Source organism: Polyodon spathula, chromosome 15 (genome assembly GCF_017654505.1).
Source record: "Polyodon spathula isolate WHYD16114869_AA chromosome 15, ASM1765450v1, whole genome shotgun sequence".
Lineage (NCBI taxonomy): Eukaryota > Metazoa > Chordata > Actinopteri > Acipenseriformes > Polyodontidae > Polyodon > Polyodon spathula.
Window position 1 is genome coordinate 20,856,680 of NC_054548.1, and position 69,007 is coordinate 20,925,686.

The 69,007-nt window shown below is 35.0% G+C and overlaps 1 protein-coding gene and 1 pseudogene across 1 annotated transcript; both read right to left on the reverse strand.

Annotated features, from left to right (window-relative positions):
* Positions 1–3,719: 3,719 nt before the first annotated feature.
* Positions 3,720–27,187, reverse strand: LOC121327478 (T-box transcription factor TBX15-like). The gene is made up of 8 exons (XM_041271552.1): positions 26,745–27,187; positions 20,302–20,509; positions 16,268–16,369; positions 14,462–14,633; positions 13,237–13,404; positions 12,218–12,282; positions 7,571–7,668; positions 3,720–5,598 (listed from the first exon to the last, which is right to left on the reverse strand). The coding sequence occupies exons 1-8, from the start codon at positions 26,944–26,946 to the stop codon at positions 4,817–4,819; spliced, it is 1,797 nt and encodes a 598-aa protein (XP_041127486.1). The 5' UTR covers positions 26,947–27,187; the 3' UTR covers positions 3,720–4,816.
* Positions 27,188–32,347: 5,160 nt separating this feature from the next.
* LOC121327539 lies at positions 32,348–56,674 on the reverse strand (annotated as a pseudogene).
* Between the last annotated feature and the right edge of the window lie 12,333 nt (positions 56,675–69,007).

Sequence of the window (69,007 nt, forward strand, 5' to 3'; positions counted from 1 at the left end):
ATGTCTACTTTGTTAAACTGTGTTTTCTTTTCTCTATTCAACTTACATCCGCTCTGTTTACATTGACAGATCAAAGAAACCATATTTGAAGCAAATTTTATGATGTAATACTTATCCCTTAATCTGTATAAACATTGTATATGGATTTAATACAGTCCAGAATGAGACACAAAGTCACTTTAATATAATATTGTTTAACAAAGTAAGTAGAAGCAGATGGTTACAGGGGCGAATACATACACACAGAGATTTTCTTTCTGGTCTCTTATTTATACAGAAATACTTGATACTCAAATGTACTGTTTGATTTTTTTTTTTAATCCACTTTGGTATACAAAGAGCCAGTATCTTAACAGTGGCAAGGTTTAGATCTGCCACAAGTTCATTTGAAGTTGCAGGTGAGAAACAAAAAGACCAACATAATAAAAAGTATTCCACACAGTTTCCTCCATTCACAACCTCTTAGTTTATTATTATTATTATTATTATTATTGAAGAGAAGAAGAAGAAGAAGAAGAAGAGAAGAAGAAGAAGAAGAAGAAGAAGAAGAAGAAGAAGAAGAAGAAGAAGAAGAAGAAATCACAAGGATATGCATTGTTGCTCATAATATTTTCCTCATTTTTGCTACAGATTGTGATTTAAAACAATGACATATTGCGATATAGTGGTATTTCTTGTACAGCACTGTCGGTGGTGAAATATCCTCTACACTCTTTGAAATATTCTATACAAGTTATCTGACTGAAAAACTGTTTGAACTGTAGTGTGAAAGTTTTTTAAACCTTGAATGAAAAATTAGCTGAGTCCTTTCCCCTTGTAGACACCTTTAACAGCTGTTTAGCTGTATCTGGGCACAGAGGGGTTCCCTCAAGATCTGTATACCATTTAAAGGACAGTCAGACCTCTTTTCAAGTGCAAATTTCCTCAGCTGCATGGTTCCACAGGGCTGAAATGCAATCCAGGTTTGCAGTGGACACAAGGTCATACCTTCTAGAAGTCAAGAAGGTGGAGTTCTTTCAGAAGTATTGTGTGCCAGGATACAAAGTGCAATTGTATAGCACTAATAATCTGCAGCACTTCTTCATCAGCCACCCCATTTTAATTTACAGATGGAAATTGGTCTCCATGCAACCTTCATTTGTTCTTTGTACTCAACAGGTAATGTTCATTCAAAGGCAAGTTGTTTTGGATGTGTTACATTAGTTCCACCTGTTCTATGGAAAATGTACCAAACTAAAACTAATTTTCTAAAAACATTCTACTGAGTAACTCAATATAATCATGGCTTTAGCCAATGTTTTTATCTTGGACTATAATAAGGTTTCTCCACAGCTAGAGGAAGTGTCTTGTTTAATTTAATATAATATTGTTAAATATACTGTATTCATCATTGTCTTGCACATGCCTTGTCATGTGATTAAAAAAAAAAGTTTGAATTATTGCCCTGAAAGTTATTACTGTACAATGACAAAAATTAAATTAAATACCACTTAGATCAGAGAATAAATAATTTGACCTTGTTGATCACCAAAGATATGGTCCATTTTACTTATACTCGAGTGTTGTTCTCTTCCACTGATAAGGTGGCAGTATGCAGTTAATGATTATCTTTGTTGAGATCATCAGTTCAATTTCGATCCCTACATTGCCCTGAAGGTAATTCAGATAGGCAATAGACCACTTAAGCATTAAACTATGCAAGCAGTTGTGTTTAAAATTAGATTATCCCAACTCACTCGTTATCTCCTGCTAATCATACCCCCTTGAAGAGCAAGTTGTTAGGGATACAAAAATACAGGGTTTTATTATGCTGTTCAACTTCTGGGTTTTTTTTGTTTCAATGTTGAATTCTGAAACACTACAAGTCCCTTTATATCTTGCCTAGTTTGTGAGAGCCCCACAGATGTATTAAAGTCCTGTTATCATAGTTTAACCTCCATAGTGATGTACATGCATTCTTTTTTAATTATAAACAATTTTACTTCAATTGAATACGTTTTGTGCCATCTTTTGCCGTTCTCTCATTTTTCCATTTCAGAGAGACTCGCCTCTTGCACGGTTACCTGGCTGAATCCTTTAGCTGTGTTTTTATTAAAATAAAGGGAAATAAAATTGCAGCCATCAAAGTGTTGCTTGAAATAACACAAGATGTTTTAGAACTAGCTGTGAAAGCGGGTTTGTGCCTTTAAATTAAAGACTGTAGGAATCAATATTTATCTGCTCACCTCAATAGAAGTAACCTGTCATTCAAATACTGCCCCCTTATCAGATGAGGAGACACCATCACTTAAGTAAGCTTTTTTTTAAATAGTGACGATATAGTTTCTATGAATCATGTTTGTTATGTGGAAACTATTTATTAAGAGGTGTGTTTTAAAGTGTGCTAAATAAATTATAGAAGATAATGTCTAGTCTTTGTATTACAATTGGTGTAATCCTGAAACATATACAGAACACACACTGCTGCACGTGACACCAGGCAGACTGCTGCCCAGCCCCCTGAGCAGCTGCTGTCTGTAAAAGTTAGCTTGGGGAAACTCTCGAGTGAAATAATTAATAGGCGCATCCATTAACTTTTATCAGGGTGCACCATGCTGTTACCTGACTGGAAAGAATGAATATGCTAGTTCCAGGACTGCTGCCAAAATATAAACGTTACGCCACAATTCGGGATTGATCAGAGTTGCCTAAAGCAGTTAACAATTCCAAAAACGTACTAAAACTTCTTTCAAGTGATCCAGGAAGATAGGAAAAAGCATAGCAAAGTTCAACATGATCCAGGTATTGTTATAACTTTTACAGATGTGACACTGGCTCTTTAAATAAAGTGTTTCAATAATGATGCTCTTACCCCAAGATGGCAGAAAAAGCCCACTCTTGCTTTGGCAATTTGTCCTGTTCGGATATATGTTAATTTCAATATTATTTTAGGCATAAGTAATTCATTAAAAAAAACAAACAACAAAAAAAAAAAACAAACAAGAATCGATTGTTGTCAGAGAAGGATTTCAATAAAGATTCAGTACAATAGCTGCAAATTCCATTCTGGGATTCTAGTTAGAATTTTAGTTTAAAGAAAGTATGGTTAGGAACTTCATAATGACCCTAAAATTGAAACTTGGCACCATTTTAGAATTGTTTTTTATTATGGTACTTGCTTGTGGTTTTAATGTGAGTCATTGGACACCGCAAAAAAACTGCCTGTGCTTGCATAACCTTTCACATTTCTATAAACCTTGAGATTAATCTATCTAATCTACCTCAGAGTGGAAGTTCCTAATAAGTTCCTAATATCAATCATATATATATTATATTATATATATATATAATATTATATATATATATATATATATATATATATATATATATATATGTATATATATATATCCTGTACAATAACAAAAATAATGGCATATATTAAATACCACCTAGACCAGAGAATAAATAATTTGACCTTGTTGATCACAAAAGATATGGTCCATTTTACTTATACTCAAGTGTTGTTCTTTTCCACTGAAAAGGTGGCAGTATTTTGGTTGCTGATCATCTTTATTGAGATCATCAGTTCAATCTTTATCCCTGCATCACTTCTTTGGTCTGCAGTCGCAGGTCGGTTCCCCAGATACTTTTGAACAACTAGAACACCATCAGTCTTCTCAAGAAAACAAGTTGTATTTTATACATTGTTAATAATGCATTCAAATCAATCAGAATTATCATTCAGATGTCTTAAAATGTTTATTGAGCATTGTTTTTGTTCTTTTCCCCACTATGCATAGGCCTTTTTTATACATCTGTTTTTTTTTTTTTTAAGTTTGTTTTTACATTTTACATACATCTTACTAGCCTTTTTGAATCTATATACTTGCATTAATGCTAGGCACATAAATACATTTATCTACAATACATCAAAACTTTTATAATTCTGTCTCGTATTACTTTTTGCACACAACTTAAAGCCGTTGCTTTCACCAGGATGTATTTTAGACATTCCTACAATGCATCTGACAAAGCAAGAGTTTTAAATATTTCTGGGTACTGGGAAATGGAATAGCATATTTTGAGACTCAATCATACCATTTATCTTAATTACATGATCCTCTGTCTATCTGGTTTCTCAGGACAGTCCCTGTGTAATGCTACTAAATATTTTCATTTCCTCTCTCCCAGTTTTAAATTCAGAAGCTGAAATAGTTAATATGTTTTCCACTTATAGTAGAATTATATTCGCTAGATCTTCAAACAAGAAACATCATTCCAAAAATGGCTGTAAACCACACTTTTTAATCTTCGGGATCCTAGAATTCACTGTTTGCTGTCTAAACCAAAGACATGTAGTCCATTCTTTTTTAGTTGGTGAAGGTTTCATTTCAAATGATCCATGCAGGGTGATATATTCATATACTTAGTTCCCAGGTTTAAAAATGTGTCATAAAGGACTGTCCACTTTATAATGGCTCAGGCATGGACTCTTATCACAGCAACAGAAGCAGGTCTATCGTATTGTACATGTGTTGTTGACCACCACCCCCACCCCGCCCACAAGAAAGTGTGTGAGTTGATCTTGCCTTTCCAGTTCCTTGTTGGGGCTGCTGAAGACCATCACGAAATTACCGTAGATACACTTTCCAGCAGCAGATTTTCTTCTTATATTTATTTTCATTTTTCTTAATTTAAATGCTAATCTCTTCGAGGGTTTCAGACAAAGCAGAGGAAAGAGGTTCTTTCTCACCCCTTCGTGTTGCTGAATCACGTATAACAACCATGTTTCCTTCATTTGAGTACAAGAAAACAAAATCCCTAATGATGATCTTGTTTACACCATGTGTACTGACATTTGTGAGGAGGGGCCTGGTACAGTTCCATACTGACGGCTGTCGCAGGTATTTGCGCTCTGCTGGGAAGAAGACGTGTTGCTGATCATGTGCATCCCATCCATCCCGGTTGATAGGTATTGCCTGTCTCCAAAGGGACCATTAGAGGAAGGCGAGCAGAGTATACTGTTCTGTGATGCTGTCAGTTTCTCTGGACTGGTGGCCAGTCTTGGAGTACCTGGGAAATTATATCCATAGAGGTTGTATGGATTGTGCAGGGAGAACGCATTGTAAGATCCCTGTTGCATGTGGCTTCCACTGAACATGTGGGAAGAGGAGCTGGAGGCAGAACCTCCTGCCTGCATGACATACTGGAGCTGAGAGGTGGGGAAGGAACCCAGTTGGCCACTGTAGGTGTCCATCTTGCTGTTGCCAGGCAAAGCAGCAGGAGAGGCCTGCATTCCAGAAATTAAAGATGGAGTCCTCTGAGGCACGGCATTTTCGAAGGACTGACTGGAGGAAGTGCTTCCAGTTTGTAACCTGCCGTATGAGCCGTCCCCTAAGCCCGGGTAACTTTGAAGGGCCGCCATGTTGCTTCTGGCACAGGCCGGGTATTCTGAGAGGTTGAGATTGCATAGCTGGCTCTCCCTGCAGCCCACATTAAAGGTGTTGGGTGCCAGGTGAAAGGTGGGAGGAGAGCAGGAAGGAGAAAGGAGATGGGAAGAGGCAGATGGAGATGGCGTACCAGTGCTGGATGCTGTTGGAGATGTTCCTGTGCTTCCCCCTGAAAAAACAAATCAAACATCAATATCCGTAAACATCAATTATCAGTAAATCCGATATGTAAGTCAGATTTTAAGACATGTGATAATTAACTCATGTATTCAAGCATAATGGGGTATGTTGTTTTTAGCATGGGCCCAAAACCAAAATCGTATTCGTATTCTTAATTTGTGCTTTGCCCCTGCACCCCTGAAGTTTACAAGCTGTGTCAGGGGAAGGACTTATTTTGTATTATAGTAAAATTAAGTGTTTTGCAGGACTACCTGATAAGCTAAGAAAAAAGAATATGAATTGGACTGCTTTCTGCATTTTTTAAACCTTTAAAAGTATTACATCATATTGGCTTGCTTCGTCTTCAATATGTCAAGATTTTAGAACCTTGCTAACACTGTGTGAAATGAGGCACATCTTTTTATTAATGAGATTTTGGCCGAGGTTCTTTTTTTTTTTGATCAAAATTTAGTTCAAACTCCTTCGTAAGTAAATAATTCAATCCATTCTTGGCTTGCCTTGCCCTAGCACCATGTGCATTCAATAATAACTATGTGCTGTGTTTTTGCCATGAGTATGATATTGTGGTGATGTCATGCTGAACATTTTAAGTTTTTCCTGTATTGTCATGTCTGAACAGAAGAAAGTGCTTTTGAAACTCAGAAGTCCACATTAAGAGCCATGCACCAGTGTCGAGGCAATTCAGTCTCTAGCCTGCCAGCTTGCCACAAATTCAGACTGCCTCAGAAGGGCATTCTGACTCAAAATATGTAACTATGTATCTATGCGCATTTATCCTTACAAATTAATGTCAAGGATATTTGACTATTGAAATCTTGCCTGAATACCTTCTTGACCCAAAGAGCACAGTTTCATGTTCAGGTTTTTGTGTGGCTATGGTTTTATGCATCATTCTTGGAAGTGTATAGAAAACATTGCCATGTCATTGTTGTATATTTACTGTTATTGGAAATTCAAACAAAACTAAACTAAACAAAAAAACACAGCAAATGTTTGGCTTGTTCAATAAAATCCTACTGTATATAAAGCAAGGCCGGCTCCATACTGTGAATATTTTCTACTTACCATGTATATATTCTAGAAATGCAGTATCAAATATTAATATTAATGTTACATATTGCAGTAATTGTATTAGACCCAGTCCTGAGAAAACCACTTGGGCATAAATTTCAATATAAATTGATCACACAGTTTAAATGTCTTGTGTGTCTGTATGTGTGTGCATGTGTGTGTCCGTGTGTGTGTGTGTGTGCATGTGTGTGTGTTTAATTTTACTCATATTTTAAGTTCTAGGTGATAAATACAATTATACAAACTTCAAGGATGTCTTTGTTAATGTCTTTTGTGCTATAGAATACTGTGATCTAAAACAAGTTTTGACAAGAAGTCTAAGCTCTAGAAGTGTTTTTTTTTTTTTTTTTTAGGTAAAAGGTAAAAGCTTACCTCAATGGAAAAAAACAAACAAACAAACAATGAAGATGTTTTTAAACCAGCAAGAAACAGCCAAGAACATCAATTTAGTTATATATGTAAACTCTTGCTCAAAAGTAGAAATAAACTCCATAACTCATTGACTGACTGGTGACACGGTCAACACAAAAACCAACATATGCATAACCATAATCATATTTCAATTTTAGATATGCTGTAGCAAGCAGGATTCATTATTGAAGTGAATATATTAAGATATTATTTCATACCTATATATGATAGATGCCCTGCACATGGAAATTGTGCACATACAAAATGTATATATTTGTATTAGGGCAGGAATGTTGGTTTAGAAGTTTTGTTTTTATTAAAAATAAAAGTGTGCTCCTCTGTCCTGCCTTTACTATTCCAGCTGAAAGCTTGCCTTGACTGCAACATTAACTTTCCACACTATCTATTTATCTATCCAGGAGCTTTATACGACATCAATCAGTAATCAGACATTTTAACAAGCCCACTGGTTTACACACCTTGTTGTTTCTGCATGGTGGTAAAATCCTCAAAGGTGAGGGTCCGAACTGGGGGTCTCCAAAAAGCATATGTCTCCATGATGGCTTCCAGGCCAGTTCTGTAGGACGGAGAGAGAGAGAGAGAGAGAGAGAGAGAGAGAGAGAGAGAGAGAGAGAGAGAGAGAGAGAGAGAGAGCTTTATCCAAAAGGGAGCGATTAAGAGGGACAACTTTACTACATGTATAAATCTCCATGATGTTTTATATCTAAACAACTCCCAATTCCCTGTTCCATTTCATACTGATTTATATTCTTTGCTGGTCACGTTACTGCAGAAAACACACATTTTAAATGTTTTCTTTTTTTTCATTCAGATGATAATTCACTGGCAATTTGACATGTTGAGCTCCTGTTAGTTTTAAATGGCTGGGATTGCAATTAGACAAATTATACTAGCTAATTAGACAAGCATGCGCTGCCTCCCTAGACATTCCCTATTTTATTAAAATATACAGCCATGGCCAAAAGTTTAGCATCACCCTATAGAATTAAACCTGCTGAATTATGATACGCTAACATATTGAATTACATACCACGCTGTAAATTTCCATATAATTAACAAAAAACTGAAATGTGACATGAAATACTGTACTACAGGTAGACTTTTGCAATACCATTTTGCAGTTTCTTTGATTAGATAATGCTAAATAAAATATCTAAATTATGTTCACACAAACACACACAGAAGTTCTGGCAGCTGTAGGCCCACATATAGATACACTTACAGAATAAAGATTATTTTAAATATGAAGGCACAATAGAAACTATTAAATATAAGAACAATCCCATTAATCTTTTATACAACTAAAAGCATTTCTCAGTTATTGTATTTAAAGACAATGAAAGAAAATCTGGATACTGCAGCATAATTGAGAAGGATAATCAAAATAGATCTAAAGCATTAAAAATAAGAGTTTAAAGTAAATAATAAAATGCAAAATAGAGAATCAAACATGAATAGGGCAGAGAATTCAAAACATAAAAATAGGGGACCCAAAAATGGAAATGGTACCAAATACAGTAAAGATAAAACAGAAGACATAGTATTTAATTTATCAAGTAAAAATGTAACCACATCCCAAAAAGCAATATTAAATAAAGGACTTAATAAAAGGAGTGGGAGAGACACATGAGATTTGCAGAATATTTTTTCAATGAAAATATCTCAGATTCAGAGGGTAATTATGAGCATAGGATTAAGGTTAATAGTACAAGCACTTGGACTCCTCTGGATGGAAGAGATAAATGGTTAGATATATATATATATATATATATATATATATATATATATATATATATATATATATATATATATATATATATAATGAAGTAGTTAAACAAGAAATTATAGTAGGACTAAAGAAAATAAATGTAAACTTAATTTAAACCAATATTGAAGAACAAGATATGACTGAGTTGTTAAATGATGATGATATAAATATAAGACCAGCAGATAAAGGTTTGGGAACAGTGATAATGAACACAGATGATTATATGAAATCTGTAGAATGTCAATTAAATAATATAGATACATATGAAGAAGTTAAAAGTAATAAGATCAATAAATCGGTAAAAGAGGTTAAGGAAATTGCAGAGAAACTATACAATAAAGGCATTATATCAAAATAATTAAAACAAATACATGCAGCCATATAATGCAAGAACAGGCCTAGCAAGAGGAAATCCTAAAATGCACAAAGAAAAGCATCCGATAATAGACTAGATAAATCAATACCAACAGCAGAAGTGCTGAACATGATCAACTTAGTTTTAGAAAACAGTTATTTTACATTTGTTGATAAAAATTACAAACAAAACAATGGTACAGCAATAGGATCTAAATTAGGAATGTATTTTGCTAGTACATACATGGGGAAATGTGAAGAATAACCACTTTGAAAATTGGAAAGACAATCTCTAGAATACATTTGGTTTGTTGGGGTTTGGGCACGTGAAGAAGAATCTCTTTTCCAGTTTCATAAAACGGCAAATGAAATACACAGTGATATTAAGGTGGACCTTCAAAAGAAAGTGATTATGTAAAACAAAGAAATGTATTAAAAACACATTTTTAAAAAAGAGGATACAAAGAAAGAATTATAGAAATGGAGTTAAGAAAAGTGGATAAACTAAAAAGAGATGATCTACTAGATTATAAAAATAGAGATAAAAAGGTCAAAAGAGTCCCATTAGTAATGACTTAAACTAAACTTTTGCCTAATATTACTAAGATAGTTTGGAAAAAAAATTAAAAAGTATTTCTTAAGGCCCCAGTTGTAGTATGCAAACGAGAAGCTAATTTAGGTGATATTTTAGTTCACATTAAGCATAAAAGAATAATTGACAGAATAGGTTCTACAAATAATTGCACTTTTACATGTAAAGTGTGTAAATACATGGACAAAGTAAAAATCTAATTAAAAATAAGAACAACACATATCCACTAAAAACTAATATCTACTGTAAAATAGCAACGTTGTTTATGGAATAGCCTGTGAAAAATGTGATGAAATAAAATATGTTGGAGAGACTGGAACAACTTTATATAAAAGAATTCAGAACCACCTTTCATTAATTAGAAATTAAAAAAAAAATGAATGAACCAACAGTACAGCACGTCACCAGTCAAGGTGACACATAGAAGAATAAAAGAAAGAAAATGGATAAATAGACTGAACACGATTATGCCAGCGGGACCCAACAGAAAAGAATGAGTGAGAAGATGGAGAAACTAATCTTGGAGGTCGAAAAGAACACACTGCTGTACGACAAGAGCAGCAATCTTTTCAAGGATTCGAAGAAAAAGAAAGACATGTGGATTGCAAAGATAAAACAGGAGTCGGTGTTGAGTTCTGTTTGAATTTATTATGCACGCTTGTGCGTATATAATATTATTGTTTTTTCCCCTTTGCTTTTAGTGTACAGTTTTTTCAAGTGAATGAAATCGAAAATATAATTAGGCAGAGGTGTATTTGAATTAAATTACTAATACTGACGGTACTTTAGCAATACGTGTTGGGATACGATGGCCTATATTCACAGTGGCCATTTTCTACAAATTCGCCATCACTTTTTCTAAAACGCATTTATAAAGTACTGTCAGTATGAGAAATTTAATTCAAATACACCTCAGCCTAATAATATTTTCTGTCATTTTAGATAATTTTTTTCTGAAGGCTCTAAATGTCCATGTAAAATATATGAAATAACTTTCTCATACTCAGCATCTATATAAATAAACCATATCTAATGTGTTTATAGCCTTCAGAAAAAAATAATGCTACTGAATTTGTGGAAAGCGTTTTGTGTCTATAGGCTGATGTTCCAAAGCAGTTAACTTTATTTTCGGGAGCAATGTGGAATCGCAAGATCAACACTTATTGAAAAAAAAACAAAACAAAACAAAAAAAAACAACTGCTATATCTGTCCTCATGTCATCCGTCTCCTGGAGGTGAAAGGCTCATCACCTTGGAAACAAGGTTAAACACAACTATGACATTGAGCAATTGTAGTGTTCCAGAAATGTGAATGACATGTGTTTAGTGACTCCTCCTCCTCCTCCTCCTACTACTAATAATAATATTAATAATAAAGCACATAACTCCACCGTGCCTTCTGTTGATCAAATACAACAGGAGTATGTTCCTCATCACTGTCCCTCTGCTTGCTGCAAATACAAGTGGGCATGTACTAAAACGTTGATTGGCGTTTGCTGTACAATATATCTGAGCCCTTTTTTGTTCTGGTTTGACCGCTCCATAAACGATTTATGGTTATGGTTATGGTTATGATTGTAGTTATCGTTATCATTCCAAGTGTGACCGGGGCTTCAGTGATATCCTTAGCAACCATATTTTTGAACTTCCTGTATGGAAAATGATCATAAAGGCTTTTTCAGCTCTATATGCCAACTGCATTTTAATATACTTTTAAAAGTATCAGCTTTTTTTATATATATCTTTTCATCTTTAGTTTTTTTCTGCAATAAAATGTTCATGATATTCCATAAATCAGACCCTCTTTTGTTTGAAAAATAAAAAAAGATGTCTCAATATCTAATATAATTGGATCCAGATGGATTTTCTTTCATATGCACAGGGTATGTTTCTGTATTTCAGGCAAAATAAAGATCAAGAACTGTGTGTTATCAGCCCAAAGATCTGATATTGCACACAAAACATACAGTATATGCCTAATTATGAAACAGTACTGTATACAGTAAAATAACATAATAATAATAATAATAATAATAATAATAATAATAATAATAATAATAATAATAATAATAATAATAATAATAATATCCATTACATTTTACAATTACTTTCAGAATCATATGTATTATCCTTGATGTTAACCAAATAAAAAATATACTGTAGTAGATTTTGTAAGGAAAGATGCAATCAAATAGCAAAAAAGGAAAAAAAATCAATACATTAATGGAGCACTTCATGATTAACGTCTGTATACATAGGCCTACATACAGTAGATGACAGAACTACTGTATGAATTAATACAAATCATAAGGTAACATTAGTTAGTACATTATTAGTGCTAATCTGGGCCTGTGAAGCCAGCCGTTAGTGTCTGTGGAATAGCACAATTACCTGTTTCTTCCCGAGTCCCTGAATCCTTTAGCAAAAGGGTTTCTATCAATTTTTAACCTGGTGATCTGCATGTAAAAGAGAAAATGTAATATAAATACTAAATTCATGCAGCAATTAACTATAATCACACATCCACTGTGTGCCAGATAAAAGCATTTGAGTGAGATAGTGTATGAGAAGTACAATCTGCATTTAGTAACTAATGAAATATATACTTAAGCCAGCCCCAGCCACGGCTTTGCTCATTAAGATAATCAAACAGTAGCAGGGATAGTTCTGCCTGGAATCATTTTCTTCATTTCCCATTTAACGAGCACAGAAAGTTTCTGCTTGGCTTGGGTCAGCTGAAATAATTGCATTTAAAGAAAACTCACATATAACGTGATGAAACACTGTATACCATAAACGCACGGGCGGGGCAATAAAGTTTAAATCACATAATAACACCCCCCACCCCCCCCCCCCCCCCCCCCCCCCCAAAAAAAAAAAAAACAAAACAAAAACCACCCATACATTATATTAAAAAACGTAGCTCCAGATTTAAACTTAAGCAAACTCTTTGAAAATATGAATCAATACAATCATTTGTATGTCTGTGTATCTCTCAGTGTGTACGTGTGTCTGTTTCTTGTTTTTTAAAAAGAGAAAAGCATCTATTGACTTTACAAATTTAGCATCAAATGTCTAAGTAATATAACTGAAGCACGGTTGTTTATTTCTGAATTTTTTACGTTACTGTTGTATTGTTGTCTTTCAAAAATGTTAATTAAAACAAATAGCTATTAAAAAGAGCAGTGGTGTCTCTTAGAAACTGGATATAACTATGTTTGCTATTAGGACATTATTATTTGTATATGCATAGGCTGCTTTTTTTAGGGCTTTATGTGAAGAATGTAACTTTACTTCATGAAGTAATGCGGTACGAGACAGCAGAAAGTGTAGACAAGAGCAATGCAGGTGCCTTCTTTCCTGCGGATGAGTCCAGAGGTGATGTAAAGAGAGACTCTGCAATACCTCACCTGTTGGTTCTGGTAAGCAGTGACAGTGGTGAACACAGTCTCTGGAAAGCTGAATGTTTTCACCCCTTCTCCTACAGGGACAGGTTTAGTTGGTGAGAGGTCGCTGCTAAAATCCTTTCGAATGACATGAACCCGCGGCTGGTACTTGTGCATGGAGTGAAGAATTATCTGAAATCAAAAACATACAGATCTGTAATGAATGTGGGCACACATGGATAGGGCCATTATATTTTCAGTAGTATTTAAGGCTGAATAGCATTGGCAGTGTGAACAATCAAAAGATTTCACACAAGTGCAATCGTGTTAAATCTGGATGGTTAAACTTTCCCTGGAGCCTGAACTTTGGTTTTAATTAGTGGCAAAATGAGTGCAGTCCCTTCAGTGCCTGTTATCTTTTTGACAACGTGGGCAACAATCCTTACACTAACAGTGCACTAGAGTGGACATTTTTAAAAGAGCTTTGAAACAGACTTTAAAGTTATGTGTAAAAAGTTGTCAGGATGTTAACAATGAAAAGAAAAAAATGACAGGTATGTTATTTAAACAGCTGTAGCAGGAGTGTATCGATTTTGAAGGCCCTTTTCCCAGCCTCACTGCATCTTTAAAAGTCACTTTACTAGAATATAAACTAAAATGAAAGAAAAGACAAAGGGCCCTGGCTGCAGACATAGTTATTAAATGACTGCATGTAATAACTATGTGTCTTTTTGCTTCAGATACCATATGTGGACCTCTATTTACAGTAAATCACAAGACTCCAGGTCAGGATCATTAAGAAAATAATTATTTTAAATGAGACTGAAGATTCCCTGTATACAGAACAGACAGGGGTGATTTGCATATTGTGCAGCAATCAAGAGATGTATTTAATGTGTATGAAAGTACAAACAAACCAAAAAATCAGTCTTTGATAGCCCTTGACTGTAAAATGATAGAGAAAATACAGCATTTTAAACTGAATGAAACCCATTCTATATATAACTATATCACATCATTATTGGGGTACACAGCAGCATTGTTAAATTCCTCATGGAAATATCAGGGCAATCATATATATATATATATATATATATATATATATATATATATATATATATATATATATATATATATATATATATATATATATGGGCAGAATGCCACGCAACTCTATGAAAACTCCTGTAGCACCATTCTACTCTTTGAAGCGTCTCTGACAAGCTGACCAATAGCGGTTTGGACTCACATGTCCTTGATCGTCCAGCTCATTGTTGGTCAGCTTGAGTTTGTCGAAGCTGACCACCTGTCTCATCCAAGTATCTCCTGAGGCCAGTGAGTCGGGATGGATGTAAACCCGAGGAGGGACTGGGGAGTCTGCGTTGCCTGCAACCATCCACTTCGAGCTGTGATACACGTACCTGAAGGAGGGAGGGTGGAATTCAATAGAGAAATTAAAACAACTGAGGCACTCAATGCAACTGTTGTAAAAATCCCATTTTCATCACGAGATGCAATTTCTTTGTTTTGCAGAGTGAAGCTTTATTTTCGAAACTTGATGGCATGATTTGTGTATTGATAGAACAGTGTGAAAGGCCTGGGAGTAATGTCTCATGCAACAATAAATACACAAGCACAACTTTTTCTTCATTCTTTTTACAAGTCATGCAATGTAATTTCAAACAAATAAAATAGATAAATACATTGCAATCACATAAACAGCCTTGCGAGCTTCATTCGAATCCAATCAGGATATCTATATTTAGAAAAGCTGTTCAGTTCTACAATCATGTTAGTGGGAAATGGGTTTATTCTAAACTTAAAACTTTAATGCAACAAACAAAGCTTTGCTAAGTTCTTGCTTTAAAAATCTTAAAATGTAACCTTTACAAAAAGCACTACTGGTATTCAAAACTGAAATGATACTGACAGTAGGCCTACAGTACAGTCTATCCTTCCCTGCCAATGCAAAGTGTTCCTCCACCACGTTTTAAGAATGGTACACCACCAAAGATAGCAAAGCAGCTGTTTGACTTTAGCTCTGGCCCTGTTTATAGTTTAGCCACTTAGCTTTTTGCTTCAGTCCCAGCCATTGCTAAAGGGTAAAACTCACAAAACTCACACTTCATTTTTTTTTTGTTATTGCTTGTGTGCATTAAATGCTCTCCTGCTGAGAATCTCAAGCATTTCCATAATTTCCTGTTTAGAGCTCTGTTTATGGTTATGGTCTGCATAACGGAAAGTGTTAAAGGAGAAACCTAACCCTGAAACAGAACTGGAAATTTGATTATCCTCTTTCATCTTCCATAAATCTGCCATCTGGCACAAGCACAATCAATAAAGAAAGGAGTTTATATGACACTGTCCTGGAAAGATGTAAACTCCCACTTCCTTATATACACATGCAAAAGACGCTGCCTACTCAGGACGTCTTTCTAGCAGGTAGCAATCCCCCAATACAGTCGTGCCAAGACAGCGTGTGTACTTGCGTACACATCTTTGTGACTTTGTAAGCAGACTTATATGTGAATAATTAAGCATATGAGCAGAAGTGTGCATGCATATCTGCAAGATCACGCTAATGTACGTAAAGGTGTTTAAACAAATGGGCAGGCATTTGTCTATGTGCATATGCAGGCTTGTGCTCTTGTGCGAAAAGCAGATACTGTCATTACTGTAAAGGAACTCCATGGTCAAAATAAATACATAAATATATAAATGTATTATCAGAACAGAAGAATCCATAATCACACAATCTCCCTTTTTAGAGATGATTACATGTACATCTCTGTAAGCATTTTAACACCATATTCATATACACATATATAAATATGCCTTATGAGTAATCAAGGAAATGAACAGTGTTTCCAAATCATCATAACTATTTCATCTTCTTCCATCATTTGCCTGAGAGCCGTGCCGGCCTACAATTATTAGCTCATCACAGTTTGTTTTTGCTCGACTTTAAAATAATTGTAAAACTATAACTTAATAATGGAACAATTAGTTTGGACTCGGTTGGTTTATAACAGCTTTGAAGTATAGGTTGATTTACCTGTATCTCTTGTTGTCCACTGGAACTATATCCATGGCAATGTAGTATTGCTGATGGGGATCGAGGCCCAGGATTTTGACTCTCATCGCTGGAAACATACGCCTGTGAAAAAAACAAGAAAAACCATAAACAATTTAAGATTTGCTTTTAAAACCACTAATTATATATATAATATATATATAATATATATATATATATATATATATATATATATATATATATATATATGTGTGTGTGTGTGTGTGTGTGTGTGTGTGTGTGTGTGTGTGTGTGTGTGTGTGTGTATATATATATATATATATATATATATATATATATATATATATATATATATATAATCATCCTATATATAGTTCAAAGTTTCGTTTAGAGAATATAATATTATATATAATTTATTAAAAAAGTCAAATTTCAGCTTACTGATGACGAACTTACTACACAAGCCAATTGTAACTTTCCATGTTCGGCGCCTTAAGGAAAACTTTGTAAAAATGACTTTTGCCAAACATTTTTTTTAAAAAATCTTTACGGTTAATACTGTAAAAGTATTATGGCTACCGCCGGTTTTTACTATATGATTTTGGCGGCCAAAAAACAATATACTACTGAGTATTGTAGTATTATATATATATACTATATATAATATTGTATATATATAGATATATATATATATATATATATATATATATATATATATATATATATATAATATATTTATATCTCCTGATCTAGCGTAAAAGTGCCGTTGTGTTTATAGTGTGCTATATTTGACAAACTGAAACTCCTGAGGATCGTTTTTATCTCATGTGTATTCTGAAACAAAGACAGCAGGCGGAAGAACATGCTATCCAGTGTGTTTAAAGTCTCAGATGTACAGGATTAATTATGCAATGCTGAGTAAATTATATTTTTGTGACAAAACATGGTACGTTAAATGCTGGATAAACTATAACTTATTTTTGCGGAGAAAAACAATGTCCAGTTAAATTCAAACCACATCGGTTTCACTGAGAACATTCTAGAATTATTTTTTATTTTATTGTATGCGTCATAACAATTTTATTTTCGTATTTCATGATAGTAACATGTTAATCGAGTGAAAAAAAAAAACATAGTAAATGAATAAATACATCTAAAACACGATCTACTTCACCATTTTTTTTTTTTTTTTGATCTAACCGAATACATTTTTTTAATGAATAACTTTTGACAAATATAGGAACTTTTTTACGGAAAAAAACCAAAACAAAACAAAAACAAAAAACTCTTTAAGGTCCGTATAGCCAGCACTTATATATTTAAATACCTCACTATGATAATAACTCCTGCAACAAACAGTGCCTATATTTAACACACGCCGTTCACACTGAATCAAAATCAATGGCAAATTCAACATTATCACCTGGCCATTTGCTTTATACGAGGCAGCGATTACGTTTCAGAACTAAACCAGTGGTGTAGGTATAACAGGTTATCCTTATCGGGTTTCAAGCAAGGCTGCCGTTTTTAATACAGTAACCCTAAAAAAAATTAGCACATGCAGCAGCGCCTATTTGTTTAAATCATTCACCACTGTTATAGTGTTATAACATAATAAAGCGCATATCGTGTACAACATATTTCAAACACATTTCATTTTGGTAACACTTGTGGGTTTTGTGCTTCTAAAGTATATTATCAAACTATTAAAACAATCAAAAAGAATTTGTATAAGATTTATTATTAAACCTCTGACTATAGTGTGCTAAAAAGGCTCAATGCGTGCTGCTTAGAAATGGGGTTCAATTGTGTGTTATATATATATATATATATATATATATATATATATATATATATATATATATATATATATATATATATATATATAAAAAGGGTTAGATTAGCGGTCTTCAGTTAGGCTGTTGGTGCATCTTTGTATCTTCTGTGAAACACACATTTTAGTTTCTTGAAGAACAGCATTATTATTATTATTATTATTATATTATTATTATTATTATTATTATTATTATTATTATTATTATATCTTATTCTTCTTACAGAAAAAAATGTACGTACTTGATGACCCTAATATTGGTTTATAAAATATAAGTTGTATTCAAGCTTTTAAAAAATGATTTAAGTAAAAAAGTTAAACAGTATTTCATTTACTCAAATTTTAAGTAAAATGAGGTTTAAACTTCATTTAACTCAAACTTGTATTTGACTAACAGCCACACCATAGAAAGCATGACGTTTGGGGATTTTAATATTTCGATCACGTGACTATAGTTTCCGCTACTAAGCAGGGTTTGTTTCTGAAAAATAAATGCCAATACCGTTTCTAATGTAACCCTTTAAATAATCCAAATACTTTATAATTATTTTCAATATCAAAAACAAAACTATATAAAAATGCCTTAAAGCTTTTTGAGCATATAATGTAGTATTAGTATAGCATTACGCCGTTTTAAAAGATCCATAAAACCATTTACAGTAGGAATACATTTTCTTATCATGTTTGAATTTCAAACAGGCCCGCCATTTTTATTCCTCAACATATCAGTACATTTAGGCAAGTCCAGCTAATTCTATAAGAACAAGGCAAGTTGTGAAGAAATATATTAGACGGCCCCAATATTGCAACGACCCTCTCTTCTTTCTGCTGAGAGTGTACCCGCTAGCAGCATTTGTTTTATTTGCGATTTTCTATACTTTTTATAACATTCCCTATTGGCGTGTACTTCTTTTAACAGAGTCTGTAAGTTAGCTCTGCTAGTGTAGTTTTTTCTGACTTCACAACTTGTCCCGCGACGGAACATTTCTGTAGACGGCATATGTTCCATGTTTTCTAACATATTTAATATTTGCACTTATTAAACAACGCTTTATAAGTCTATGTAACACAATTATGTGTTTATGACTCAGTTTCAAACGTGTACAATACATGGGCGTATATACAATGCATATACAGCATACTATAAATAGAAAATGCGGTGTTAGGTACTTAACCCTATCTGTCTTGTATAGGACGAATGGTTACGCAAATGTTAATTCCGAGACCATTCAAAACACATTCCTTGTGTCGCGTGGTTCATGTGCGTTCAGAAAAATAATATACAATTTGCTGTCCTAACTGTACTATAGACGACACCAACTACTGGACTGGAATAGAAACAGGTGATAACTGGTCGAAAAACCTGTCATATTTGAACGTATACAATCTCGCAATATAGAAATAAGCTCCAGAATTCAATGTCATTATTTTTATTTTTTAAAATAGTTTAATATCGGTCAAGCAGAGTAAATTTCATTTCATGTGTGCTTTTAAATAAGAGAACGGGTGTGGAAGCCGTTTAATGAATGTTCATTTTCTTGAAAAAATGTTGTGGTAAGTTAAACTCAATATTCTAGATAAAAAGATTACAATAGAAATACGATAATTAATTGCAATCTCTTCCAAGCTGGGTTTTCTTATAAAAGTGTGTTCGTATGTATAAACAACCTCTTGTTTGTATAATGTGTATAAACAGAAGGAAATGACTGCCAACACTTTTCTCATTGATTCGCTGGGCTAGAACACAGCAAACTCAGGGTTAGGCAGCAGGATATTTCAAAGCAAGTGTTGCCTCTGTGAAATACTTTCCAGACAGGTAGGCTGCCTGGGCCACAATGTTCACATGTGAAATGCATGAACTGCAATTCAAATGGTTTATCACTGATAACATGTTTTTTCTTTCATTGACATTTGATTCTGTTCTGCCTATGGCATTTATGCTCCGAGACCAAAATACAAAGAGCGGTAAACCACATGTAAAGGATGTATTTATTTAGTTAGTTGCTAATTCAGTTATGTATTTATTTATTCATTTTAGAATAACAAACTGTGGAGTCAATACTGTACTGCATTTGATGGTTGTTATTTTCATAGTGTATTGGACATGTGACCTTCACATTTCAGGTACAGAGAACAATGCTTTACTGCAAACCTGGATAGATAGACAGATAGATAGATAGAAAGAAAGAATTGAGCTCTTACAAATGTTTGTAAACGTTACCTGCCAGCTTTAGTTATGATCATTTCCGTGCCAATCTCATGGAACCTCTTCCAAAGGTCAGAACACTGCAGCTCCACCTGGATGTCATCCATAGTAAAGGGGGGAGAGGAATCCGAGGGGTTGGGAGCCAGATCTGAGTGGGAGCTAAACAAGCATGAAGTTGTTTCAGCAAGACCCTCAGTGTCAGAACTAGGGCTAGGCTCTGAATCTAACCAGGAGAAAGGAGAAAGAAGCAATTTGAGATTAATTTTGTGTTCTAACTAGGCCATCTCTACTTGCCTTGGTTCATTGTTCCACAAGGGCTTTTTATTTTAGTTTGAGACTGAAGGATAAAGAAAGAGACAAACTTGATTATTCATTTCACCTTCAACCCCTGTGTAAACTTTCTGTAGACAATTATGCTGATTTGAGTTAGTAATAACTGCTGTTAATGAGATGGATTGAATTTGGTGTTTTTTAAAAAATGTTTATATATATATTTAGGGAAAAAAATAAATGCCATAAATGCATTACATATATGCAGTACTGGATCTCAAAATTGCTCTTGTACACGTTTGGCTCATATTAAAGAATAAGTAGCAGGGTTCTGAAAAATGCAGCGTTATACATCCCCACATGTTGGTACAACTGTTTAAATGACATACGTGTCATGTTTATTTTCATTTTTAACACCCTGACACATTTTTACACTTATATCTTTAAAGTCTGTTTCAAAGCTCTTTTCAAAATGTCTGCGCTAGTGCCCTGATAGTTTTGTTTTGTTTTTTTAATTGCTCTTCCTGTAGTGATTTAGAGGACAGATCTCAAACCCCACTGCACTTTTTAAAATGCAGTATTTTTCAAATAAACGCTACTCACTTTTTAATTAAATATTTTAATAAAAATGAAGACTCTATGCATTTCATTAAGAGTTGCAATTAACTCACCCAGAGCAGCTGATGCAGGAAAGCTATTGAAGGTGACTATTCTAATTGAAGATGCAAAAAGCCCTTGTAGGACAATGAACTAAAGCTACCAGAAATGGTCTTCAGATGTATTTTCAAATGCATTTACTGAACCAGGATAGAATCCTTGAGCTATACATCTCATGTTCAAGGGGTCCTGTCTTCAACAGTAAGGCTTGTGGCTATGGACCTTGCTAAACTTAACAGAAACAAGACAAGAATTGGAAACTAAATAACAAGAATGACACATGGCTAAGAGAAAACTCAATTTTTCACACCCCTTCCATTCTACCTTTAAGATTTCCAGGTTCAGGGAGACTAAGATATCACTTTCATTTATAAATGCCGTCAAGCCAATTGATCTGTACACCCAACCTGTTTTAAACCACATTAAGTGTGACCGTCATTGAAAAATCTAAAAAAAAAAAAAAAAATGAAATGCTCAGTTGTCTTCAGTTCATTTTTTTATTAGTTATAATAGTACATGCAGTATTTCAGCTGTGCCATATGCTATGTGTTAAAAAAAAAAAAAATGAATCCAAATAAAAAGACAAAACTAACTTTTAGCAAAAGCGGATTTAACAAAAGACCTTCTGTTACATGAAATATCACTAGCCTGAAACAGGATTTGAAACCGGTTGTATGCAAGTGTATGTTTGAGTTTACAAGGAATAACTAGAAGTATAGATGTGGCATATTTATACGAGAGGTAGCTTTAAAATAGAAAGCTTTATATAATGTACTTCACATTACAGAAAAATAAAACAGTACATTTGCTGATTTACTACACTGATTTACTATTCGAGACAAATGGATGCAGGACACAGTAGTAGAGCACAGTTCCAATATATCACATATAATACATATAATAAACGTCCTGCATCTTAAAACTCTCACTGTAACATTGACTTACCAGGCACCCTAATGTGAATCACTAAAAAGCTCAAGATAATTCATTTTTTTCTGCACAAAACCACAATAATTCCTGCCGCAGCAGATTATATTTTTCATTTAGCTGTCAATGTATCTGAATTATCTTAACATCAGGGATGAAGTATATAGCTCAATAAAAAGTATTAATATGCTGCTAACTAGAGTGAATTCAGACAAAACCCCTGTCTGTGTAAACAGAAAAACTGCCTCCACCCCCATGCAAAATCAAGGTCTGCCCCTTTCACTCACAAAATGAACACCCCCCCCTTATCTCAAAATACCTGTCTTATTTATTTAATTCAAAGTCATGTCTTCACTTTTTTACCCGCTACTCCTGCACCTAATAGTTACTTAAAAGCAGCCATCAGCAACTTCAGAGAAGTCAGAAACGCAATGAGATATCCTCTTTCATAATGGCCTGTGGTGGTCAGACGGTTTGAACACAGATAAAGCCTGCCATGAAAACATGTCTACTTTGACATATGATAAGCATTAAGTTTTGGGTTTTTTTTTTTTTACCTTTCCTGCATATAGACCTTGTACAATGTATATTAAGTTGATTATTTGCTTGGCAACTGATATGGGGACCAAGGCAAAAAAATATTATAATAATAAAGAAAAGAAACAGTAGACTGTTAAAGACAGTCACAATGTGAAAAAGTAACTGCTGGCCATGTCCCATACTGTAAAAAAACATCAGCATGTGTATACTGGAATGGTTTTTTGTACCTAGATTATTTTTTTTTTTATCATCCTTAAACAACTTGCAGTATGTACGCACACAATTATTATTGTGTCAAACGTACCTGAGATCAATGCAGACACTAGCAATATGAATAGCAGCAATGATGAACAGGTACCCAAGGCCTTCTCATTTACAGTCTTTTAAGCGCACGGAACCAACATTCTGAGGTGCTCTCCAAGTGGACAAAACAAAGAATGTTTCAACTCGGCCTTTGCTTCCCTTTGAAAACACTTGAGACCCCACACTCACAGCATTGAACGGGTTTCCTTTTATCAAAGACGCTGTGGTTATTGCAACGCGAGGAATCCTCTGCCACTGTGACTGCTGCCTTCTACCTCCAGGCTAGGGACTGCAGATACTAGAGAAGTGCCGAGCTAGTGGTTAAAGAAACAGGCTTGTAACCAGGAGGTCCCCGGTTGAAATCCCAGCTCAGCCACTGACTCATTGTGTGACCCTGAGCAAGTCACTTAACATCCTTGGGCTTCGCCTCTCAGGTGAGACGTTGTTGTAAGTGACTCTGCAGCTGATGCATAGTTCACACACCCTAGTCTCGTATCTTGTAAAGTGCTTTGTGATGGTGGTCCACTATGAAAAACGCTATATAAAAATTATTATTATTATTATTATTATTATTATTATTATTATTATTATTATTATTATTATTATTATTATTATTATTATTTCCCACACTAGGTTCAAGCTGAGCTCTTCTTGAGGCAGCAGCATAGACAGTGCATTTCATTTATCTTCCAGCATTACTGCAAGATAGTTACTCACAACCTGCTAACATACAGATAGATTATTAATACATTGCCAAGACAGAAGGGAAAAATAAATTGAGGCAGCTAATATGTTTATTGCACTGGGTGTTGATGTTTTAATTTCCACTCTTTTCATCCGTGATGATATTCAGGATTGCTAGAGAGTTTATTAATTTGTCTATCTAGAAGAATAAAGTAACCCCACAGGAAGGAGACAAATGTGGCTATTTATGATAGTTTCATTAGCTGACTTTCATGTACTGCATGCAGTATAAATACAAAAAGAAGGGTGATTGTGCATGGAATTATCAAGGAAGAAGATAGTGCAGAGGGTTTACATCAGAAAAAACAAGAAAACAATCCAAAGAGGTTACAAGAAGCAAAACAGGAAATACAAGGTTTTTTTTGGCTTCTTTTGATCGTATGCTATTTTAAAATGGGTTTAAGACCAGATTCTTATAACATTTCTTCCAGTTTTAGTTTTGAAAGGGTTTTCAGAGGCACGGGAAAGTGAGAAGAGTATTATAATAGTAACCAGTGTACTGAATAATATTTTCTGGAAATTTTGCAACAGCAAAACAAGGAAAACAGGACTTTTAGATATACTGAGAAAAATTGAAAGCTGTATAAATAATATAAAACACATGCCTGTAAATTTAAGACATTTTTTCAACAGAATTTAATAAAATGTCAGAAAATTGTATTTATCATTGAATTATATATATAAATGTATTTAGTAGTTTGGCATAGAAATGTTTTTCAAAATAAGTACAGAGAACTGCTAAAGAGTTCATTTATTGTAACTTAAAAAAATAAATAAACAGTAAACTTAGTGAAACGTAAGCATTCCAACATAACATTGGGAGAATTTTTTTTTTTAATCTGGTATAGAAAATTTTTTTATTTCATTGTTATTATATTATTATTATTAATATTAATTAATATAGTATTATATTAAAATATTATTATTATTATAATTCTTGAACATACTTGTGTTTATTCGGAGGAGAGCCTGTGTGTGATGTAATAGATGTAATTTTGTTTACTAATTTCTGAGCAATATAACCGTAACAGACACGTAAGATGCTGTGCATATTAACAGACCAATTATATTTTTTCACAGGTTTAATTAAAACGAATACGATGTATAGACCAATATTAAAATAAACTAATTTCAACGACATACTCTTCAACTGCACGTCTTTAAAGTCATCGAAAAGGGCATCTAGTCAAAACATCGGTGGTTGAATTGTATTTCAATTTAGTGTTTCTAAATTCAGCCCTACTGAATGTTTAATAGTTATAACTAGGTGTGTAAACCAAGCTTCACTGTGCCAGAGCTAAAGCGAAATGCACTTAAGAATAGCAAACGTACATATATAACATATATGTTGTATATGTATAACATTATACATCTCCAAATGTATAATGTTATACAAGCACACCAGTCGGCGATTTCAAATGATTGCAGTTAATTAATGGGTTAAAACCGGACTGGAAAAAATGTTTAAGATAATGTAGGACTGATAATATGTTACAGTATAAATCCCTCTTTGTTTTCAGAAGCGAGATTCATTGTGAGAGGCTAGGTTGAACAGAAAACTAATTTACACTCAAAATCACATATACCTTGTAAATATTATTACACAGGCCTGTTAGTATTGGTATATTGTGATTTTAATAATTCATAATTGCATTTAACTGAATTATTGTATTGTTTTAATAGACAGCGTTTAAAACGCAGGCCTAGATTTCAATTAGATTGTATATAAACACAGGCAATGCTGTCTCTTTCCTGTAAAAGACGCACATGATTCGTTTTGGTAATAAAGTATAGGCTATTCATAAATTTTACATTAAAAAAATAAAGAAATAAATAAGTAACTCGTTCATTGCATTATAACGTGGAATGAAAATGAATTCGAGGGGAAGTGATAGCTATTCTGTCTCACGAAGCCATTGCGGTCATTTACGGTTCTATTTAAAAAGTAATGCACAGCGATGTTGCTATCCTGTGAAATAAATAAATAAATCATCCCATTTTCAATCTCAAATACTTCAACTAAATCAGAACCGAATCTTATTGTAGGCTACTAGCAGAATAAAGGTTATAATCACAAGCGTTTAACTTTTTGTAAAACAACACAAACGCTGTTACAAAACCAACAAGTTGGGACCTCTTGAGTTATATCTGTGAAGTTTTTTTTAACATCCGTGTTTTGTTGTCTGTTAGAAGGAAGTAAACAAAACAAATTTTAAAAACAAACAAACAAACAAACAAACAAAACAGTGTTAACGTTGCAGGGTAGTAAATGCTACGTGGTTATGACCTTAACTGTATGACTTCCAGCTAGCTCTGCAGAAGCTCTAATTCCTACTTCTCCATCCGTCATCTGACACGGAAAACAGTGTTAATGTTTTTTGACATGGCAGGACAGGCAGCAGATGCATACGTTTTACGTTTATGATAATAATTATAATAAAACATAGTCTGCGCCAATTTGTTCGTAGTTTGTTTTTACAATCTTCAATATATAAAGAGCTCTTATATTAACCAATGGATATAAAAGGGTAACAGCTGTTTGAAAAGCGAAGCATAATTTAATACCTGAGAAATCCCAAGAAAGAAGGCGTGTGCCAGGTGATAAAAACTCTATCGAACAACAGCACACTCTTCTACGGTCTGGAAAGATGTCAAAGCTCCAGAGTTGGATTTAGTATCATGCAATAACACATTTATTAGATTTTTTATTTTTTATTTTTTTATTTCAAAATGTGTTTTTTTTTTTTTTTTTTTTTTTTTTTTTTAATGGATAATAATTATACGGCATCATTGGTGTTTTCAGGGATAACTGTTTTCAATGTATGTTTAATTTTGTAAACATGCACGGTACTGAAGAATAACATGTCTGTAAAAATAGTTTGAAATACGCCTACGCTTATTTGTGATTGGTTATCTAGTGTTAGTTGTAACGTTTGCCTTCGTTTACATTTCTGAACAAGACCAAACTGAACATTAATGATTAAAATGTAAAAGGAAACCGGCATTTTCGCACTAACCCGGGTTGATATCCAAGCACTGACTCGAGTCTTCCCCTTCCTCAAGCTGCCCATTGGGGCTGAGGTTTTCCATGGAAAGACCCAACTCCTTTTCCTCCCAGTCTCTCAGTTTTCTCTTCTTATTTGTCCCAATCAATGCTTCTACTGAAAAAGCATGTGCTCTGGTACTCAGAGCTGCGGCAGATCTTCGTCTGTCACTCATTTTATACCGCGGATCCAGGAAAGAAAAAAAAAAAACTCCTTCCAAAACCAACCAAAAAAACTGCAGCAGGTTAAGATATAGCAAGCAGTTTCCAAACAGTAATCCAGAATACTCAATGTAAAAGCTACATCAACCTTGCTGGTGAGGTGTCATTCCTAACAGGCGTTCTAAAACCTGTCCTAGAATTTCCTTTCACGCTCCTCTTCTTCTGTTTATTTCGGTCTTTAGAGTTGTGTCTCTGATTGATACACACTTCTGTGGAACTATTTTTTTTTTCTCCAAGAGCTAAGGGCAGGCTCGGGGTGTCTGTCAAAATATTTGTGCCCAATGAGGAGTGCGGAAAGCCAGAGAACCAAAAAATGACATCCAATGGCAAGCGAGAGAAACACTTACACTAAGTGCGAAAGGCTTTGGCCAGAAAATAATTCCTGGACCTGCTATCCTGCATTAACCCCATCAGGAACACAGCCGATTTGCAGCAAACCAAGTCCATACATAGTCTCCCCAAAATACATCTCAAGTAATATGCAGTAAACAACATGGAGAATGACCCTGACCCATAGACTAAATTAAGAAGCATCAATCAACAGTGACGTTCAAAAAGGACAGCCACCTAAAATAAATCGAAATACATGCATAAGAAACAAAGAAACAAAACTAATAGGAAATGAGCAGAAGCGAATAATTGTGATAATTGAAAATACATAAATAAATAAATATGCGAACACGTAATCCTGTTAACTTTAGCTCCTTCAGGTTTTTATGGTCAAATAATAATAATAATAATAATAATAATAATAATAATAATAATAATAATAATAATAATTTCTCTAAGCTAAAACAAATATTTGCAATACACAATTTGGATGTTGGAGAGTACATACATTATAGAAGTTACGTTGAAATTCAATATCCACATGCTGATATTGAGCACAAAACGTTTCTACAGCTGTAAGGATATATTTCTAACTTCTCAAGATAGTGGTATTCAAATGTGTTCTATTGTGTGGCTATAGGGACAAGCTATTCCTCTATATCTTTTTTTTTTTTTTTTTAATAGTTTTTATTCACTATCGGGTTCAATCTAAATGTATGCAAGTTCATTGACTGTGGCAGGTGGCTCACCCATTGGAAATGTTAATTAAAGAAAATACAGCAAGCTAGAAGGTGAATTCTTGATCTGTTTTACAAGACTGGAATGGAAGCACCAGGTACCTTAATCACGTTTAATGTGTTTCTTTTTAGATATTGTAAACAAACTATTTGTAATTTAATGGTGAACAAAATACACGACCCTGTAACAGTTTGACGTTTTGTTGTTGTTGTTTGTTTTTTGTTTTTTTGTTATCTTAAGATTACTCTGAAGAATACAATTAGGACAACTATTGATTTCTTGAAAAAGTACAATTGAAGTTTTCTATTACTACCTTTTCGTTACGATTTAACGACATTTTATAAAGTTTATAAATCGCCGACAGAGTTTATTTTTGATAGAGAGAGCGATAATATGTAAGTTAAATAGTTCGTATATTATTAAATCAAGGTAACTATATCAATATGTCCATATAGGCCAATATGATACGATTAGATCTTTACATTCTTAAATGCATACGTTAGTTTATGTTTAAAATGATTTAAAAAACAACAACAACAACAACAACAAAACATGTCGAATATGAAGTTCTAGATCGTGTCACAGGCTGAATTAATCAAGTCGCTTGGGATTAAAGACCCTGATAATATTATTATATTTATAATAATCATTAACAAAGATATATTATATATTATTACGTTATAAATATTATATTGACCATTAACAAAACAAAAAATAAAAATTAATTATTATTTATGTTACAGCAATCTCTGTCTCTTCTATCTCTCTCTCTCTCTCTCTCTCTCTCTCTCTCTCTCTCTCTCTCTCTCTCTCTGTTTGGTTTACATTTATTTGAACTGCTGTAAAATTCTAATTGTTATGAATCGAGTTACAAGACATAGGCTAAACCATGTGGAATATAATACAGAAGTAATACGTAAGAAGGCCTACAATTTTGAAGCCGTTTCTGTATAGTTGTTTATGCATGTTTCCACGCGTTTTACTACATTTAAAACAATAACAATTCAGCAAGTTTTTATTGTGTTTCTATGGTCGAATCAAGGGAAAGCGACAACATACGTCATAATATTAAAATATAATTATAGACACTTATTCCTGAATATAAACTCCCTAGATACGAGTATAATAAATAGGTACTTCTTCCTGGTAAGTCATGTTTTAATTAATTCATTAAATAATTAACTTGGTGCGTCTAAAAGCAAATATCACAACACACAAAGGGCCAATTACTTTCCTTAATTAAAGTATAGAAGACGTAGAAATATCTATAACAAACATTATGCCACCCACTGAAAATACGCCCTATACACTGTTAAAATGTTCCAGAAGTATGGAAGAGACGCTCTTTTCCCTGTTTATTCGGTATGCTAAATTTTTGTTAATACACAGAAACAATATTGTAAAGATTGCCTTTTGCATTTTACAAAAAAAAAAAAAAAAAAAACTGTTACCGTTTAATTGTTATTTTTTCCGTGGTTTTGCAGTCTATTTATAACTATTTTAAATGCCCTATAGATTTACTGTAATACAACTTTCAGTTAATAACTGACTGTTAGGCCTATATTTACTAAAGCCTTCTACTGTTTAATAACCCTTTCTATCATCAATCCTTTGCAATTTGCTTGGAGAATGATATCAAAGTCAAAGCACATCTGCGGTAAACTACATTTTATCTGAAAGATCTTTGCAATTAGCTCGTTGTCAAGTAGAAATGGTATCAAACAAATCAGCACGCTCGAGAGAGATCACCTACCAGCTCATGCGGCAACAACTGTTAATTACGCATAGCTGTCAATATTAACAAAAACGTGTAGCTTCTCTCGCCTATCCTTCCCTGGAAAGATTCATGCCAAAAAAAAAAAAAAAAAAAAAAAAATCCACCTGTAATATTGTAATAATCGGAGTACGTATCATACACAATTATCACACCTATTGCAAACGAGTAAATAATATATTGCGACAAACTGAACTATCCTATACAAAATAAAATGACAGTGATGGCGAAGATGGGCGCACCAGTGACGTCAACTAAGCAGGGCAATACGAATTAATTAAAGCCAGACTATTGGCAACGTTCGTCGCATTCATTCTTGATTTCAAATACGACAGACTTGTGAATCACTTGCACCGGTGGATCGATTGTGCTACAAAAAAATGATAAATCTAAAGATCGAATGAAACCAAGTTGTCAGGCATTTATCCGAAGTCATTAGGACTCATAAAAGTATTTGGAAGTGGAGTATCCGTATTTGTTAACGTAACTTCCTTCAAAATAATATAAATAAGACCACGTAGGTACACAACGGATTTTAACAAATATGTCCTATTTTAATAGTAGAAGTGTTTGCATCTTTCTTTTCTTTTTTTACCATATAATTGTTTGTTTTAAAATGAACAAAATTACCCAAAATATCATCCTTTAATATGGTAAATTAGTCCTACCAATAATTTATGTAACGCGCTTTTATGGTAATACATACATAAACAAATAAACACACACATACAAAACACACACGCACGAGTTTCCTTAAGGTACTATCGGAATAGTTTCCGTTAGTGAAACAAGGTATTTGGCTATTAACGTGAAGGATTTATTCGAGGTGCATCGCCCTATAGAATGAACTAATTTTGCTTCGTAAAGAATGAAACCTGTTGAATAATGTTATGTTAACATAGATAGTTCACATACCGCTTTGTACTGTTCGATATATTCAGCTGAAAAGAGACGCAAATTGAAAACTCTGACATTTCGAAATCTACGAAGCACTGTACTATTATTGACTTCAGCTATACTTTTGTGGTATAATGTATTAGTTTCTTTGATTACATGATGTTAAATGATGTTTATAGTTTTTTTTTTTGTTGTTGTTGTCTTGTTTTTTGTAATTGTGGATCAATCCAGAAATTGTAGGCGATGCAAAACTTTTGACCAGAGCTATAGGCGAGAATCGAACGTGATATAATATATAGTGGATGAGTGGACGGCGCGTGGTTATTGACACAGGTCCTACACACACAAAATAAATCCTTTCCAAAAACCGCAGCAGGCTGAGTATTTAGTATTGGAACTAAAGCTCTTGAACAGATTCATACCCGAACTCCAATCGAACCAACAGATATCCTTTTTTTCGTTGCCCTTATAGATCAATTATAACACCATCCACCACCCTCCCACCCCCTCCCCCACCCACACACACACAAAAAAGCACAAAACGTGTGACTATAATATTATACTGACACGACTGTAAAAATAACTGTACTGCTGTAAAACACTAAACTGGCAGCCCCTGCAGTGTAACGCATTTTCAACAGATACATTCACTGGAGCGCTCTATGGAACCTTTCTCAGTTTACACGCGTTTATACGCTAAACTAAGCGAGAATAGAGCCTTATGTCAATTATGCTGCGGTTTATGAACAGATCCTATTTTTACGCAAACAAATATAATGTGTCACTTGGAATAAATACAGTATCCTATTATGTTGTAACCATAATCTGTGAAAAAACAAAAATACAAAACAATATGTAACATATGAAAGAAAATAACACATTGCTACATCATCTCACACATAACACAACGTTGCATTTTATAAAAGCCAATGTGTCCTGTGTAAGATGGGTCTTACTGAAACAGGGTTTAAAAAAAAAATAAAAATAAATAAATACAAGTTTTGGTTGGACTGGGCAAATAACACACACACCCATTTAAACCTGATACTAATCGGAGGTCACATACTATGGTAATGCAATTACAAATACATTCAAATTAAAAACAGTATGTAGTTGAATGACTCTTGTGACTGCTTGCTCAAGTCAAATGTTTTCACTTTGTTTTTTCAGCACCAAAGTTTTTCTATCTTTTTTATTTTTGAAAGCTGACAAGAACATATTCATTAAATCTCTTGAGAAACTCGAGGTCTGTTATGTTGCTTTGAAGGTCACATGGTGTGCGTAAATCACGAGGCTCTCCATTGATTCCTGACACATTTAAAATTAACTCAGACAATTAACTGGGCAATCAAGCTGTGGTAGGAAGTAGTTACCAATTATCTATCCACACAGAGAAGAGCAAAAGATCTGCAATATCTTTACATAACATCTTAACAAAGCTTCTGCAATTTCCAGCAATTGCATTTTTCATAGTGCACAGCCATTCACTTGGTGTGCGTATGAAAAAGCACTACTAGCTCTACACCCGTGAACATTTGGGAAAAAGTCCAGATGGAAAGAACTGTACTTTTCTTCTTCAAGAAGACTAGATAAACATTATTAAACAGGGTCTGGGTGGGGAAACATTACCACAAGATGGGCTGAACATACAATGTTCCAGAAGGAAAAAGAAAACAAACAGAAGACACATTACAATATCTTACAGTACTTGGAGTTAATGGTTATTAAATGCTTGCTGTATGCAAGTGTACTCGGCTATGAAATAATTTTATTAATAGTAGTTATTATGCATGCATGATTTCCATACAAAAGATGCGTTGTTATTTTTTCTATACCCAATTATCTTTGTGTAAACCATAACTGAATTAGCCAGAATTAACTTAAATTCATTGGAGAACTCTGTCAATTTGATCATCTAGTCCCTTCGGAGTAACACTGGGAAAGTCAGTTTCAGTCATTAGTGACATATGTTGTGATTCATGATTGTGGGTTAAAAAAAAAAAAAAAAACACTGTCAAATTACACCAGCTTACAAAGTCTTTTTTAAAGTTTATATACATTGTATACAGAACTGTAATTCCCTTGCTCAGTTTTTGCATTTACTATGAATAGCATGGATACACATTATTTTAGTTTTAAACACTGACTGAGTTACATGACCAATAATTTAGCAAGGGATTTGAAAATATGCACTCCCACAGAGGCTCCACTATATTCTGGCTGATCTAGCGGTCTGTGTGCATTTCCATGGACTATGTTCTGTGCCATCTGAACCCTGTGTTACTGCTGTAAATATACAGTATGTATCCTGCAAGCATGAAATCTCTCATTGCATTTGCTTACAGCTGTGACATATAAAACTCCCTCTGGAAATTGCTTTACGTCCATCCATAAAAGAGCTGTCAGTTACTGATTTGAGACTTTCCTTAATGTCGATTATAGAGATACATTTAAGTCAGAAACAATAACATCACTTACAGAATAAAACCAAGCAAGTAAAATAATCCCCCGATCAAGATATCTTTACATCTCTGAATGTGCAGCAGCATCTGGAAAGCATCAAGGCTTAGTAACTATACATTACTGTGCCTCGTCTGTAAAACTGGATTCAACTGCATGCCCAATGGATATGAGATGTCACATCTCACAGCTTTAACCCTTGATATAGAAAACACAGCAATTGCCTGTACATCAACGATGATCCTGTTCTGTGTTCAGAAACCACAGGCACCAAAGACGCATGACAGCAGCTTGACATTTTACATTTTCGTTAAATCTCAGATATTCAAAACAGACATACTGCATTACTCAGCAATGAATCCCGGTCTATAGCATCTTCAGATGCAAGTTAATTTTGTACATGTATATTAAGCTGTTCCATTTAGCAAAACCCAATAAGTCTTCGGACATCCCGATACACAGCAATGGCTAGTTCTTTTGCCTTTTCTGCCCCCTGGCTTAAGACCTCTTTCAAGTATCCTGGATCAGCCCGGAGTCTCTCTACCTCTTCTCGGATTGGTGAAAATGTCTGTATGACTGCATCAGCCACCACTTGTTGGTATTGGGCAGTGTCCAGTCCTTTGCTTTGGCGAACCACTTCATCCATAGTCACCCCTGAGACAGCGGCATGGATGGCAACCATGTTGGAGACCCCTGGGCGTCCATCTGGGTCAAAGGTCACTTCAGAAGTGAAGTCTGTCATTGCCTTGCAGAATTTTAGTATGACATCATCTGGAGTGTCAGTAATGCTGACAGAGGCTATTTTCTGGAGGGTCTGACTTTGACATTTTGGCTGTGGGATCCCTCAAGGATTTTATCTTTCTTGTTTCACCTGCGTTTACAAAAGAAAAAAAAATTCTCAATCAGGTGATTTTCTCAATTTTCACAAAATAGAAAACAGCCTTTTGAGAGAAACATACAAAATCACTGGTTTAAATACTTGCAGCAGGACATATTATACTGGAAACCAGTGGGCTAGTTAAAAATCATTTTACAGATTCTGTAACTAGTCAAGGTTTTCACTGTCAAAAGAAAGTTTAAGAAAAAAATTATATATATATATATATATATATATATATATATATATATATATATATATATATATATATATATATATATATATATTCCCCCCCTCCCCCGGAATAAATAAATTGCCATAAGGAAATTGTAAATCATAAACAATTTGGATTTAAAACATATTTCGAATTTATTTTTTATTTATTTATGTATTTTTTTGGTTAACTGCAACCGTATGCTTAAATGTTGAAAGATAATACAAAAAAAAAGGTTAATTTAACCTGTTGTTATGCACTTTGTACATCTATCATGTTTGACAATAACTGTCTTTGACAGAAATGACCAGGTTAGAATTCTGTATTTATCTCTTTATTTAAAATCAAGTAAACAAGTGCAGGATCTAATCAGGTTGGATGAAAGTATAATAATACTTGACAGTTAGTATCCTAGGTTTTGTCACATATACAAATTACTGTTTCTACTTTTTTTTTTCAAAAAGATATTCTGAATACACTAAATGCTAGAAAATATTAATACAAAAACATTATGTCTTGCACATTATTGTAAGTAACAACCCAGTAAGTAATTTTAAAAAATAACTTTTTGTTGTGTTGGGTTGGTGGTTGCAAAGCAAATTTCCTTTGGCGGTCTATTGTCATAACATCAGCACAACATATGTTACAAGGTTAATTTATTCTCAGGCCAACATCATAACAGAGCCTTAAAGAGCCAGTATCACATCTTCATTCATTATAACAATTCCTGTGAGAAGGACTAGACTTCTCAATCACGTTCTTATCTTCCTGGTTCATTTCAAGTACCTTTCATTGCTGTTTTCAACAAGACAGACTTGCAACATCCCTTCATCTAGAGTACACCTTTGCAGAATATCAACCGAGTTATTTGTGTGTTCACACTTGCAGCAAAGATCAATACAACTAATAGGCCTTAAGCTATATTTAGTAACAGACACTTGACATTAAAACTTGTAATATTAACATTTTCATATAATACTTAAGCCAAAGGGGTACTAGTTCACATGTTGCTATAAAATGCAGAATGGAAGCTGTTGATTCTACATTGTTGTTGTTACATCAAATTTCAGGGGACACTAGAGCTTTAGAGCATGTAGAAATTGTAGCTAGAATGTGGATGGACAACACAGAGAAGACAATCCTATCAAAAAGTTTATTGGTGTTTTTTAGTGTCTACGTAATTTACCAGTATTTGTTTTTCAATATAACAAAATAAACTATTCTTAAGTATCAAGGAATATAATATTAACAATTGTGCTGACTTTAATGCTGCTCCACTATATCTTGTGGCATTAACTGACAAATTGATCATTAACTACCAGGAATGAGCTGATTAACACTTACCTACTTATTTATACAACCTTTATAAAAAAAATAAAATAAATAAATAAATAAATAAATCCGTCTGAAAAAAAAATCGATAAGAAGAATCTCGCTCACAATATCCCACACCGGCTCCACATTCATTTTTTCTACTTTTTTCGACAGCGAAGAAGCCAGTCACATGACTTTTTACATCATTTTCACTGGCCGGTTTATTCTATGATGTAATGTTTTTTGTACAGAATGAACAGTCCTTTGATACAGTTGCTTGCAATAAAGTTGCCTGAAACTTGTAGCTTGTACATCACTAAGTATCCCTTTCTACGTTTTTCTAGCAAACGGGTAGACTAGTGCCCCCGTGGCTTTACGGTAATATAAAATTTCCCAGCGCTGAACACTCTAAATACATTTCTAAATAATCAGCTGCAACAATTCAATAATACATCATTTGCACACCAACATGACACAAAGCAAAGTATCATTATTCAAGCAGATAATCCAAACGTTACTATTCTCCACTGACAAGATGTCAGTATTGGGGTTGCTGGTTAATTTTATTTTTTATCAGTAGGTACATTCTGACCTCTGCATGGTCTCTTCCATTACAGCTGCAGCATGGCTCTCTCATCTACTTTTGAAAGCTGTGGGATTGGCTGCAGGATGTTCACAGGCAGCTGCTTTGTGATGTCATGCATCAAGGCTTAAAGAACAGCAACACTGTTTTTTGACGAACAATACAACACTAAAGGCTAGTTTCACAGAACTACCACAAATCCTGGACTGCCTAATGGTACCTTAGGTGAGGTGGTCAAAGATTAGTGCTTATCAGGGCATGTGAAACCAGCCATAAGAAGGTTAACTTATGATGCTACTTTTAGTTCTCTGGATTGACCAAGGTTAGTTTCTGAGGCTCTGACGTTGACATTTTGTAGTACACTTGTGCAGAGTACTTGCCTTAAATACACAGTAAAAGAGAATCGTATGTTCAAATAACTTACTCAAAAGTGGTTTAGGAACTGGAAAGAAGTCTCCATACTTGTAGTTAAATATGCAAGCTGTGTCCTGAGCCAGCTCCAAATGCTGGACCTGATCTTTTCCAACTGGCACATGAGTGGACCTTTTACAACAACAAAACAAAACAATCAGAAAGGGATTTTAAGCTGTGTGGTTCTATTTATTTTCAGCTCTAACTTGTTAATAGGACTGACTTTTTTTTTTAATACTATATATATTATGATAAACATTACATAAGTGAAATGGTATTAATACTGCGCTCAGGTGCAGTTCATTGAAGTCTTATCTACTACTGCACTTTCACTTTTTTTTTTTTGCATATAATACCACTCATACCTTGGGTTTATACCATATGGTACTGGAATGAATAAAAAGGTTTATAATGATTCAGTAGCCTGGGATTAGTGAGGGCTGATGTTGGCAGAGATCACCATACACAAATACCAACTTCCAAATGTTAGAGAATAAAAACATTGCTGGGCTGTACAATCAAAAAACACAACTATACATGATCTTACTTGTATAGAAGTATATCAGCAGAGTGCAGTACTGGGTAGGTGAATAATCCCACACTGCCTTCATTTTTTTTCCCCACTCTTCATCTGAGAAAAAAATAATGACACGGCAGATAAGCAAGTAAAAATAATGAATAGCGGTTTGCATCACATTACATATCTGCCTTCCCAAATGGGACATTTTCATGGAAAAGGCGGCTGTGGACGACATCAAAATGTTAGAAAATGGGTGGTGGGCCTCGAAATTCTTCCTTGTGCAGTTCTGCTAGATCCCACTAGAGGCACTCTTTCCACCAGGTGACAGTGACCCTTTCCAGTATCTTTTTTACTGAAAACAGTTAGTAAATGCATAATTTTAAATAGTTACCTTCCACTGAGGTAAATGTCTAAGGTGAGGCATGCTGGTGAAGCAGCCTAGGATCCAGCCCAATTCAGTGTGTTCTTATACCTAAAGTGCAGTAGCACAAAAAAAAAAAAAAAGACAAGTTACTGCAACAAAATACAAAAATTCTTATAAGAGAGAGACCTATTTTCTATAAATAGCCTTTTAAAAGACTTAGTTTGTACAAGACTAGTTCTGAAAAAGATATTTTGAACAAAAATGCAGGTCTCAACTTAGGTTCCCCTAGAAACAATTTAGAATAAGAGTCTATTTCTCATAATAAATACAAAAGAAAAAAAAATAGGTTTATACATTTTTTCTCAAGCCTAAATATACCCAGAAAACTCATATCACATTCATTAAAAGAATGTCTTCATAAAATATTGCATTTAAAAAGAGATAAACAAAGGGAAGTAGTTTAGTTTCAGTCATAGCCTATTTATCAAATATTACACCCAGCTTTTTCCAGAACTCTAATGTAAATTTCAGACTACAACAATAAGTAAATGAGTGTCAAATCTGGTCTGGCTGTGTGGAATTATCAATTTTATTTTGTTTTTATTTTGTTATTTTCATTAAGTTCAAGTAAACTTTATTTAGCCTTGGCACCATTTGTATAATTTATTTTACAGCAAAAAGCCTGTTTCATATTTATTAAAACCATTAATAAATACAGTATTTCCACTAAAATGCAATTTCCATCATTTAGTTATTTATTTATTTAAATGAAAGTAAAGAAAAACTGTTAATTACATAACTGGTAACAAATACCTCGAGGACTTTTTGTTATTTGTTTTGTAAGATTACCAATGTTATTTTAATTAAACAAAAAATCACTCATTTGCATTGATAAACCATACCCACTGTATTTAAATATTAACATTTAGCTTTGTGACGTTTTTTTTTTTTTTTTAAAGGAACAAAGTATAAACTTTTGACAGATTTAGCAAATGCTTAATAGTAGGTAATACAGGACAGCTCCTCCATTTAAAGTTAGAAAGCCAAATACCGTACATGTCAGTATAAAACATGAGGCACAACTTCAATATTAAGTCATACTTTGAACCAATATAGTATTTTTCAAGACCAGGATTACTTCTTTGTTTTTATTTTAGCAGTCCATGGTGTTGATTTGTTATTACCTCAACCCACAGGTTGGAACTAGTTATTTAAATTGTGCATATTTTTTGTCTACAGTGAATCTAGCCAATTTTACAAAAACAAACCATGCACTACGTTTTGACTATACTGTTGAGAAGGAAATCCATTTCTTTTTTTTTTGTTTATACATATTTCTTTTCAGAAGATTACAGAAGTGGAGGATGTCAAATGTTTGGAAGCTATACAGAGTTATTTTGATACTTTTTTAAAAAGTATTTTTGTTCAAGTGTATTCAGTTCCACAGTGCCATTATACTGTGCAGCAGATACACCATCTGGTACAGTTTCTGCATATTTGGTATTTTGGCCAACACTGAAACTGGAGCTAGCTAGTGTTAACTGAGCGAGATTTTTTTATGGTAAATTTGACCCACTTAAACTTGTGATCCAACTATTATCTGTGCCAAATCCAGAAATGTAAGCATTGGATTGATGCATACTGTACCACTAATAATAACAGAGAAATTATATTTTTATGCCAACTGAAATTTAGACAGATCTATTAATTACAGCTGGCAATTCAGAGAAATACATACAGTAAAAACGTGGTTTCCTGAAGATTCATGTTCTAATGAGTGTGGAGAGTTCCTCATTTACAACCAAAAAGTCATCTCCTCTCCACGACCCCCTTCAGCTATAATGAACTCTTAAGTCACTTGATTTCATCCAGTCACTATGTTTCAATGAAGTAAAGTGTTTTCTTTGGGTACACTTTGTATTTTTATATATGGAATGCACTTTGTTTGTTTTCAATTGTAGGTCCCCAACAGTGCCAAGATATGCGACATTAAGTTAACAAACAATAAAAACCCCAGACATTTCCATTCCAGGAACCAGCAACCCTACCAGACCATGAGATTCATAACACAAACAATTAGCTTATATTGAAATGGTTTTTAAAAAAAAAGACTTGCTTACAGGCATACGACATTACTCAATTTTGGATGGAACCTGTGTTGTTTTTTAATTCATATTTTTGATTAATATTTTTTTTTTTTTTAGCATTTGTATAACAATAGTTTATTTCACCTACTTTATTTTGCCCTTTTCTATTATAGTTATCAAATGTTCAGTATTCACTCCAAAAATACAACATATTTTATACAGTTGGTTTGTGAAGAGGAGAAGTTCACCAGATGACAGGGATATTTCAATACAAGGAAATACGCACTGTGCAATTCATATCATTTCTTGACACAGTGACGGGACAGTAGAAATAAATTGTCAGTGGACCAGCTAGAGTTACCACTAGTTCTGACCTGAGATTGCTGAAACAAGATGGATCTCTCTGGGTCAATCCCACAGGCGAGGAGGCTGGCGGTCATATCCAGTATGTTCTGTCTCAGAGCTGCAGGATCCTGAGGTAGTGTGATGGAGTGCAGGTCCACAATGCTGTACAGGGCACAGCTATATTGCTCCTGAAGGGTGACCCAATTCTTGATAGCCCCCAGGTAATTTCCCAGGTGTGGAATCCCTGTAGGCTGGATCCCAGAGAAAACATGACTGCAAGCGATCTGCACAAGACAAAAACAAGAGCAGCAGGGGGGTGAAGTGCCTTGGCAAATGTGCAAAGCAGGTGGTGCTTGTGTGTCCAGGTTTACTTGGCACCTCAATAGCATCTAGAGTAATGATGAACTTCAAAACTACCCAACTAAATTAATTAGGCTAGAAAAATCTTAAAGCAGGAACAGTGGTTAAGCAAAAGACAGAAAACAACCCCTTGTGGTCAATTCACAGATGATGCCTTTTAACTATAACACTCTTTTCAATGTAGAAAATGTCTTCACATTGAAATCAGCACCTTCACACAAAAAAAAAAAAAAAAAAAGACAGCATTTATTTGAACAAGGCACACAGTATTTAGCCAGAATTGCAGACAATTTATAACTTATAATAGCCAGTCAGTGTTAGAGCTGTGTCTGGATGACTGACTAATGTGTGCAGTTGGCCCAGTAAAATCAATCCTGGGGCTGTATTGAAGTCAAAACTACTGCTGTGCCAGTGGAGAGAGAGAGGCCAACTAGAGAGGCTCTTTAAATAAGCATCGTGGCACACTGGGAATGTACAAAACACATTCTATGAGATATTTTATAGCCATTGGGCAGTCACCCTGTTCTAAACTGGAAATGCACCAGGTTAGAGGATGCGAGTTGCCAGATGGCAGATGCAGGAGCACTCATTTAAAGGTTCACACACAGTTCCAGCTGCTTGGCTTTTAAATCCTTGCTAAAGGACCTGCGGATTGTGGGGATCTACATGTTTCACATGTTTTTAAAATGAATGCCCCCTGACCGTTTCTTAGTTGATTGGCTGCCTGGGTCTATACATAGACACTCTCTGAAAACGACATACATGGCCCAAAACCCAGAAACAATGCAAACTGGCCATTACAAATATTTACATCATGTATTACTGTTTTAGGGACAACTTTTCTCTTTTCTTTGGGCACAGTTAACAAATCCTGAATCTATCTTATACAGTTAATACAAAGTTATTATGCTCAGTGTATTCAGAATTTGCATTATTGGAAGTGCAATAAAGAGTTCTAAAACCTTGCATGCAAAATACAATGTTAGAGACATAGGGGATACATGTGTAAAAAAACGAACAAACCCACATAACAAGTTATGCAACAGGTACAATGTATGGGGGAAAAAAAAAAAGTATGTTTAAACTCTGCATCTGCTCAGCAACACAGTGTAATTTGAAAACAGAATGATTTGAATGAATGCAGATTCCAAAATGGCTTCAAAAGGACAATAAAACTGCCTAGTGTAGCATAACAAACTTGAAGTGTGTTTATGGCAGCCATATTAGGTTTGAGGTCAAGGTCCCTGGTAAATTCTGCCATTCTATTTATGTTACACAAATGTCTGAGATGCAGACACAAAAGATTTTACATAAACATATGCACTGGGATGTTTAATACATTACACACTGCAAGCACATCTTACTACTATGATGTTGCTCATTCAGCCTGTAAAAGACATGACTGCAAAACACTGGACTGCCAAAAAGAACATTAGCAAGTTCAATGAAGAGGACAGTTCACCCTCTGCTGATCAGTGCTTTTTTTCAGTTCCAGAGTTTAATTTCAGTTTCAGTTTTTTTTTTTTTTTTTTTGGGGGGGGGGGGGGGGGGGGGTCAAAAGTCAACATTTAGTTTCTATTTAGTTAGTATTTCAATCGATTACATAATTTCAGTTTCAGTTAATATTTAGTTTCAAAAGATTTTTATTTCATTTTTATTTCGTTCTCAACAATAATCATTTACTTTTAATTCGAATTAAATAGTTTAAAAACTTAAGTTTTACAGCCCAGTACAGAACTGAGGTCACGTCTCAAAAAATAAACAAACAAAAAAAAAAAAAAACATAATTTCAACAATTTATCACATTTCTCCATGTATTTTGGAAAGTCAGTCAGTCAGAGACTTCAGAATGTTTTGATTCAGTTTAAAAAATACCCTGGTTTCAAGAGTACATCCAGCTCTGTTTCTCTTTCTTGCTGTAAGGTCCCCACAAACAGAAAAAAAAATCCGCTCCACTTATGCCTGGGAGGCAGGGGCGACACACAAGTCTAGGCCCAGCTTTATATTATAGAGTACACATTCTCCCTGTTTTGCCAAAAAGTAACAGAGTCCAGAATATATTTTTCCAAATCACTTGTACTCCCTGTTGTTGGTCTACCAGCAGTAGGCATGAGCCTTTTTGCCAGATGTTTAAAGCTCTTCAGAAGTGGGGGTGGAGAAGCAGTTGATGAGGATTCCACATTTCTCATCTCAGCTTCACTTGGTGAATCAACAGCTGCCAGTCCCATGATGTAGGCTTTTGCTGCATTCAATAGCTCTTCCAATGCTGGATTGAATAGGAGTATTGCCACAGAAGAAGCCATCAGACAGGCAGCTGCTGGAAAGACTTGAAATCCAGTACAACTAGGCTGTAGAATGGTTTCAATCCCATTAGGAATTAGGCAAGCAATGTCTGAGCATGTTGTGTTTTGTGTCCTACAAATGACATTTCAAATCCAGTATTGCTGGGAGGGCATTTGCTAAAGCAAAGCTATCTTTTTGTAGAAGGTTTGTGTGGTCTGCAAAGTGCTGAAGAAGGTGACTTAAATCTTCAAGTCTTGACCACTCACTAGCAAGCAATGAATCCCATGCTGGTTCATTTAAAGTTTCATTCAGTTCCATCTTGACCTCCAGCAGACACTGAATGAGGTCTAGGGAGCTGTTCCATCTTGTTTGGCAGTCTACAAACCACTGTTTTCCCACATTTTTCTATGAGCTTTTGGTTTGCCTTCCCATGAGACAGGAGAAGCTAGACAGGAGAAGCTAGCATGCTTTTCAAGTCCTTTGAACACAGCTGCAAAGAGTGAGGAAAACATGGAAACCTCTGAAATTGCAACACCTCTTGAGGGACTTCACCCTCAATGTTGTCATCAGACTCTGACTCCATTGAGTCAAAGTCTTCATCTGTATGGGACAGGCATTTAACAGCCTTCACCACTCCTTCTTTGGACTGATTCCTCGTTCTCTCAAACTGGACTCTAGTTTTTCAGCAGTCATCTTCCCTGTGTAAGGATGACTGAGGCTGTGCAAATTAATTAGGATGTGCTGAGCCTCCTAACAGGATAAAAGAAACATGCAGATACACCCAAGAACGATGCTGACAGACCCTTTTATGACCAAATGTCCACGGCAATGGTGAATCTCCGGGCTGAGGCAATGACCTCCTTGACTGAGTCTTTTGCCTTCTCCATTTTGTCCCTGATCATTGAATTTATTTCCACAGATCCTACAAAGAATGGTAGAGAGTTCCTATTGTATAGTCCTCTGCACCAGTGTTTTTTTTTATTTTTTACACTCATTACGATTGTAAGATTATGTAGTCAAAAAAAAATCTGTCCAGAATAACTGCATTTTAATTTACAGTGTGAGAACACATTTAAACATCTTGTTTTTAGAATTATATGCAACTAGCTGAAGAACCCACCATGAGTTTCTTTCATTTGAGATACATGGCTACTGTAGTAATCCAGCAATGGGGTTACTAAATAAAGTACCCTAGGGGTCAAAATTTTGGAACCAAACATAGCCCTCGACCTTCCCCTGGATGAAAGAGGAGGCCATGCAAAGTTTGGTTGTACGCAGTCTGAATGTATAAAGGTACAGACAGACAGACAAACTTTCTTTTTTACATATTAAGATTATTATTTTGGATAGATATGTTTTTGCGATGTCTGGTATTGATACTCTTACAATTTCCATGTTTTCCTTTATTTATGCAACAAATACTGTATTACATTTATTTTGCTAAAACCAGTTAGTGTATTAAGGGTATGATTAATTCTAGAGGCTACTGTATATTCTTGAGCTCAAAATCTGCTTTAAAAAGGACTGAAAACAGTCAGTATAGTTGTGATTATTATTAGTATTGTAAATGTTGAAAATACGAGTCACCAGGTATTTTTAATTCTGGGTTAAGTGTTCCACAAAAGTCTTTAAATGCATCGTCGTCGACCAGTCTTGTAAGTATACTATTATTTATGAGCATATCTGGGAGTGTGATTGCTTGTCTTTTGTGTTGCTTTGAGTCCAAAGACCAGGTTATGTCCCCGGTATGTGATGATGATGATGATGATGGCGATGAGGATGGATTCGTAGTGCTTGGTGTATCTTGTGTATGATGCCCGGTTTCTCACTTGTTTGTCTTTCTGCCTCCTTCTTTTTAAAATTCTAAAAACTCTTATGTTCTTACGTCGCAAGTGAGTTTTTAAGTTGGTGGAATTTTTCCTAGACAGCTCACTACCACACACTGTTCCGTGTGGCACGATCACCTTGCAAACACTTTTGTTGCATTCAGTCATTTTTTTTTTTTACCATACATACCAGTTTTTGTTTTAGTCAACTGAAAAAAAACACTGCTGTTGATCTCTGACTGTCTGGGGAAATCCCTAACCGTGGCACAGAATATATTGTAGATCAGGGGTGTCCACTCACAGTCCTAGAGGGCCATTCCACTCCAGGTTTATCCAGTAAAATGAAATCATTTAACTACTACAGGGTATCGATGGAGGTTTAATTGGTTAAATTAGGATTGGAACAAAGACCAGGACTGGAAGGGCCAACTCCCTCACCCCCGTTGTAGAGTCATCCACCAGAGCACCCAATATTTTGTTTTTTTCTATGTTTTTGGGGGGGGGGGGGGGGACGGAGGGGGGGATGGACCCTGGATCCTTCCCCAAACTAAAATTAAATCACAATGTCTTCTAAGCACTAGACAAATATTTTCTTTTGTGTATGTGTGCTGGAAATCAGCAGGGGTCCAGTGTCTCCCTGGCAGCACAGCAATGCCTGGTACAATGAAATCATGAAGCAGGAATGTGGCTAGCAAGGAGGTACAGTAAAGCTGCCAAAAAAAAACAAAAACAAGAGGAATTCCCAGGAGACAGAGGCAGTGCACGGCACATGCCCCATCAGTGATGCAATCTCTCAACTCCTCGCTTGCATGCAAAACAAACAGTACTGCTTTACTACTGTTTACTATTTAGAAATCCTGAAAATAATATTCAGATCTGGACAGATGCTCTTAAAACCAGCTGGGAGCAGCTTCTATAGAGTGTATAGAGGAGTCACCCTGAAGCCATTCAATTCAGCAGTAATGAAACTGGTCCGCCACAAATTCCTGTAGAGCTTTGCTGTTACCCTGTTCTTCTGAAGAATGATGGAACCCAGTCCATGCCATCAATATGCAAGAATTAAAAAACCTTCCAACCATGTCTTTGCAGTTTTCACCAAAAACAAATAACAAACACCCTACAACCAGCTTTGCCAACACACTGATTGTAGATGTCTCTTTTATGATAAACAGGCTCTAATAGGTGCAAGCCAACATGAAGGAAAGATTTTCAAAAAAGAGAAGAACATGCATTTGAAATTTAAATAGTGAAAACAGTACAGAAGCCAGTAAGCTAAAGTGTAACATTAGCACATTATAATACACTCAATAACATGCGTTAAAAGATGGTCCTTAGAAAGTTTAATCACAAATGGACAAGGTAGAAATATGCAAATGTTACCCATTCACCACAAAATAGCCTTGAAGCTGCTACAGTAGAAAATTAATCAAAAAGGTTTCCAGATTTAATTTTTTTACCAGAAGGAATAAGACAGGGCTGATGAATTTAGCAAGCAGCAAAACAATGCAAGTAAACAATTTCTTAGAAAGAAATTACCACTGAGCATTCAGAGAAACACGATACACTCCTTTATGGTTACAAAACTGCAGATGTCCATGAGACATGACTGGAATTACCCACATGCAAGATCACTCCAGATACCTCAAACACCTAGCCGCACGATAAACTTTGATGAGGGAAGCTGTAAGTTCACCTCTTGCCCACCTGTCAATGCCTGCTGTTTTTGTATTAACAGCATGTGTCTGCCCAACTGTTGGTTTACATGTATATGCCAAGCTCAAGTCTCTCATCTTCCTGCCCCCCAGGGCAGCTGTATAACCTTCCTTCCCACTAGTGAAGAGCCCAAGTCCCAACCAAATGTGATTGAGCTCTGAACTGCTTTCCACACTCCCAGTCTCCTGCTTTCAGTACCCTGCTGGGACTTGCTCACAGCGCCACAGTGCAGAGCCATTCTGCCCACTGCAACGAGAAACTAATCTAAGCTATGTCTACTCTTCAAGTTTTCATTTTGTTCATTAATATAACCCTAAAGATATAAAGGGAAATCATTACCAGCAATCCCCACACAATGATAAACATTAGCTGATTGTAAGCTAGTGTGAGATAGAGGGAAAAATAAATGATGCAGTCTAAGGGGGAGAGAGAGAGAGAGAAAGAGAGAGAGAAAGGAGCATTTGATCAAATCCATGGTTGACATCTTAGACAGGGAAGATTGATTATTTCCCTCCACACTTCACACTGTGCGGAGAGGGAAAAAAGCAGAAAAATATGCTGTAGGAGCCAGAGCCTACACAACGTGTGTCCAAAATCTGATTAATGAGGCTGAAATCACATCAAAACAGGATTCCCAGTAGAAAGGTAGGAAACGATTCCAAAAATAACCAAGCAGTCAAGAATAGCCGGTGCGCAGTCCTAGGAATTAGCCAGAAATGAAAATCTACAGGGCTTGCTTTCAGTATCAGAGCATGCTCTGTGTTTCACTTACAGCAGCACAGAGAGGGTTTTCTTCACTGAAATTTATTAGTGATAAAGGAGTCAATGTCGACCAGACAATGAATTTGCTCTGCTCTCAAGACAGAAATGTCCTTCTTGCATGAAACCAAAATAGATTGCAATACAAAGAAACATACAACTTGAAAGTAAAGACAATGTATATGTTTTGAAAGAAGCAAGTGCGATGTGAGAAACGAACATGGGATTAAATGCATAATCCAGGTTTTATGAACACGTGAGCGCACTGAATTAAAACCAAGTAATGAAATTTACATTGATTGAAAAGCAGATTATAGTCCTCACTGCTGTGTGAAACTGCCCGCTACTGTGAGACATGTAGAATACCAGCGATTACAATCACTTTGTGATTTTTCCGTCTGTGAACACCATGCAAAATCAAAAACGTTTAAAAAGAAAGAAGGAAAAAGAGCTGTCTAAAGCGGCAGCGAAGTGTTCTAGCATTGACCTAATGTTCAGGTAAGAAATGGGTGCACAACAATTTGTCCCTGACAATAAAAGTAATAACATTAACGTCAATTTACAGTTGTCAAGTACTGCAGAAAGGATAAATTAGACAGAATTGAATTGTGACAGAATGGGCTTAAAAATGCAATTCTTTAAAATGGAATTAGAATGCAATACACATTCTAACCCCGTTCATGTCTTCAGTGTAAATAAATTTATATGGACATTTTGATGACCTTTGCTGTTTTGTAATTCTTTGTTCTTCCCCCCCAAAACACCAATGCTAAAAAAACAAACACACAATAGGTTGAGAATTATTCATTTTGTAGAAATTCTTACCAGGTTTGTTGCAAAACCTGTACAAACAACGTGGCTTTGAAAAAAAATTATATATATATATGACCAATTCTCTCATATTACTGAACTACAAATGGTACATTGAAATTTCGTTCTGTTCAATATTTTATTTTAAAAGACTTAAACTCAAAATCAGTTATTGTAAGGTGACATTGGTTTTATGTTGGGAAATATTTTTAAGAAAAATAAAAAACTGAAATATCTTGCTTGCATAAATATTCAACCCCCACACATTAATATTTGGTAGAGCCACCTTTCACTGCAATAACAGCTTTAAGTCTTTTGGGGTAAGTATGTACCAGCTTTGCACACAGTGTCGGAGTGATTTTGGCCCATTCTTCTTGGTAAATTTGCTCCAGGTTGTTCAGGTTGGTTGGAGGACGCTTGTGGTTTTTATCCAGAAAATGTGACAGCAACTTTAATGGTTCACAGGTGGAGGCCAATGGTAAGGTAATTGTGTCCTCATTAGTGCAATTTCTTTCATCGGTGCAAACTGGAAGCTTCCACAGCACAGGGGTTGAATACTTATGCAAGCAAGATATTTCTGTTTTTTATTTTTCTTAAAAATATTTCCCAACATAAAACCAATGTCACCTTACAATAATTGATTCTGAGTTTCAGTGTTTAAAAATAAAATATCAAACAGAACGAAATTTCAATGTACCATTTGTAATTCGGTAATATGAGAGAATTGGTCAGGGGTCTGAATACTTTTGCAAGGCACTGTGTGTGTGTGTATATGTATATATATATATACACACACACACATATATATATATATATATATATATACACACACACACACACACACATATATATATATATATATATATATATATATATATATATATATATATATACACAAAGCCACATTGTTTGTACAGGTTTTGCAACAGCGGTTAGCAAACTACAGTTGTGCAGACACTGCAGACCGAACAACTAATTTAACCACTATCGCTATTAAACTCTACCCATGAGTAAATCTTCAGCCAGTTTGCCTGAAAATCTACCTTTTGTAACTTTCCCTTCGCTGACATCGCTAAGGTGGCATCAAAGCCCTCCGTCTAATCTATGTATTAGTCAGTGGTGTGTGACCGAGTTTAGTAAAAAATACTCAAAATTAATTTTTTTGTAAAATTACCCTTTTGTATTTTTTCATTATGAAAGTTTAAGTTGTTTTGAAATTAGATTTTTTTTTTTATATACCATTTTTACATTGGAAAACTGACCTAGGCCCCCAATAGTTTATTTTTGTGACAATTAGTGTGTGAATCACTCAGAAAACATTGATTTGTGTTTATTTGAATTAAAATTTCATCATCAGCATAATAGGCACTTTGTATTTCTTTTTTGTTGTTTTATGACATCACATAAGAACATAAGAAAGTTTACAAACAAGAGGAGGCCATTCGGCCCATCTTGCTCGTTTGGTTGTTAGTAGCTTATTGATCCCAAAATCTCATCAAGCAGCTTCTTGAAGGATCCCAGGGTGTCAGCTTCAACAACATTACTGGGGAGTTGATTCCAGACCCTCACAATTCTCTGTGTAAAAAAGTGCCTCCTATTTTCTGTTCTGAATGCCCCTTTGTCTAATCTCCATTTGTGACCCCTGGTCCTTGTTTCTTTTTTCAGGCTGAAAAAAGTCCCTTGGGTCGACACTGTCAATACCTTTTAGAATTTTGAATGCTTGAATTAGGTCGCCACGTAGTCGTCTTTGTTCAAGACTGAACAGATTCAATTCTTTTAGCCTGTCTGCATATGACATGCCTTTTAAGCCCGGAATAATTCTGGTCACTCTTCTTTGCACTCTTTCTAGAGCAGCAATATCTTTTTTATAGCGAGGTGACCAGAACTGCACACAATATTCAAGATGAGGTCTTACTAGTGCATTGTACAGTTTTAACATTACTTCCCTTGATTTAAATTCAACACTTTTCACAATGTATCCGAGCATCTTGTTAGCCTTTTTTATAGCTTTCCCCACATTGTCTAGATGAAGACATTTCTGAGTCAACAAAAACTCCTAGGTCTTTTTCATAGATTCCTTCTCCAATTTCCGTATCTCCCATATGATATTTATAATGTACATTTTTATTTCCTGCGTGCAGTACCTTACACTTTTCTCTATTAAATGTCATTTGCCATGTGTCTGCCCAGTTCTGAATCTTGTCTAGATCATTTTGAATGACCTTTGCTGCTGCAACAGTGTTTGCCACTCCTCCTACTTTTGTGTCGTCTGCAAATTTAACAAGTTTGCTTACTATACCAGAATCTAAATCATTAATGTAGATTAGGAATAGCAGAGGACCTAATACTGATCCCTGTGGTACACTACTGGTTACCACACTCCATTCTGAGGTTTTTCCTCTAATCAGTACTTTCTGTTTTCTACATGTTAACCACTCCCTAATCCATGTACATGTGTTTCCTTGAATCCCAACTGCATTCAGTTTGAGAATTAATCTTTTGTGCGGGACTTTGTCAAAAGCTTTCTGGAAATCTAAATAAACCATGTCATATGCTTTGCAATTATCCATTATCGATGTTGCATCCTCAAAAAAATCAAGCAAGTTAGTTAGACACGATCTCCCTTTCCTAAAACCATGTTGACTGTCTCCCAGGACCCTGTGAACCATATAGGTAATTTTCCATTTTGGATCTTATTATAGTTTCCATAAGTTTGCATATAATAGAAGTCAGGCTTACTGGTCTGTAGTTACCTGGTTCAGTTTTGTTTCCCTTTTTGTGGATCGGTATTACGTTTGCAATTTTCCAGTCTGTCGGTACCACCCCTGTGTCAAGAGACTGCTGCATGATCTTGGTTAGCGGTTTGTAAATTACTTCTTTCATTTCTTTGAGTACTACTGGGAGGATCTCATCCGGCCCAGGGGATTTGTTTATTTTAAGAGCTCCTAGTCCCTTTAACACTTCTGCCTCAGTTATGCTAAAGTTATTTAAAACTGGATAGGAACTGGATGACATGTGGGGCATGTTGTCAGTATCTTCCTTTGTAAAAACTTGTGAAAAGTAATCATTTAATATATTTGCTATTTTTTTTTCTTCATCTACGATTTTGCCATTTGTATCTCTTAAACATTTAATCTCCTCTTTGAATGTTCGCTTGCTGTTGTAATATTGGAAAAACATTTTGGAATTGGTTTTAGCCCCCTTAGCAATGTTCATTTCTATTTCTCTCTTGGCCTTTCTAACTTCCTTTTTGACTTGCATTTGCAGTTCTGTGTACTCTTTCTGCGTACTTTCTTTTTGGTCCTTTTTTAATGCTCTGTAAAGTGCCTTTTTTCACTGAATATTTTTTTTAATTGATCTATTAAACCATTTTGGCAATTTAGTTTAACATTTAGATTTGTCTACTTTAGGGATGTAATTGTTTTGCGCCTGTAGTACTACATTTTTGAAGAACAACCACCCTTCTTCTTTGGGTGTTTTCTCTATTTTACTCCAATCTACTTCTGTTAGTCTCTGTTTCATACCTTCATAGTTTGCTTTTCTAAAATTGTAAACCTTAGCTTTAGTCATTACTTTTGGGGTTTTAAAAAACACTTCAAATGAGACCATGTTGTGGTCTGAGTTTGCCAGTGGTTCTCTGACCTCTGTTTTAGTTATTCTATCTTCGTTATTTGAAAAGACTAAATCAAGGCATGCCTCCCCTCTAGTCGGTGCCTTGACAAATTGTGTTAGGAAGCAGTCATTTGTCATTTCCACCATTTCTATTTCATCCTTCGCGCTACCCACTAGGTTTTCCCATTTTATTTGGGGGAAGTTGAAATCCCCCATTAGTATGGCTTCTCCTTTGCTACACGCATTTCTAATGTCATTGTATAACAGATTATTTTGCTCACCGTCTGAATCTGGCGGTCTATAGCATGCTCCTATTATTATGCCCTTTGAATTTTTGTCCGTTATTCTGACCCATATTGATTCGGTTTTATTTTCTTTGTCCAGGTTTAACACCTGGGCTTCAAGACTGTTTCTTATGTATAGCGCGACCCCTCCTCCTCTTCTGTCCTGCCTGTCTTTCCTATACAGTGTATATCCACAAATATTATATTCGTCCCCATCATAGTTACCTGTTAGTGCAGTAGCTTCAAGTTCTAGAATTTTGTTTCTGATACTTCTAGCATTTAGATAAATACATTTAATGGTTGTCTTACCTGAGTTGTTGTTCTTGTTTTGATGCGGTCTCCCTTCTGTTTTTTTGTTGATTTCTCCCCCCTTCCTTTCTAGTTTAAATGCTTCTGAACCTGCTCGAGGATCTTTTCTCCGAGTAGACTGGTTCCCTTGTTATTTAAATGCAGTCCATCCCGTCTATACAGATAGTCCTCGTTGTAGAATGTGGTCCAATGATCAAGATAGCCGAAGCCTTCCCGTGTGCACCACGTCTTCAGCCATGCGTTTTGATTAATTATTTCCAGCTGTCCATATGGTCCTTTGCAAGGTGCCGGTAGTATACCAGAAAATACCACAGTTTTGTTTTTCTCTTTTAATTTCCTTCCTAGCTCTCTGAATTTGTTTTGCAGGGATTTTGGTCTGTTTCTTCCAATGTTGTTTGTACCGATGTGGACGACTACTACCGGGTCGTCTCCTGTTCGTTCTAGGAGCCTGTCCACGTTCTCAGTGATGTGCTTGACCGAGGCTCCCGGAAGGCAGCACACTGTTGTAGTAAGGGGGTCCAAACTGCGAATTGAACTTGCTGTGTTTCTCAATATGGAGTCCCCAACAATCATGACCTCCCTTCTTTTTGCTGTCTGGTCACCACTGTCAATGGGATCCTGGATGTTGTTCCTTTCATTCTCTTGTTGTTGGTTCTGCTCATCAAAATTCTGAAGTGACTCAAATTTGTTGGTTGTTTTGATTTCTGGTGGTTGTGTTTGACGAAGTTTCTTTTTTTTCCCTGCTTCTGCCTACCTGAACCCAGCTGTTCTGACCTTCTATCTCCCTTGTGGCTTTCAGTCTGTTACGGGTGATGCAGACTTCCATGAATTGTGGGTGTGCCAGTTCCTCAAGATCCTGTTGCTGTCTCACTTCTTCCAGCTCCATTTCTAGCATACTTACTAGTTTATGCAAATCCTGGATCGTGCGGCACTTTACGCACACTTGGTTTAGCTCCGCTGGGTTTTCTCGGATTTCCCACATCATGCAGGTGTCACAGATTACTGGCTTGAAGTCCATGTTGAGGGTTTTTTTGTAGTTTAGTTTCTTCTGCAGCCGTCAGCCTGCTTTCAAACTGCTTCTAAACTGCTCAGTACTTTTCCACGCCTGTATTTCTCCCACTCGCTGTCGCTTCCACTCGTTGTTGCTGGGAAGACTGCCTCATTTAACTGCCTGGAGATACATCTATACTGAGATGGATTTACTAGTGAGCAGGAGGAAGATGGGAAATGTAGTTCCGAGAGGTCCATGCTGGTTCATGGGATGTCATCTTGAGGCAGGGAATGTAATTTAAAAGTTTTAAAAAAGTGGTAAAAATTTTTTAAAAAATAAATAAACAAACCAATACACACACCTTATAAAATAAAAAGGTCCTTATGTACCCTTCAATATGAACCATCTACATGTAGCAAGTGTGTGATAAGCTCCTGAGAATGCAGCTGGCTATGTGCTGAGATTGCTGACGCATATTTACATTGCACAACATTTTTTGGTTTGTTTTTATTAATGGCAGTTTCGGTTTGGGAAAATCAAAATTGCATCCCTGTCAACTGGCAAGTGTCTACAACTACCTAAAAAGCACCAGACCCTGTTTGGACAGTTTAGAACAGTGACTTAAACCTACACATATTTTTTTGACGCACATCACACCTCTGGGTATTGTGTGTGTATGTACACTTGCAGCAAATTAATGAAATGAAAACCAACACTTAATTATTCCTGTAAATCAACTACTGCTGTGTTGAGAGCCTCAATGTGGCTCCCTGCTCAGGCACGCACCTTTCTCAGACGGCTCTCACAGACCTCCTCTTAACGAAACACAGACGCCTGGTGGTTAGCTAACGTTCCAACAATAAAATTGTACACTGCAGCTTTGAAACTCTCAGCTCATACATCATTTGTGAGAGAAGGCAAATCGTAAGCAGCTTACTTGCACTACAGTGCAGGGACAGCCTGATAATTAGTGGCCTTGTTTTCTGCAAATGTTCTAATGATTGTTAGGTCCGCCTTGGGACTCATTGTTTGAGTTAGCACTCCATTAGCTTTCCAACGCTGTTCGTGCCATGCTGGGTAATGAGGGGGTCAGGTCTACTCCTGAATCGAGAGGAATTGAGAAGTTATTACAACCTTTTTTTTTTCCCTCCAAGCAAATCAATCCACTACATAATTAGAAACACTGACTTTTTTGTTGTTGTTGGTGAGGACAGTCTATTGGCAATGTCATACAGCCTACCTGGTGCCTGCACTTGACTGCAAGATCTTGACTAACAGCTACCAAAGCAAACAGCAATTGGGTTGAGAACTTACACTGAGGACACAAGCCAAAACATTTATCTAATTGACTTACATTCTTAAATGTTTTTATTTACCTTATATTCTAAAATCTGCATAGGCCCTATTGCAATATATTTTGCACTGACAACTGTATATTTATAACGTGTTTTGTTATAAGGTTTATAGCAAGGGCTGTAAATTTAACATGAAACCTACATTACTCCCTCGAGTGTCAGAATTGTTTGAATGCTAACTGCTATTTGTATTTTTTTTTTTTTTTTTTTTTTTTTTTTAAACCTTGAAATAAATAAAGCAGGACTCCACATTTTAATTTACGAGCAGTAAAAAGTCACAGGCCCAGGGTGTGCAGTAACACAGAAACCCAGATAAAGTAAAGTGATTGGCATGAAAAATTAACTTTCAATAACACTTATGAATGGCTCCATTGTGTGCAATGACACCAGCTAATGGACAAACTCAATTTACTGTTTATGTCAGACACCTTTCTTGAAAACTTTGCTCGCACATAAAGGATTGTTGTATATCGTTACTGAATATTGGGCCATTTTGTTTGGTTACACTTTTGTGTCACGGTTGTAGCCAGAACTTGTCACCTTTTTCAGAATATTTTTTCCTATGTTTTATTATGTTTTCATTAAAGCTCTTCCAAAAAATCCTCGATTTTCAATTGCAAGAATAGATCTTATCTTTCTAAACCCAACACGATTTCTAAATAAACAAGCATGTAAGTTACATTAATCTCCTGCCACAGCTGTTAATAAAAAATTAGAGCCCTCACTAACTTGAAGTATTTCAAAATGACCTACTGTATAAATGCACATATTAAAATGTAATTCTGAATCTAGAAAGTCTTAACTGAATAGTTGCTTCTCTAAATACATGTGACAAAAAGACAGAAAGATAGACAGTGCCTTCACTCAGCTTAAGGTAAAGAATGTCACCACAAGTTTAACCTAAAATAGTCTTATACACAAGACACAAGTCAAATACCCCACTCACATAGACAGCCCCAGTTCTGAAAGTAGAAAAAGTGAATCTGAAACCATAATGGAGTCCAAATACAGTCAGCATGCTACATTATAAAGCACATGGCACCCTTTTTTCTATACTAAGGTAAGTTGCTACCTGCAAATGTGAGAACCCAGAGACTTGTAACACTTTCAGGTTTTATCGACCTGAATAGTCTATGTCTCTGTTACGTACAGATTTGGGACACTTTAGTATGTTATTTGTCACAACAGGTTGCAGAACTCAATCCGTCATTGCAGCTGGACCTGTGCTTTCTGCTTTTCTGCAAATGTCACTATTCCAAGAACACCCCACAGGCAGTCTTCAATGCAGCTACTATGTTAAGAGACAAGCCAGTTGCAAACCTCTTGTGATTGACTCAGAGATCTTCCGTTTTCCCATACTTGTTGTTGAATAATTGCACATACACACACCTTATAAAATAAAAAGGTCCTTATGTACCCTTCAATATGAACCATCTACATGTTGTGTATATATATACACAAACATAGTGGATCACAAAATATGTGACATTACCAAGTACATTTGAATACACTGCAATCAAACAGTTTTCATAGAACACTGAATACTGTTTTAAAATTTAGAAATTGCTCTCCAACAGTTCTTAGTTTTTCAAGATATTCCACTGTATTGACAAATATCATAACTCGAAAATGGAACAGCACAAAATGTAACATGGAGGTTTCCCCACATAGAGAATGTCATATATATATATATATATATATATATATATATATATATATATATATATATATATATATATATATATATACACACACACACACACACACACACACACACACACACACACAAACACACACAAATATTTTTATGGTTATCATAGGTGATCTTGCATAAAACTTATTTTCTGAAAAAGTGCATTAAAGTTGGAAAAACATGTTGGCATTTATTAGCATTTATTAATAAAACGGCTACTCCCAAATTGACTGCAGCAACAAAAGACAAAAACATTTGAAGATAATGAATTCCTAACTGTTCTCCACACAAAATCTTGATGAAGTATCTGATTACCAAATAAAGGTCCACATCAAACATAACACAACACAACCACAGTGTATATCTATGTCGTACACATTAGCCATAATAAACATATTATGGTGCAATTATGCTCATAGGTGAAAAATAGTCTTTGTGCAAGTCTTTACATTAACTAATGTGCACTAGAAAGTTCATATTTCAGTAGTGCACAAGATACACGTACAAAGAGCATTTGATGTGGAAACTGTGTAACTGTAAAATTACTTCTGAAGGTATTTCCCATTTGGAAAACTACACAGACTTACCTCCTTGAGGTCTGTGGTGTATAATATCACAAACTTTCGCACATGAGAGAAACAATAATTTAAAGTTTCTTGTAAATCCATTACCTGTTTCTGTTGTTTCTCCGGTTCCGGTCCGGTTCCAAATGTTCGTTTTGCTGATTTTAAATTCTGAATGACACCCCGGCTTCTCCCCACGTTATACATGTGCAGCGCCATCTTTCTGTAAACAAGAACTGCTCATCCCCTTACGTCACGCTACAGAGAAGCAAGAGGGTAAAAAATGTGCTGACGGATTTTAAACAAATAAGTAAAACGAGCGCTGTGAGCCAGCATAATACTGTATAGTGCCTTTTTTATTCAGTGTTCATTTTAGTGTAATATTTAAATTTGTATCCAAACAGAGATGCGGTTAGATTCCAATTTACAAAACAGGAAAACAAGTGTTTTTTGGATTCTTGTGGGCATGGTCGCGGAGGGTGGGGGGGGTGTGGTATGAAGTATTTTATATGGAGAAATAAATCCAATTGAAGTCAACTACGTCAAATACTGAAGCAGGTTATATATTTATTGTCTACTGGTTATTTAAAGTTTGCAACAACAATACTAGTACACTACTACTACGACTACTACTACTACTAATAATAATAATAATTAGCTTGTTATCTGAACGTTGGAGCAAGATGTGTTGTTTTTTTTTTTTTTCTTTCAATAGTTATGTACTGATTCGGACACAGATAACAGAAATGGTGACAAATGATTCAACAGATCTGTAGTGTTACAAGAGGACGAATCTAGAAGCTGGCGGCACAGCTAGCAAACGTTGGGATTGTGGTCTATAAACACAGTTCCGTTGTCGTCTGTAAGTCATTTATTTGACTTATCTGTGTCAGTGTGTTAAAGTGGATGGGCACCCCCATTTTTAAGAGTGCGTCGGCTGTGCCCGTTGGACTACCCGCTTCCAGCGCCTATGGGGTAGGATATGTACGATAAGCATAATTAATTAACCCTCAGTAGAAACTGACTGGCATGAAACTGAAAAGTGGAAATACAGAAAGTCTAAAAATATGAATTGTCTACTATTAGCATATAACACAATGCAATTGTATGTTTATGTACACACATATACAGCTGCATTGTGTAGTATGTATTTATGTAAGTGTATGTAAGTCCTTTTTTAAATGTTTAAATGTAACTTTTCATTGGAGCAAAAGTGTAGTAAAGAAAAACTCCAAAATGCAAATCAAATTGTTAAAGAATAGGTTTCCTTGCATGGGATCAAATCAAGTGATATGAATGTCTATTCATTGGCATTTTGGCACTTTTTCAAAAAAGATAAATGAGACATATTTTACTCCAGTCTTTGAAGTTTTTCTTTTTTTACACGTCGACACTAGACCCAAACAGCTAAATATTATAATTAATGTAATCTTAGAAAAATGCATGTTCATTTTAGAAAACTGAGGCACAAACACATGTATGTGTTTTTTTTTTTTTTTTTTTGTAAATAAAGTGTATTTCTTGTTTTTGTCAAAGATGATAAAGTCAATGAAATCACCTGGGACATAAGACATATACTTATATTGGAAAGAAAGAAATATAAATTGATGTAAAACAGATATTGAATCGGTACAATTCAGCACATTTCAATAGTATGTGCAGTATAGTTACTTCAAATGGCTAAACATATCACTGTGCATGACATACACATTTACAGATTCCTATCTGTGAATCAACCTGTGCCTGCTGTATTTATCATGTGTTCACTGTGCTTTCACCATGCTTTTGCAATATATTTTTACACCTTCTTATGTATTTACCTTGCTATATATGCCATAGTAACGTATTATTAGTTTGTATTTGTATAATTTTCCAAATACATTTTCCAACAAGCATTAACCAAGACAAATACAGCAAATGTTATTTCTGTCTTGTTTTTCTAATTATTTAAATCTAGCCAGTCCCGGTAAACTTCCATGCTAAGATCAAGCCAGTCCCGTAAAACTAACATGCTAAGGTCTGGCCAGTCCTGGTACACTGCCGTGCTAAGGTCTAGCCAGTTCTGGTAGACTGCCAAGCGAAGATCAAGCTAGTCCTGGCAGACTGCCAAGCAAAGATCTAGCCAGTCCTGGTAGACTGCCATGCTAAGATCTAGCCAGTCCTGGTAAACTGCCATGCTAAAATGGTACTGTTGCTTTAGGGGATTACAGTTGCCCTCCCACCCCCTAACATCTGGACATGATTTATCTCCTTTGCATCTGGTTGTGTTTGTGCAAATATCATTCCATATTCATTATTATCTCCTGGGGCAATAAGCTCTAATACATAACCTTGTTAATATTCTCTCACGTCTTCTTGAGACTTCTTAGGGCATACTGATTAGAACTCAATCTTTATCCTCGTCTTCTGAATTTGAATTTCTGGCCCCTGTTTCCTGACCACCCACACAAAGTGCGCTCTTTCTCCCCTCTCTCAATTTCAAGGAATTTCCTCCCTTCATATTCAGCGTGACAGGTTTTTTTTTTCTGTCTCCTCTTATTGCCTGCTTTAACGACCTCCTTATGCTTCTTTTTTCCTGAAGATTGGTAGCCACACTAATGTCTGTTGCCTTTGTGATTTCTATTTGTGTAAATTGAATACATGCTGCTTAAATGTAATCCATATTAGCTATGTAGTGTATTACGCTATCTGTCTTTAACAGTTTCCTCCAGTTTCCTGTATAAATAGTGATTGGGAGATGATATGGTGCATGTACCGAATAGAACATTAACTGACAAAGCTTTAATGAAAACAGATCATATAGCAGTTCAATATTTGGAATTTGATCAAGCTCCTCTGTACTGAAACACATCCAGCATTCTTCTTTAATTTGAATAAAAAAGGGAGAACAACTTTGACATAAGCATGACCCAACTGACATGCAAGATCTACTTCCCTCTGAAGCTGCCTCTTCTAACTTGATTGCAGCTTTGAGAGACTAGCAAGCAGGGTAGCATTTGATTTGTGGTCCCATTGTCACTCTATATCAAAGATTCACACCAAGCTTATACACCCAAAGGATAAAGTCAATTAAACCACCTGATGTATAAGTTCATATTGGGAAGAAAGAAATATCAATTGTTGGAAAACACAGACATAGAAGCAGTTAATCACATTTAAATATGTATGTCATTTACAGTGTATAGCAATGTAGTACTTTGAAGGTTAAACACATTTTTTTCAATACAGTTAATTTCAGGTTATTTGTGTAGACTGTTTTGTGAAATAGGTACTCAAGAAATCTTTTTTTTGCAATACACACCTGGAGATGGCAGCATTACAAACACAAATGAAATCAACTTACAGCTATGGCCAACACTTTTGAATCACCTACTATAGAATTTTAGGATTGAGACCTAATTAAAAAAACAAAACAAAAAAACTATATGAACATAATTTAGATCTTTTATTTGGCATTGTGTAATCAAATAAACTACAAAATGATATTGTAAAAGTCTACGGGAAGCCATAGTAGTATTTCATGTTAGAATTTTTCAATTTATATCAGTGTTCATTGAGTATAAAAAAACTATATAGCAGTATGTAAATCAATTTGCTAAAGTAACATTCTTCATTTGACTTTATAAAACAGCACAGGTTAATTCTATAGGGTGATGTAAAACTTTGGGCCATAGCTGTATACTAAAATAAAAATACATGTTGGCTTTCTGTAACCAGACTTGCCCCCTGCCCATTGTATATAGATTAATAGATGGACACACACACACACACATTTTCTTCATATTTTATGACAAGCAAAAATATACTTGAAACCAAAACATCTTCATACCAAAAAAAAAATAAAAAAAATACTCGTTTAACTTGTTCTTTGTTGTGTGAAGAATATATGAAAAATAGAGAAAAAGAATGTATTCCTTCCCTACCCAGCTTAGAAACCTGAGTTGGGCTACACAAACCATTTATGTTGGTACAGCACAATATATACTCCATTTAACATACAGTATAATCTAAATCCCACATCTCACAAAATAACTAACACCAGATTAAATAACACTGTTTGGGTTTTCAGAAATCAGCTTGCACGCTTGCAGGATATTAAATTAGGATATTAATATACTTAATATACACCTTCTTAGATATTGTTAGAAATGATAAATCATCTTCAGAAAGTCTGTGGGAGCACACCCATCAGCTGAAACGTTAGGAAAACTTGGTTCTAAAATTCTCTGTTTCTGATGACACAGGAAAGAATGCTGCTGCCAGTTTGAAAATCATCAGTCTATCCTACTGAACCCCTCCTGACAATCTGTTTGTGTGCTGCTGTTTATACCCTACATGCCAGTGTGATCACTTTTGATTGGTCAATTACATGAACTGCAAGTGCAACACCTTCCGACACGCCTTTCACCAAATAAGTCAGCCGGGAACCAATATTAAGGTATTGTACATGCACGTTATGCTATTGAGCATAACATTATTTACTGTGTTATTTTTGCATAATTTAAACTCTTACATATTTTTGCACACAAAATAAGCTGTGAATGGTAATTAAATGCTGCTAAACCATTTTCTCAATGTTTGGTCAAATTGCAGTGCAGCACAAATCACATACCACTTCTGGATTTGATGATGGCTTCACATAACAGCTAAGTTGTCACTGCCAGTATTCTTCTTTTGTGGATTTTAACAATACTTGATGAGAAAGTGAAAAATAATTTGCACAATTAATGAATAATTAAGAAAATAAAAACTAATAGAATAAAGGAGGAAGGCTAAAATGCCATTGGAACTTGAACTGAAAACAAAAACAAATTGAACGTGGTAACATTTGATGAAAAGTGCCCTACATATTAAAATCAAATAGTCTCTAAAATGTAATTGTTCCTTGTATTATATATTATGGATTTGGTTGAAAAAAAAACAGAAAACCAAATAATTTTTAGCCCTACATGTTTTGAATCTTCATGTCAAAAGACGATCCCTTGTCCTGTGGGAGTTTTACCTTTATTTAAACCTTCTAGGCTCCCAACGAGATCTACATGTAAGGGCCAAGACCTATTGACCCCCTCCCTATATGACAGAAGAGCTTTGGGGGTGGTAAAGACTGGGCCCACCTGTAATAACATAACCACCTTAGAGGCTGCCTCTAGTCTGAGAGAACCTGGGCCACATACCGTATCAAGGCTCCGGTTTACAGCGTCGGCAGCACATTAAGACCTGCACTTTTCACTGAAAGATGGGCCTTCCCTTTTACGACTGACTGCTGATGCTGAGTGACATGTCAGACACAAAAGCCACCCAAGAATACCATGTGACAGAGGAAGACCTTGAGCAAATTTAGATCAAATATTGTAAGGAAACATCAACGGATAACTTTTGTTTTGGTCAAGAGTTTGCAAGCACTATATTACAGATTCAAAATAATGAGTATAGCACATTTAAATGTTCCCATAACAGTAATAAGGTCAGTCCAAATGAATCTGTTCATTGTGTTTGTCTGATGATTTCTGTGCATCTGATTAGCCTGAATATGATATAATTGTGCAGAAATACGCAGTTAGGCATTTGTTTTTAAGTAAATACCAGACACTGCATCTCTCTCAAGGCACATTGCTGATGCTAGAATGATTCTTTCTACCCTTTGAATTTGGATTTGTTTTTCAATAGCAGAGTATAAAAAAAAAAAAAAAAAAATATTGGGAGTGGTAAGATAGTGGAGAGCAACATGTCTACTGATAGGCAGGATACGCTGCTTTTGCAAACCTTTAATCTGAAAAACGTTTTTGAGAGAAAAACAAAAACAAGCCTTTCAATGTACTAATCTGTTGCTTTCCTCCGCAGTCGCAGGCTCAACCCAGTAGCTCAACCCTCTTTTGCAGCTGACAACTGCAACCCCCTGTCAAAACCTTCCTGTCTCTCAAAGGAGCTATTTTAGAGACTGCAGCAGAGGGCTGAACCAGCAGCTTCTTTTGAAACGAGCCCATTTCAGCACCTCTCCTCCGGCACAACGTGTTGATGGCAAAGTGGTAAAAAAGTTCATCTCTCCCACTTTGTCTGTCAGTCTTCCTAATTCAACAACGGAAAAGTCACAATGGAACTCAGTAACAAGTGGTGTATTTGTGTGTTCGCTCTAACAGAATTAATATAAAATGATATATTTTCAAAATAATGTAAACAGTTTTTTTGTTTTGTTTTTGTTTTGTTATTTTAAAATGTCCTTTCCAAATGCTTTTGGTTTGTGATTTTAACTATAGGGGATCTTATGTTTAAGTGATAGATTGATAGTTTAAAAGAGGTAATAATAATCACGGTTTTTAAGAACATTAGTGGGCTCAGGGGGTGAATTCTCACTTTGGTGGCAGGTTAAATGGACTTCACCTTATTGAAAGTGAAAAAAAAAAAGAAAAAGTAAAGAAAAAAGCAAAATAAGGGTATGAAAAAGTTGTTTTGTTAATAAGAGGTAATAAAATACCTTTTTGTGTTTTTAAATCTTGGTTATTATCCTTTTACCACCTGACAAAATTGACTCTGTTGTTAGTAACATATTAAAAGTACAGTAACTTTTGACTACATATTGGCCACTCCATTGTAGAGTATCTGTACGACTCTTTCCAAAAAGAAATTCACAACTTTGTTTTGAGTGCTAAATCTGACCCTAGAGTGGAATGGGTTTATCAAAAAGTAAGGAAGCAAATAAAATGATGATGGTGGGGAAACTTTTATTTTTATTTGTAAATAGTTTTATTCCGTATATGAGAATGTTTTCTTTTGCATTGTGTGTTACTGCCTTGTGTTCTTGCTACAGTATACAATATTTATCTTGTCCATCACTAAGCTAATACTTGCCTAAACAAGTATTATAAGTAGCTCATCAAATTATTCAATTGACAATAAGTAGTTCAATTAGTACAATTAGTATAAACTCATAATAATAATACAATAAATTATTATTATTATTATTATTATTATTATTATTATTATTATTATTATTATTATTATTATTATTATTATTACACACACAATGATGGATATTAAAATGTACAGTAATTATCTGAATAGAGAAGCTTTTTTAATGTACTAATACACTAGAGAAAATCAGGGCAAGTCTGTCATGTTATGTTTTTAAAGACATCGTTAATCACGTCAGGCAACAATAACATGCATTTGGCTTAACCATGTGCAACACACATCGATCACTGCTACTCATTTCCTACCCACATATGTGCTAAAGAAGTATGTGTTTGTATCAGTGCATCACTAATATTTGCAGTGAATCAGTTTTATCAAAATTATGTGGAACTTGCTTATGTTCTATTTACTTTTTTTTTAGCATTGTCTGGCTGCCTGTACAAGCTGACATTTTCCAATCTCAGGTTTTCAAATCTAAATCAGCATCATTTTTGTGTGTGTGTGTGTGTGTGTGTGTGTGTGTGTGTGTGTGTGTGTGTGTGTGTGTGTGTGTGTGTGTGTGTGTGTGTGTGTGTGTGTGTGTGTGTGTGTGTGTGTTTAAAACGGATCTAGAAATTTTACCAGCAAGTTCTACAACAAAAAGTTTGTTTACAGGATTCAATTGCAACATGGTCCCATTTCAACATGACAGAATCTGCTGGTACCTATCCTGATTTTACAGAAAAAAAAGATATTCTGAATTGAAAGAAAATATGCTTTTGGTTACAAGAGGTTTCAGTTCTTTGAGCTCTTGCTGTCAACATGGTCCTTATTAGCGGGGAACGGTCTCACTTTCCACTGAAGTCATGGTTTTGGACCACCACTCCACACCAACCCTGCAATTTTAATTTGCATTTAATTTAACTGTAATCTCTTTTAATTCTTAAGGTAAATGTAATTGGGTATTAAAAACTAACAATCAGCAAGACTCTCGCTGCTTTACCTCTTTGAAACCACAGCTTCTGAAGAAATGCACGGTCAGGGTTAGGCCTAATTATAATAACTTTAATAAGAATAATCAATGACAATAATAATGTGGCCAAAACCACAACATCAAGAAAGGGCGGAATTAAGAGACATACAAGTATAACATGTTTTATTTGATTTGGACACTCAAAATGACTGGTTTATTCTGAAATTTAAACAGATGATTACAAGATTAAACTCAGAAGCCCCAAAGCTTCAACTATTATTGTAGCACAAATTGAGGGATCCATATATTACACAGTACAGTAGAATACACTCAGAAAATAAATACCAACAATATTAAAGTCTTGAAAAGTAACTATCGTGATACATATTGAATTATTAAATAACAACAGCGCTTGTTTCAGACCAAACAAATGGCTGCAAGACTCACCTAGTAGGGCATTCAGTTAATACCAACACCAGACACTGTGCAAAAGTACATTCTGCTGTTTTATTATTCGGAATCTTGTTCAAATAGAATGTTGCATATAGAACACTTGATTAAAACAATAGTTACAGCATGAAGGAGAACCTTCTCATCTGGAGTAGTTTTACATGTTATCCTGTTCACACTGCCTAAATCATCACAAGTTGAAAATGTAATTGTGAATGGCATGAAAGGCAGTGTGTCTCGGGTACTAAAAAAGCAGGAAGCCAGCAGTGCAAGTTAACATTCTGAAATACAGATTTCCGAAAAATACATGAAACTAGCCTAATATATCGCATAAATACATTCTTTACTTGCATTTGAAACCATAATAAAGGTGCTCACAATCGGTAAATGCTGAAATAAATATGACAAGATGGAGACTCCTGACTGCTGAGGCCAGAACAACAGGACCTCCGTTGAATCATTTAATGCCTCTACACAGCTGGCATTGATGTCAGCAGCAGCCAAAATAATTAATAGTAATCCTAAATGTTAGCAATTAAATTACTTAGCTTTAGGGATTCCTACTAGCATTTCATGCATGTTAACCAATATTTTAATAGTATTTTAAGTAATTGTTATTAATATATATTTTCTTACTTCTTACAGTACTATAAGTAGCAAATAAAAGTATTTGAATAACAGTAATATAGTAAGAATTGATGAATTGCAAGTTCCTTAGCATATGTGTTTATGTCTGCAGATACTCTGCACAAGATCTTTGTAAACTCAAGAGAAGAGTCCCTCTACCCAAACAGATAAGATTAGTAAACCAGCAGAATTATTATTTTTTTTTGTATTTTGCCTCTAATCGCAGGAGTATCCACTAATAACAGACTGGCACCAGTTACAGAGCAATACTTCCTCCCCCTCTTCACTTATTGCAGATATGTGGCTTTTCCTCAACAGCTGTGTAGCAGGTAATCACAGAGTGCACAAAAACCAAATATAACAATGAAGAGACGGACTTCAAATTAAGACTTAACTATAGTCAATTCAGTTACCCCATCACTATCACATACATCTTAACAGAAAGGTTATCCAAAGCACAGTGAATCCCTTCCATTGCTGAATACCATGTTCACCCCCCAACCACAATTTTGGCAGTTTCTCATTTTCTATAAAAATGTAAACAGATTTTATAGTTGTATAGAAATTGTTTAAACTTACAATAGGCACTTTGCAATTAATGTATATGATTGTAATATTTACTTTGTCAAAAATAGCTTGCACTTTTTTCTTTCCTTAAATGTGATTGCTGCATTTAACTGCATGCTAATCCTATCACATACAAACTACTGTAAAAAGTAAAACCTTGCTTTAATGCACCCCAGTAAAATACAATCTGTAGACCAGATTTTCTCCAGTGGCCTACACTGTAAAGTCTCCTTCATTGTTTAGGACAGCCCTATATTCAGTATTACAGCTGCAAAGTATCAAGCCTCGGTTTAATTATCTCTCTAATAAAAGCAACAAATAAATAACTAAACAGAACAACCAGCTGTGGAAAATAAATATATCTCAGAACATGTGAATCTAACATGTAACTAACAATAGAAACTAAACAGTACATTACATTTGAAAATGCAGAAGTAGACCAGTTCAATAAATAATAAAACAAAAAATGTTCTTAAATTATCAAAATCCTGTGATATTGATTTGTGCCCCATTAAGGGCACATTTTGTAGGTCCCTTTACTGCCCTCAATAATATGTATATTTTTTAAAATAATCCATAACCATAGTTTAAATAAATAAAAAAAGAGTGAATCAAAGTATATAATGTTAGACATATACTATTAGTATATAAAGAATTACATCTCCAAAGGTAGTGTTTTTTTCATATTCCACTGATTCTGCAATTATGATTTTTTTTTTTTTACTTTGCTCTCCTCTTACAGCTACAGACATGCTTTTCTAGAACTGTTCTTAAAACATACAAACAGGAACGGAAAAGAATGCTTTCATTTAGCCTTTTGAGTCTGTCTCAGTACAATGCTAAATGGGTTTGCGTATGCTTTAACTAAAACAAACCAGAGATGTGAAACAAAGTCAAAGGTTCTTACATCACACTTTACAGTCCCAGCTTCTCCAGGGAATTTCTAACATCACCTTTAGATGGAAACAATCAGCCTTTGGGTAGTCCAGGCAGAATTCTCACAACTGTGCAAACTACACAACACTAGCCATATTCCAAAATTCAGCATAACTTTTTTGTAGAAATGCACAATGGTTATATGGAGAAAAAAAAGAAAACACTTTATTGTGAAGCCAGATCAAACAAATGCTGTGCAGATGATAGTCATCTGAAACCCCAATACAATCAGTATTACCACTGTAGTAGCAGCAGCAGTAGGAGACATAGTATAAGTTGTAGTACAAATGTATTATTATTATTATTATTATTATTATTATTATTATTATTATTATTATTATTATATAATAATAATAATAATAATAATAATAATAATAATAATAATAATAATAATAATAATAATAATAATAATAATAATAGGCATTTTTTTATTATATTTATCCGTAAATATATTAGTTTTGAAATTCCAATCGAAATTAATTATGCTGCCTTGTTTAGCTACTGTAGCTTTATGGCCTTTTAAAATACCAGCTTAACTCAACTTAGTTGTTGTTGGTAAGGAGAATATTTTATATAGCAGGTGAATGAAAGAATAGTAATAGTTATATTATCTGTTTGGAAGTATGGGTTTGGAAATAATTTGGGTCACTAAAATGCATCAGGAAATTATACAAGGCTAATGGAAAGCAAAGGAGGGTCAGTTTATATTATATGGGATAATATATAGCATGGAGTCCATAATCAGAGAATAATAAAAAGTACGGGTGTTCAAAGACATCATTAACCACCTGACCAACAGTCTGGCGGGTTGATAGTTAGCTGAAACCACCAGGCTTTCTGAATTATGCCCTTAATAATGGAGGATACAAGGAGAAGAGCAGCAATGCAATGTGGGGACCTTTCTGGGAATTAGCAGTAGTACCTGCTGGGTGCATGTGTTGCCATCCCCTCATTTACACAGCATAAATCCCACACTGCCTTGAGGTATCCCTACAGAAGATCAAACGTCAAAGTTATCTGGAGACATTTCCGGATCTAGTGAAGATGTGAAGCAATGGAACTTGCCCCTCACAAAACAGTTGTCACCTCTGATTGTGTAAAAGGTAATTAAGCTTGACAGGTCTCATTATAAATAAAAGGGTATGGGGCTGTGGTGTGGGGGTGAGGGGTTCTTCGATACAGTGAACACCCCCCATTTCCAGATGTGTGCTAGCAATAGATGTAATGTACTTCAAGATAAGGTAGAATTAGCATACAATTTTACATCTTTGTCATGGTATTAACTATTCAGCAAGCATACTCTCTGTATATTGAACATACATGGCACTGTTTTCTATTGTTCAGTAGCTGCAATCCAGGAGCAATTGGTTTTCTGGAGGGGTAGTAAAACAAATGTGAACATGAAATCATGTTTTGGCTGCGTCACAGTAAAAATACAAACTGTGCAGCTGTGGCCAAAAGTTTTGCATCACCCGGTATAATTAATTAACTTTTGTTTCATAAAGTCGAATGAAACCTGCAGAATAATGTTACATTGACATATTGAATTACATACGGCTTTGCAGTTTCCGATATACTTAACGAAAAGCTGACAAAAACTGAAAAATTAGAAATCTCGAAATCTAACATGAAATACTGTGCTACTATTATGACCTGTATAAATCTGTAGTTTCATTGATTACATGATGCCAAATAAAAGATCTAAATTATGTTAATGTGCTTGTTTTTAAAGAAAAAAAATGAGGTCTCAGTTCTAAAATTCTGGGTGATGCAAAGCTTTTGTCCATAGCTGTAGACCAGTACCACCTTCTGAGCCAAACCCATTGCAGCTCCCTCTATTAAGAACCTGGTTTGAGGAGGTGCAGTTTTTCTACTGTATTAGAGAGCAACTGTATTAAAGTGTAATGTTTCCTGAATGTTGTTGCTTTATAGGCCCATTTTTACAGTATAAGCTCTATAAGTGTCTTGTTATTTTACTTTTCATTCCTGAGATAGAGTAGTACATATATTTTATAACCTTCCTCCAATGTAAGAAGTAGCAGTAGTGAATTTCGATCTCAGAGTAATTCAGAGTGTGTTGCAACAAGCTTGTGTAAAAAAAA

Bases quoted from the DNA above. Each gene is read 5' to 3' on its own strand.
- LOC121327478 (XM_041271552.1), bottom strand. From the start codon at position 26,946: ATGAGTGACAGACGAAGATCTGCCGCAGCTCTGAGTACCAGAGCACAT. The intron at 16,370-20,301 runs GTAACGTTTACA...TTTTTTTCACAG, and splicing joins ATCATAACTAAAGCTGGCAG to GCGTATGTTTCCAGCGATGA. The intron at 13,405-14,461 runs GTGAGTCCAAAC...TTTTGATTTCAG, and splicing joins AGCTGGACGATCAAGGACAT to ATAATTCTTCACTCCATGCA.